Raw genomic sequence first — 72,089 nt, 5'->3', positions numbered from 1 at the left:
TGTGAAGACCAAGGAGGCAGGCACATAAACCAACTTTTATAAATATATATATAGGCAGCATAAGTACAGACAACTATACCCCCTTTACTGGTACTTTTTCCATTCATGGTCCTTTGGATTGGAATAAACTGCAGTTGTGGCTAAAGAATGAAACTCAACTGTCAATATTCAAAAACCAATTCAGAGAATGCCTGTTGTATCAAGCCTGCCTGAATGAGACTGTTTTGTAATGAGATTGTAAGGTCTTTTGGATCTGTATTTGTTATGTATTAACCGTTTGTTGATATTACTTTATGTATGTTGGGTTGTACCGCCCTGGATATGGGCGGATTAGAAATAAATTGTATTCTGTGCTATTCTAAATACCTATATATATATATATATATTTTTTTTTTTTTTTATATAAAATGTCAGGGCCAAAGTGGCAGAAATCATGCCTAGAGTGAAGCCTCATACATTTATACCTGCTCTTGTTTCTTATATATAAAAGTTCTGCCAGAATTCTGCACCAAAAAAATAAATCTAAATTCTGCGCACAAAGTTTGCAAATTCTGCAAGTTTATTTGGCAGAATTTAACTAGTATTACAGCCCACTCTCCCTATACACAGATATCATCCATATTTTTTCCAGAACTCATAGCATCCACCTTTTTTACAGCCCCCTCCCTCCTTTCACCTACACATAGCACCCCCTTTTTTTCCAGTCCCCTCTCTCCCTCCCTGCACCCATACATAGCGTTCCCCTTTTTTACAGTCCCTCCCCCCACATATAGCATCCCCCTTTTTTCTAACCCTTCTCTCACTCCCTGTCTCTCTGCCTCACTGCACCCACACATAGCATTTCCATTTTTTACAGCCCCTCCCTCCCCACACATAGCATCTCCCTTTTTTGCATCACCCCCTTTTTACAGCCCCTCCCTCCAGCCACCCCTGCACACACCTATGAGGTAGGTGAAGAGGAGCTGCAGCGGGAGAACCTATTCGGGACAGGAAAGAACCTCACTCTTTCCTGCCCTTCTGCTGCTGCTCTCTTGCTGGTGCTTTGCTTTTTCAAAATGGCCGCCAAAACTTCAAACGGAAGTCTCACGAGATTGGCTAAATTGGCCCCTCTCCCCATACTGCCAACATGACTTTCTTGCCCTTTGCCCCTCCCCCACTCCCAAAGTAATCATTCCTCTTTATGTGTGTTTATTTACATACCCATTTCAACATTCAAATTGTAAAAAGTGATCAAGAAAAACCCAGATCCAAACAGATGAAATTAGATTTCTGGCAGCAACAAAACACTTCTCATTCTTTCAGATACCTGACTCAGCTGCCAACTTTTAACTTAGATGCTGACTTGTTCTGGCACAAATACTGGGAAATGCATTGCTCCCTTTTCAGCACAACACACTTGTTGGCTACTGTAGTTATCCAGTCAGAGTATGTAGCAATGTTAGTTGAGTCACAGAAAATATGATGAAGACTGGCTGAATGGCACACTAGAAAGCCTAGTTTGGTAAATTACCAGTGGAAACAAATGAGACCAAGGAAACCATAGCAGGAAAGTGACATGGCAGATAATTAGTTGCTATGCAGATGACTATGAATGGAATATGTGTCCTACCAAGAACATAGCTGCAATATAGTGATTCCGACAAAATGCCCACGGCTGCCTGCAATGGGGGCTGCCTGCTGTCCCAGTCCCACTCTAACAGTTGCTGTCTTAGTGCCAGCAGTTCAAGGAGTGTGTTTGGGGGGGGGGGGGGGTGGAATCATAATTTCTCTGTCTGGGGTCCATTCACTCCTAGCTATGCCACTGCTTTCTACTCATTTTTTTAAAATCTTGGTACATTTTACTTGGTATATTTTTTCCTTATACACCTTGATAAAGATACATCTTCCATACCCTGGTACAGTCAATGGTAATAAGTCATCTGGATTACTGCAATGCACTGTACGCCGGGTGCAAAGAACAGACAATCAAAAAACTCCAAACTGCCCAGAATACAGCCAACAGACTCATATTTGGAAAACCTAAATATGAAAGTGCAAAACCACTAAGAGAGAAACTTCACTGGCTTCCACTGAAGGAACGCATTGCGTTCAAGATCTGCACAATTGTACACAAAATCATTCATGCAGATGCCCCAATCTACATGCTAAACCTCGTGGACCTACTGCCCAGAAACGCCACAAGATCATCTCGCAAATTTATTAACCTGCACTACCCCAGCTGCAAAGGACTGAAGTACAAACTGATGCATGCCACTACCTTCTCGTACATGAGCACGCAGTTATGGAATGCATTACCCACAGACTTGAAAGCAATCAACGAAACAACTATCTTTCGAAAATTGCTGAAAACATTCCTCTTCAACAAGGCCTACAATGAGCACCCACAACCTCATTAACTCACCTCACCAACCCTCTCAACTATGAAAGCTTATCTTATACAGCTATCCGATTCACTCCCTCCCTTCTTCCCTTCTTCCCTCTTCCCTTTCTTGATCACTACACACTACTAACTGTATCTGATATCCTGATATGACAATGTCAACAAATCTATGTAAGCCACACTGAGCCTGCAAATAGGTGGGGGAATGTGGGATACAAATGCAATAAATAAATAAATAAATAAATTTGTCACTCTATAAATCAGTCAGTACCAATATCCAAATACTGTATACATTTTGACTAATTACATGAATTGAAATAACTTTTTGAGAAGAAAAGCTAATGAAGAGCTGAGACATGTCATTGAGGGCCCCTTTTACCAAGCTGCGGCAGAAGGGGACTGGCGCTGGCATTGTTGCGTGTTTTACATGTGTGCCGAGGCCCCCTTTTACCGCTAAGTCAATGGGTGGTGGTTAGGTCTCAGGCCCAAAATGGACGTGAGCCAATTTTCATTTTGCCGCACATCCATTTTCAGTCAAAAAAAGGCCTTTTTTTGCAGGTGCGCTGAAAATGGACCTGCACGCGTCCAATACACGCTTCTACACCAGCGCAGGCCATTTTTCGGTGCACCTTATTAAAAGGATCCCTGGGTATTTTCCTGTTCCCACTTTTGTTTTCCCTATTTTGTCTGTATTGGAAAAAGTGCTATTCCTGTACAGATACTATAAATAAAATCACTAAAAACTACAGGAAACCAGAACCTTTTGTGGCACAAATTGGCATCTCTTACATAACTTGCATTAATGAATAGAAAATCTGGCCACTGAGTTTTACACCTCTATTTATATTTCCACTTGTTTGGATCTTAAAGAGAAAAACACAGCCTTGCACCAGTTTAGATAAGAAAGGGGAAAGGAATGTTATGTTTATATTACCAGGTCATTCAGCCTTATGCTTGTTGCTATTAACGTTGGAGACTATTTTCAACAACCTTGGGTGCCTGATTTTGCTGGCTAGACTTTAGAGAGCTAGATTTTACTAACCTCAGTTTAGGAGAAATTTTGGCGTTTTGCTGACCTTCACTAGCATTATTCCTGGATATTCAAAGCTGGACCGTGTCCAGGCTTCAGCATTGAATATCTGGGTTATGCAGTGCCAGCTAACTCATGGCAGTTTAAGTCGCTATTCAGAACTTAAACGGCCATGAGATGCCACATAAAGATAGGACTGTTTTATGCTGTCCCATTTATGCGGTTACCCTGGCTAGTTAACTGCTGATTATCGGCACTTAACTGGCCAAGTGGCGATTTGGAATGCCCCAAAATAGCTGGCTTTCACTTAAGTGCTAGCTGCTCATTTTCAGCAGTGTTAACCACTTAAGTGCTGCTGAAAATTAGCAGATAGCCTCGAACAAGTGATTTAACCGGTCAGCAGCCGTTTCTGGCCGCTTAAATCGATTTGAATATTGACCAGTGGGTTTTCAGGAGCACTAGAAAATTGGACCCAATTTTCAGAAAAAGCTGAGCTCCTACATTTACGCTCCTAAATTTGAGACCTATTTTCAGCCAAATTTAGGAACATAAAAAATTTCAGCTGAAAATGTATCTTAATTTAGGAACTTAAAAGTTCTGGGGTTGATATTCAAAGCGATTTAACTGGCCAGAAATGGCTCCTGGCCACTTAAATCACTTCTTCAGGGCTATCTGCTGGATAGTCCTGCAAAATATCACCACAGGCCGCCAAACTGAAAGTCAGCAATTTTGTGGGTAGTCTGAAGGCGGAGTCAGCACTTATGCGGTTAAGTGCTACTATTCATCACTTAACCGCCTAAGTTAAGCATCCATATCAGACCACATAAAGGTCAGTCCTATCATTATGCAGTGTCCTTTAAGTGGTTAAGTGCCGAATATTGCACTTAACCGCATAAGAGATAGCTGGCCACATAAACCTGGATATTCAATACCAGTCCCTGGCAGTGGCATAGCTATGTGGGGCCATGGGGGCCTGGGCCCCCATAGATTTGGCCCTGGACCCCCCTGCCGACGACCCTCTAGATCCCCCCCCCCCCGCCGCCGATGTCGTGTGGGCTAAATTTGCTGGCTTACCGAAAGCTAAATCGGGACTACTGCCGGTCTAACGCCACCACTGGTGGTAGTTCCAACTTATGTGTTTCTGAGGGAAAAAGAAAACCCCCAGAAATAGCTTGTGTGGTGGTAACCTGGCAGTAATTGGGCATTGCCTCACGCTGCCTGGTTACCGCCAGGTTACCGTGAGGGAGCCCTTATTGCCACCTCAATGGGTGGCGATAAGGGCTCCCTGCCGCATGGCCACATGGTAAGAGTTCTCTTACTGCGTGGCCATGTTTGTCTGGGGGCTTTTTACGCACTGCGATAAAAAGGGCCCTGGCATGCAGGAAAAATGGCCCTAGCTGCTAGCGCAGGGCTCTTTTTCCTGCAGCTTGGATAGGTAGGAGAGTAAGAGGAGTTAGAAAATAAGGTGACTAATTTAAAGAAAGTTGCACATGGCTTGTTAAACCAATTACGATACATGCGTTGTTATGAAATACGCCTAGATTTCAGCACGGAACACTAGGTGCACTATATAGAATCCGGTGGTTTATGCCAATCTGAGTAGCATTACAGATTGTGGTTACATCAGTAGACAACTAGATCACCTTCTAGCAAACGTATGCCAGTCAATTGCCTCATCTTCTGCATTTTCATGGAACTTTATTTTGTATGACTTCTTCCATGAGACCCTCTGCCATTTTCCTTCTTCGGTGTCAAAATATCTTTCTACCCTTTCCATTCTTAGCTCAGAAATTATTTTTATAATAATAGGAAGTTTCACAAAGATCTATTATTATTATAGACAGAGTCTTGAATCAAAGTTCCACAGAAGGCTCATTGTTCTGCAGAGACTTTTACAGTATTCCAGGGCCAGCTTAACTATGACGCAAGACTGGGCAATTGCCTAGGGCGGCAGCTTCTAAGGGGCAGCAAAGAGCAGCAGCAATCAAAGCAAAACAATAGGCCCTGACAGCCACACAAATTCAAAGAGCCACCAGCACATGCATAGACAGTGGGAAGTTTTCCTGCCTTTGGGGCCCTTACTAGCCTGTATTTATTTTTATTTATTTAGTAGGATTTATTTACCGTCCTTTTGAAGGAATTCACTCAGGGATCCTTCTACCAAGCTGCGGTAAAAAGGTCCTGCGGTAGTGGTGGGGGCCATTTTTGCCACGCACCAGGGCCTTTTTTAACGCAACAGGTAAAAAGCCCCTAAAAAAGACATGGCCATGCGGTAAGATTATTCTTACCATTTTGACCATGCAAGGGGAGCACTTACCACCACCAATTGAGGTGGCGGTAAGGGCTCTCACAGTAGTAACCGGGGAGTGTGCGGTGCTGCCCGATTACCGCTGCACTAGAAATTATGGATTTATTTTCTGTAGTGCCAGAAATGGTGCACGATTGAAGTGCAACTACCGCCAGTGGCCGCATTGTGCCAACTCTTTAGTAAAAGGGCCCCCTACGGCAGTATATGGCAAGAATAAGTCAAACATAAGCAATAGACAATTACAGCAGTAAAAATATTCAAACAACAATACAAAATATGGTATAGTATTATGTCAACACCATACGTAATAAAACATTTTAATAGACAGCATAGCGTATAAGCAAAGATGGAACATATACGCCTATGTTTACTAAGGCGTGCTGTGGGCGTGTTAGCATTTTTAACATGCTTTAATGTTTGATGCATGTTACACGCTAATGCGCCCCCATAGAAATGTGTAGGTGCTTTAGCGTTTAACGTGCCTTAACTTTAAAGGCGTGTTAAAAACAGTAACGCACCTTAATAATCATACCCCATAGATAGATAAGATAGAGTAACAGGAGTAAGAAATAAGGTACTAATTTAAAGAAGTTGCAAAAGAGGTCAGCATCTAACGCCCACCTAACATAGCTTAAAATGACATACTGTGGGACACACTCAGGAGTTCTGCGGTAACTGCCAAATGTGCACACATTAATCCCCCCCTCCCTTTTACAAAGCCACATGGCAATGCCACCACAGCCTATTCACTTTGAATGGGCTGTGTCAGTACTGCTGCACCGGCAGCTGCTAGTGTGGCTTTGTAAAAGGAGGTGGGTAAATGTTTCTTTTGAGGGAGCATGTTGGGGGGCAGAGATTGGACGTTCCTGCACTAAAGAGCACATCTAAATTTTACACATGAGTAAAACAAAAAGGAGTGCGGAAATGGGAGGGTCATGGGCCTAACAGGGGTGTTGCTAGCATTTATGCATATTGTGAGCACTATTCTATAAACCATGCCTAATTTTAAGTGCATCTTATAGAATAGCGCTTTTTTTCAGCGCAGATTTTTTTTCAGCACCATATATAGAATTCACCCCTAACTGTTTAATGCCAGAATACCACATGAACCCTTATCACCTGCTAAATGGGTAGCGGCAAGTGCTAAACGCGTTAATTTTTTTTATTTGCATATATTAATGGCAACATTAGTGTATGGCCATTAATACAAAAAATTGAAAACCGGCCATTTTAGGGCTGTGGTAAAAATGGCCTAAGCACAGGGGAAAGACCCACATAAGGGCATAACAAGGCCACTTTTTACCACTGTTTAGTAAAAGGACCCCTTTGTTACACATATACAGATACAAAGTAAAGTTTAGCATTTTTAAAAGTCCATTGTCTAATTATATGTTTTTATAGCATTTTGTGGGAACGGTAGTGTTGGGATGATCATGATTGTTGAGTTTAATTGTCAAAATCATGGGAATGGGGGAGGAGCTAAAAAGTTCATTGAAGAGGGGATGGGGAGGAGCTAAAAAGTTCATTGAAGAGGAGTGTAAAGCTGAAGATTTGCCTAGGGTGCCCACTACCCAATATCCTTGCACCAGTCCTGCAGTCTCATCAACAGTTCACCTGTTACTAGGACAAGGGTAACAACCTTGGGTATATCTAACTACCTGTAAGTAATCAGCTGAGTAATATTTTACAAGCATATCTAAAAATATTGCTAATCTTATCAAGAACATAGTTCCTGGGAGACCTGTTAGCAGTTAGTGTAAGAAAGAGCTTCGCTCCAAAAACTATGCAAATGGAAACACCACTAGTCTGATTACTTTTTTCCACTTGTGTTATTTAAGGAGTAACGAGTTCATTCATGAGGGTCGAGGACAAAAAGGAGGATTCTGTGACACATCTATGGGGCCAATGTACTAAAGTGTAGTCATTTTCGTAAAATAGGTGATTTTTCAGTTGGATGTTTTTGCACAATGATTTAAGGAATACATTATGGGCCAGATTCAGTAAATGGCATGTAACATGTAGGTGGGTTGGAATAACATGTGTAGTGCTACTGTAAGCCATGGTTTACAGAATAGCTTATAGGCAGGGGGAATGCACCTACATTTAGGCATGGCCATTTACGGCACAGAAAACCTAAATGTAGGCGCATTCCCCTGAATTCTATAACAATGTGCATAAATTTCAGTAATGACCTGACATGTCCTATGCCTAAAAAGAAGCGCACATAAATTCTAATTATTGCCAATTAGTGATGATAATTGATCATTATCGGTCAATTATCAAGACTAATTGGCTCATCACTCAATTAAGGTGTGTGCATAAATTGGGTGCACGCCCAATTTAACACACGCTACCCGCCACGTGTTATTTAGAATCTGGTGGTATATACAAACCAAAAAGATGGAAACATACCCCTGCTTCCATAAATGGCACTCAAAGGTAGGCAAACAGTTGGTGCGCAGTTATAGAATAGAGTTTGTACATAAATTAAGTGACTCAATTGGCGATAGCTATCAATAATTGGCCTTAACTAATGTTAATTTGCACAAATTAGAAGTTACATACGTTCATAACTGATCTATGCCTCTATTCTATAAACAGCCCCTCCTCCGATATTCAAGAGCATTTAACCGTCTAGAATTAGCCCCTGTCCAGTTAAATGTCCCATAAATGGCTACCAAGTGATATTCAGCAGGGGGGATAGCCAGCTATCTCCCGTTGAATATTACCGGGTAGCGGCTAGCAGATAGCCAGTTATATCAGCCGACATAACCGGCTCAGTATCCGCCAATTTTCAGCCCCACTTAAGTGACTATATTTGGCTGCGTGAATACGTGGAATATCATTGGCTGTTAGAAGATAACCGGCTAAGTCTGAATATCAACATAACCGGCTATCTGCTAACCGGCCAAAAATAAAACAGATATTCAATGCTGGTCACTGGAAATGGCCCAGCATTGAATATCCGGGGTTTAGCAGGACTTGGCCAGAGCTAGCTCCCGCGGTCTGATTATCGGCCCCAGTATGCTTAATTTCTATATTGTACATCTCCTAAGGGGATGTGGTCATGGGACGGGCATGGGTGTGTCAGGGGCGTGCCCAGCATTAGGGCACAGTTTTCTAGAATACTTGCCTTTATATGCCTAAATTCCGTAGGTTAGGCCCAAGAATGTGGACTTAAGTTAGTATTCTATAACAGCAGTTCTATGTAGAACTGCCATCACTGAATTCGCGAGTAGCACCCTGTATCTCAGCACCTGTCTTTAGGTGCCATTTACTAAATCTATCCCATATTGTGCAGTTAAATACTGTATATCAATGTTGCACGACAGTTTTACCCAAAGAGATCCAGAAATCCTACTTCTCCAGAAAAGTACAAAAGCCAGACTTTCACTCTCAGACATCATCAGACTTGGGTTCCAGATCTGGATGATATGTTTAGACTAGGAGAGAGAAGGAGAAGAGATTTCAAGTTCTGAGTATGTTGTGTTTGTCTAATCCTTTACCATTTCCTATTGTTTTAGCTTGTCTTTTTCTGGTGTTATGTTAATATTCTTGGAATATTTGAAGGCCAATATTTGTCTGGACAAATTTTTGCTTTTTAAAATACCATTCCCCTTTTGACTGGTTACATTTTGTCTGGTAACTTATTGGCTGGACAAAATTTATAGGGTTAAGAGGAGGTGCTCCAGGGGTAAATCCAACTTTATTCGATGGGCAGATTGTTCCAGTAGCCTCTTTCAAATATTTAGGGATTATAATTGACTCTGCTCTTTCTTTTGGCCCCCAGGTTTCTTAAGTCCTGAAGACATGTTTTTATCTTTCTTCAACAACTTTGATCTATTAGGAACCCGGTCGATTTGGAATCTTTGTGTACCTTATCATAGGCATATATTAGTACTCAATATAATTACTGTAATATTGTCTATGCAGGTATTAGAAAGGCAAACTTAAAACGATTACAAACTCTTCAGAACAAGCAGCTCACAATATTTGCCGAGCTTCCAAATATGACAGGGCCACTCCCCTTTTACAATGTTTACACTGGCTTCCTATAGAATATAGAATTAAATTTAAAATCCTTATCCTGACACACTAAACCTTTTACACAGCTACCCCTTCCTATTTATCCACTTTGACCATACCATACACACCAGCTCATAATCTACGATTTCTTACTGATAATAGATTGGTTCTTCCGCCACCCTCTAAGGCCAGATGAGAATTTACCGTGCTTCAGCCTTCGTCTTTCTTTCCCCAGCACTATGGAATTAATTTCTTAAATCTATTAGGTTGGAGAAATCCTACTCGCTTTTTTGCACTGCTCTGAAAACGTACGTTTTTCAACTGGCATTTGGCACTCAGTGATTTTTCACCTATCTGGGCAGTGTCTTCTGCAACGGGGAGATATTAGGGCTATTAAGGACAAATTTTGGTTTCATGATATCAGTTTAATTTGTGTGAATGGATATATGTTTCTTGTTTGCATGGAGTTTGTATACTTTCCTATCATTTTTCTGGAATTCTTTTAGTTATTTTTATTGTTTTATATTGTGTAATGTAAACCGTTTTGGCTTGCTCTGCAGTTTTAATGGTATAGCAAAAATAATAAACAATAAACAGTATCACTTCTCTCAGACTAAGCTTAGCTGTATAAATCTGGTTGTAATAGAAAGTTGTCCTAAAGTTGTCAAGGTGGGGACAATATTAAGCCAGCAGTGGTCATCAGTTTTTATAACATTGACCATGGCAGGTAAAAAAAAACACTGGATATTCAGCCCCTGTATCCAGATTCCAGCTGGTGCTATCTGATTACCAGCAATATTCAGACTGCTAAACACATAGCTAACCAGATAAAGTTAGGACAGCCTCTCCACTAACCTCCATCTGCATCCAAGCTCTGCTCATGGAGACGGTAGTATCCAGATAATGATGAGGTGGTTAGACAGAATATTTAGTGGCATTATCCGGTTAGTGCTGCTGAATATTCCACTGGCCGACACTTATCTGGTTAACAGCACCTGCTAACTAGATAAGTATCTATTAATATCCAGCTAGCTTCATTTGTTCAGGCCCAGCCAGACTAGGCATCCTCCTAGATTGGCACAGTTTCGGAGGTGGCAGACACTGCACTCAGTATATTTATGGAAGACTTATGATAGTTGACCCAGAACATCTGGGCCAACACCAACACCATAAGCCTGCCAGGTCCCACCCCTTCTGAACTTCCTTCAGCTAGGATTCACAACTTCTGATTCAGCACAGAGGAGAAACACTCAATACTTAGGTTGATCCCCCAAATCCAATCAACCTTCAAGAGCTGCTTCTATCATTTGTGGCAACTGCACTGTCTCTCTCCATACACTGAGAAGGCAAGTCTTGTCACAGTGGATCACACCATGATAACATCAAGGATGGATTACTGTAATGCACTCTGCAATAGTCTAACTACAAAGGGTTTTCACCAGCTCCATTTCATTCAGAATGCTGCAGCAAGATTGATAGAAGGTTATAAGTGAAGTGACCAAATCACACCATTTCTGCAAAAACTTCACTGCCTACCAGTCAGAGCCATAGCGAGGGGAGCTGACACCCGGGACGGGTCGCCGCTGCGCACCCCCCCTCCCGGGAGCAGCACGGCGCACCCTCCTCCCGCTGGAGCGCACACCCCCCCCCCCCCGGAGCGCATACCTGCGGCGAGGGACGGGCGGGAGGGCCGATCCGTCCCGACTGCACGTTGCTGGGGTGTGTCTGCTCCGCGCTGGTTCACTGCTCTCTCTGTCCCGGAACAGGAAGTAACCTGTTCCGGGGCAGAGAGGGCAGTGCACCAGCGCGGAGCCGACACCCCCCAGCGGTGTGCACCCGGGGTGGACCGCCCCCCCCTTCCTACGCCACTGCTACCAGTACAATACAGGGCTAAATTTAAAACTCTGTGTCTGATGCTCAAGGCCCTTAAAGGAAATAGCCCAGAGTACTTGAAGAACACAATCTATTTCTACGCACCTCCAAGGTCACTAAGGTCCTCCCAAGGACTATCCCGAACCACACTTTCTCCAAAGGACATCACATGATGTGATTCCTGCCAATAAGCCTTCTCCAGATTAGCCCCACACTCTGGAATGCACTCCCTAAAAGGCTTTGCTCAACGCAAGACTATCTCTACTTCAAGAAGCAAGTAAAAGCTTGGTTCTTTTCCCAAGCCTTTAATGGAGGAAGCAATTAACTTACGCATCACACACACACACACAAGGACTAACATTCTCTGTACATACTATAGCAGGACTTGCTTCCCCATCCCTACCCTAGCTGAGATTATACTTGTGCACCCTTCTGACTTCACGTTCAACTTTAAATCAGTCTCCTTATTTTCTAAGTCCTGTTATTCTATCTTAACTATGTGTTCACCTTTGCTTACACCCAAAGTTGTCTATTAAGATTGTTTATTGATTATTGTGTTGACAATTTAAGTAGCATATTATGCCATGCTACGTACTATTATTTGATTTATTTTCACTGTTGTAATTGTTGTCTATGTTCAACTTGCTCTTGCTGTACACCGCCTTGAGTGATTTTTTTCATAAAGGTAGTAAATAAATCCTAATAAATAAAATGAAGAAAGAGCAAGCTTCTTTTGGAGTAGATCATGGAGCGTTACCAAGTCCTCTTCATGAATTTGTTTGAATCCACCAAGAGGTCCATAGAGAGTAAGGTCACGTTCATCAGCAGTTTCAGTGCGTCCGCATTTTGCAGACCTCTGCACAAAATACTATTCTCAAGGGGAAAGTGACAAGTTTTTCCCTTCCTCCTTTTGCTCTGAGGACTTGTTCCACTGGCTCTGGAGTCCTGTGCCCCCTCTTACCAGCAGGGCAGAAAGGGTCAAAAAAGCTATTTCCCTCCAACTTGCTTCTATTTATTCACTTGAGGATCTCATAACTTCACCTATGACCACCTCCCAAATGAGAATCACCAACTTCACAGTCACATCTCCTTTAACTATATCACACCCGTAGGTACAATGACAATGGTTGTCCAGATAAAAAAAATCATCTTAAATCATATCACAAATTTTATTCTATGAAATCCAAGGAAAATTTGTCCTTTTTAGTATGTATCTATGTTGTTAAGATCTAGAGATTACACTGAGTGAAGACTATTTACAAAAAAGAAGAGGAAACTGCTTAGAACTAGCTCCTAGGCTCTGCCAGACTAATTGAATTGTTATTTAGAAATGGTCAAAAAAACTACTGATATAGAGTTTAATTTCTATGGGAGGCACCAATACTTATTGATGTTCATAAGAAAGCCATTTATTGGTACAGGGGGAAGGGAAATCATACTGTAAATTGTGTGGGATGTTTGAAGGTCCTATATTGTGAATTGCTCAATTGTGATTTATGGTGAGCAGCACAGAGAGCCAATAAAGAAAAGAAAAACCCTAATAACTAAATTTAATGCTAATAACTGAAAGTATTTTTGTTGATTTTACAAAATGTGAATGAATTGCTTAGAATTCATGCTAAATTGATTTAATTTTTATTTAATTGGTTATTAATATAACCTATATTTATCATTTTTATATATTTTTATTATAACAGTACATTTGACCAAATACATGAGAGTAACGATTACTGAGGGTGAAGATATTGACAAGGGAAAAATAATGGCAGTAACAGTACTCTGAATCCTCAGACCAGTGACCCATTTAAACTGTCATGAATGGGAAGGTGATTGGTTCTGTAGTCTTATTTCAATCCTCTGTCTCGACTTGTTCTGCTTATTCTCTTACGTATCCTATCTGCCTTCACATTTCTTCTCCTTTAAGAATTTTTTTTCTCATCTTCCTCTTTTGTCTTTACTATTTCTTTTTCCTCCCCCTATGAAGGGACATCAGCATAGCAGTATTCCCTCATTTGTAACACTGTGGACAGCTGCCCAGGTCACACACACACAAGCTACCTTGACCTGAGTCAGGAGTTCAGCGGCAGAGCTGTGCTGGGAGTGAGAAAAGAAGCCAGAAGTCACCCTTTTACAAAGCAGTAGTAAAGCTCAGTGGCGTACCGAGGGCGGGGAGGTCCGCCCCGGGTGCACACCGCTGGAGGGGTGCAGAAAGCAGCCGCGCAGCTGTCGGTTCCGCTGGTTCCTTGCTCCCTCTGCCCCGGAACAGGTTACTTCCTGTTCCGGGGCAGAGGGAGCAAGGAACCAGCGGAACCGACAGCCACGCAGCTGCTCCCAACAGGTAAGAATGTACCTGGGGGGGGGGGATGGATGCCGTTGCACCCGGTGTGGGGGGGGGGGGGTGCCTATAAGTAGGTACAGTGGTGAGGAGGGAAGATATCACCAACAAAGATCTTAGAGCATGGTCCTACAGCAAGTGCAGATCTCTCTCATGAATATTCATTATGGATATCCTAAAAACCTGACTGGTTGGGGTGCTTCCAGGACCAGGTTTGGGAACCACTGGATTAGCATATGTTTCCATCTATACAAGTACATGAACATTCCACTCAAATTAATATACCCCAGTAAGGGCCTACTGACAAAGTCAAAGCACATACTTTCATGCCAACCAGTGTGTTATAAGAAGCTACATACACATGAAAATGACTTGAGGCTTCAGGGGGCAGACTAACGAACAGCATGAGGAAATATTTTCTTCACAGAAAGCATTGTGCATTCATGGAACAGCCTTCCAAAATAGTTGGTAGAGACAAGGACAGGTATGAGTTGAAGAAGGCATGGGGTAAGCACTGAGGATCCCTAGTTATGCAAAAGGGAAGGGAGAGATGAAACTCAACTGCAGACAATGTCATTGTACCAGCGGTGAATGTGGGTGGATTGGGGAAGGAACTTATTACCCTTATCTTCTGTCAGATTCTGTAACTGGAAACAGTACAGATTATGTTATCTGCATTCCTTCCTTCCTGGTTCTTGGAAAGACACACAGAACACTGGGCATTTTTAGTCTTTCAAGTAAGAGGTTTATGATAAGATATGTTGGCAGAGCCGTGATTGCTGCTATTAAGTTAGTAAATTCGTCTCCTCTATCCACCTACCCCTCCCTCCTTGGTTTATAGAACAGATTTTACATACATTGCATGCATAGTTCATATAAGTTGAAAGAGGACTAGAAGTCCACCAAGTCCAATCGTTTTCTGTATCATAATGTCTCTCTTTGAGGCCCTTTTACAAAGGCGCAGTCGGCACTAGCGTAGGCCTCCCACACGGCAAAAAGCACTGCTGTGGGATGCGCTGAGGCATCCTGCAATAGTGTGCCCATCAGCGCATGTTAATTCCGTGCTGAAAAATAGTTTTTAGTTTTCAGTGTGGGCGGAGTGGCTATGGGCAAAGAGTAGGTGTGCCTGCGTTAATCGGGTAGTGCAGGCATATTGCTGCCCGCTGCCTGATTACCTTAGCATGGGAGCCCTGAGCACCAACAAAATAGGTGTTGGTAAGGGCTCCTCTGGTAATAACCATGCACTAATTGGGAAATTAGCACATGGCCATTAAAGAAATATATGAAAATGCGGCCGCAGCGCATGGTAAACCCATGTGCTGACAAACAGCACTGGCCACTTCTTAGCGTGGCTTAGTGAAAGGGCCCCTTTGTGTGGCAATCATGTTTGAAAATGTTAGGGCCCTTTCTACGATGCTGCGGCAGCAGGTAAAAGGCAGGTCTTTCTTTCTTTCAGAAAATGGCTGTGAGGCAAGTGAAGCACTTGCTGCGTGGCCATTTTGGGGGAGCACTTACCACCACCCATTGAGGTGGCAGTAAGGACTCCTGTGCCAACCCGGCGGTAACCAGGCAGCGCACAGCACTACCCGATTATTGCCGGGTACACACTGGATATGATGCATGCTGGGGGTGGGAACTACCGCTGGGCTGCTGTAGTAGCCCGGCAGTACTTCCTTTTTAGCGAGTAGTAAGCCCGCATTGGGCTTACCGCTGCTTTGTAAAAGAGGCCCTTAGTTTACAAGAGTCATCATTATCAATTAGTATTGAATTGGAGACAATTCCTTCTAATTTGGTAGCAGGAATCTAGTGGATATTAATTTTTTTCTCATTTATTAAATGCATAGCCTGCTTGTACACCACAAATCCTCCAAGCAAGGAATAATATATATAAAATAAACAGAAAACAAAATACATCTACTGTAGTGTATAAAAATACAATATAAAATATTTAAAATCTTAGCTTAGCCAAAAATAAGCCCCATCTGCAGTTACTACAAAAGCAATTTACTTAGTATTTCTTAAAACTCCATGCTGTTACCAGCTTACAGAATGTCAAATAGTCATTTCAGAAATGTCAAACAATAACTGATTCTGCAAACACAGTTCTACAAAATGGAATGTTTAATTCCAAATACAAATCAAATGTATCAAGGGAGCAGTCACCAATAGTAAGGCCTGAAATGAATGAAATATGCATGTAGACCTATATGCTAAAACATGGCTATATAAGTAACCAATACATAAACTGTAGAAACTCCCTTCTTACTATTGTGGAATGATGTTTGAAAAAACCCCACCACTGAGAGGAGGAAAGACCTCAAAAAAACACCCAGGTGCTAGAACTCATTTTCCAACCAAAATCTTTGAAGCACCCGTCAGGTTCATTGGCCAGAACCTCCTCCAACCCTTTCATTTATGTGTTCTTTTCATACAGTATATGAATTTTTGTTGTTTTTTAATGTCGGCTTATTAGTGTTCAAACAGAAAATAAATCCACTTGTGTGCTCAAAATTAATAAAAATTACTTAGCTTTGAAAACTTGCCAGGCTTTGTTGAACACCCGGTGCCGACAAACCAAAAAATTGATATTTGAAGAGAACACATGAATGTAAAGGTTGGAGGAGGTTTTGGCCAATGATGAGCCTGGTGGGTGCTTCAAAGATTTTGGCTGCAAAGTGAGTTCTAGCCCCTGGGTGTTTTTTGAGGTCTTTCCTCCTCTCAGTGGTGGGTTTTTTTCAAACATCACTCCACAATAGTAAGAAAGGAGTTTCTACAGTTTATGTCAAAGATTTTGTAGAAGAGTTCAGTGTACATAGAAGTATATAAGTAGCCAGCAACTTCCCCTGGCTGAGCCTTAAAAACTAGGCACAAACAACTAGCAGCCAATGAAGATCATTCCAGAATGGAGCCATTCTAACCCTATAAACTGTGTGTTCCTGGACAAATGGTTGGAGATGCTAATCTGGCCCTCTCTTGTCATTTGTGTAGTCAGGTCAGGGGAGCTGGAGTCGGTTTAGGTATTGGTAACCTGTGTGCCCATTTAGCTAGAGTGGTATAGACCAAATGAGGAAGAAAACTGGACATACTTGATGGGTCATTTGTTTTTTACTTGCCATCATTTTGTGATGATTTTTCAATAGAGTGTGGATATTTAGGCTCACAGAAGGCCCTTCTCCTGATATGTATTCCCAATGTTCCAGTACCTAGAATACAGTACTTTCTTTCACTCAGATGAACCATTTTGGTTGTACTACAGAAAGACAGTATATCAAGGAAATAATAATAATAGTAATCTCCATGTTATAGCGGCTACAATTTTGGAAGTTTTCCTCCCTTCCTCTTAAATTATGTGGTTCCTGTAGCATCCTCATCTTCTACTGGATGAATAAATTGAGGCTGTCCTATCTTATACTGGATCATGTTTAAGCATGTGTTGTCATTATGTGGTTGTGATTGTGATTTGATGTTTTTATGCATGTTCCGCTGTACTCCGCTCTGGAAAAGGACGGACTAGAAGTAATAAATTCTAATATTGTAACTGTACAAGTGCCTTGGCATGTTTTGGGCCTCATTCCTACTGATGTCCCTTTTCCAGAAATGCTCACAATGCCTTAATCTTTTTGCAAAGCTTTCTAAAAAAAAAAAAAAATCCCTACAGTAATTGAATGTATATATATATATATATATATAGGTTAGGAACTGGTTGTGTGAAAGGCAACAAGGAGTATTTATTTATTATTTACTTATTTATTTATTTATTGTATCCAAATTTCTATTCCTCACAGTCCTAAATTCTTGGCGGATTATAAAAATCACATACACAATCATTAAAACACATTTCCAAGACAACAAAACAAAATCTCTAAACAAAGATTTGGTGATAACAGTGATTGATCCAGGTAGCCCTTCAGCCCTGTATTCCCTTAGAGCCTCCTGCTTCAACAAATGCTTTTAAAAATAAAATATTTTAAAATGTTTTCTGAAAGAAGCAAAGTTTCAATTTTACGCATTTCAAATGGTAAAGTATTACATAATTTAAGCCCTGCAATTTGAAAAGTGGTAGTACAGAGACCTAACAAACTCATTGATTAAAAACTTGGAAAATCCAATAAATGATTGTTCTGAGACCTTAAAGAATGCGTAGATTTATAAATTTTAAAAGTAGAAGCGAGCAAAGATGGATCTGCATTATTCAATGCTTTCAAAATCAGTGTAAGAACCTTGAATTCAATCCTGTAAACAACTGGCGACCAGTGCAATGATGCTAATGTAGAAGTAATTTGTTCCTTACTTGATTTTCCTGTTAACAATCACACCACTGAATTTTGGGCAACCTGGAGTGCTCGTAGCATATAGCAATAATCAAAGTGGAGAAAAATAATAGTTTGCAAATTTGCCTGGAAGTTCTCAAAGGAGAGTAAATCCCGTAACCTACGCAATAATCTTAATTTAAAAAAAAACAGTCTTGATTACATATCCAGTGTGACTCTTCACAGACAATATGGTATCCAACCATACCCTGAGATGCCTAAAATCGAAATGGTACATCCATCTACCTGAAAATCTAAAGGGCAATTTGTCCATCCTATTCTTGACAAAAGCTTTTTCAACATTTAATTGAATCCTATTAGCTGTCATCCAATTTTGAATCATTTTAATTACACGTGATAAATAGGCCAGAAAGGATTCAATAGTGTTTTCAACCTGAAAAAAGAATTGTAAATCATCTGTATAAAGTATGGAACTCACTCTGAGGAAAGGGGTATTACAAGTGGTGTGCCATAAGGATCAGTTCTTGGCCCAGTTTTGTAAAACATTTTTTGTAAGTGATATTGTGGAAGGGCTGTTTGGTAAAGTTTGCCTCTTTGCTGATTGTCCTACAAATAGAGCTCGATTCTATATATGGCACCTGAAAATTCCACACGGAAAAAAAAATATGCCTAGGCGTATTCTGTAAAGCATGCCTAAATTTCATAGAATAGGCTTAAATTTCCACGCAATATATAGAATAACGCCAAGCACCTGTCCATGTGACCAATGTAGTTGCGGCCATTAACGCCATGTTTTACTTGGCATAAATCCCAACACTTAAATTAGGTGCAGAGCAAGTGTACTCTATAACAACGTGCATAGAATTTAGAAATGCCCACGCCCCACCCCCTTTTCAACTATGTGACTTAGAATTTCGGTGCACCCCGTTACAAAATACGCTTAGAGGGGCATAATCAAACGCGGACGCCCATCTCCATGGGCGACTATCTCCGAGGACGGGACCGTGAAGGGGCAGGACAGACCGTATTTTCAAAAAAGATGGGCGTCCATCTTTTGTTTCGATAATATGGTTGGTGCCGTGCAAATGCATCGGATTTGGGTGGATTTGAGCTGGGCGGTATCGGTTTTCAGCGATAATGGAAACCGAAGCCGCCCAGCTCAAAAATGAACAACTCCAAGGCATTTGGTCATGGGAGGGGCCAGGATTCGTAGTGCACTGGTCTCCCCCACATGCCAGGACACCAACCGGGCACCCTAGGGGGCACTTGTAAAAAATAAAAAAAACAATTAAAATACCTCCCAAGTCCATAGCTCCCTTACCTTGAGTGCTGAGCCCCCCAAATCCCCCCCCAAAACCCACTGCCCACAACTCTACACCATTACCATTGCACTTATGGGTGAAGGGGGGCACCTAGAAGTGGGTACAGTGGGTTTTGGGGGTGGTTTGGAGGGCTCCCATTTACCAGCACAAGTGTAACAGGTAGGGGGGGATGGGACTGGGTCCACCTGCCTGAAGTACACTGCACCTACTAACAACTGCTCCAGGGACCTGCATACTGCTGTGATGGAGCTGGGTATGACATTTGAGGCTGGCAAAAAAAGTTTTTAAAGTTCTTTTTTTTGGTGGGAGGGGGGTTAGTGATCACTGGGGCAGTCAGGGGAGGTCATCCTCGATACCCTCAGGTGGTCATCTGGGGAGTTGGGGCACTTTTTGGGGACTTGTTCGTGGAAAAAAGGGTCCAAAAGAAGCGGCCCAAATTCTCGCTACTGCCGCCCTTCTTTTTTCCATTATCGGCCGAGGGCGCCCAGCTCTCGGCCGATAAACACGCCCCAGTCCCGCGTTCACTACGCCTCCGACATGCCCCCCATCAACTTTGGTCATTCCCACGACAAACTGCAGTTGGAGGCGCCCAAAATCGGCTTTCGATTATATCGATTTGGGCGCTCATCTCCCAATTTGGGTCAAAATATGGGCGTCTTTCTCTTTCGAAAATAAGCCTGTTAGCGAGTTATGGGCATCAATCTTAATGCCAATTAGTGCTCATAATTACTTGTTAACATCCAATTAACAGTGCTGATTAAGTTACATGAATTGTTATAGAATACTTTTCAATTTCTGCGCAGAAATTAAGATGCCATATATAGAATCCCAGGGATAATGGTTAGAATCTAGTGCTTACCCTTTGAGATCACCCTGATTGTATTACAGACAGGGAACTGTAGGCTATATCTTTACCCGGGAATTTGCAGGTTGTTTTCTCAGTTCCCACTGTCCTTGATTGTTATTATACTTTTTACACTTAGCATGTGTGTCCTCACAGGTGATGTAGAAAATGTGGACTATTGCAACATTTCCTGTGGAATTCTCCACAAGGTGTTCCTGTGGTGGGAATTAATGCTCTCCTTTGTCTTCAACAGAAGGAATGGATCCTCAGGAGCTCAGCCGAAATTGGGTGGCGGAGCTGGTGGGGGGAAGAGGGGTTGGTGGTTGGGAGGCGAGGATAGTGGTGGGCAGACTTATACGGTCTGTGCCAGAGCCAGTGGTGGGAGGCGGGACTGGTGGTTGGGAGGCGGGGAATAGTGCTGGGCAGACTTATACGGTCTGTGCCAGAGCCGGTGGTGGGAGGCGGGGCTGGTGGTTGGGAGGAGGGGATAGTGCTGGGCAGACTTATACGGTCTGTGCCCTGAAAAAGACAGGTACAAATCAAGGTAAGGTATGCACATATGAGTTTATCTTGTTGGGCAGACTGGATGGACCATGCAGGTCTTTTTCTGCCGTCATCTACTATGTTACTATGTCACCAATTCACAGAAGAGGAATAAATGCTTCTAATTAGTAGCTACTGTTCTTCAAACTACTTTGAAATATGTGGCTAACATTGTGAAACAAAATGGTCTCCTTTGTTTCCCCATTCACTGCCTTGTAGTGTGATCCTTTATATTGTTCTGTTCTACACGTGGTTTTCAGCAAAGTGCTCCATAAATTTAAATGTTTAAGTGAAAAAGCTAATTAGAAGCGCTGCACTGCTGCACTTTTTTCTCCTTCTTCTTCTGAGTATATTTCATGGACAAATACAAGGTGTTGTATTTTTCTCTTAAACATTTAAATTTATGGAGCACTTTGCTGAAAACCACGTGTAGAACAGAACAATATAAAGGATCACACTACAAGGCAGTGAATGGGGAAACAAAGGAGACCATTTTGTTTCACAATGTTAGCCACATATTTCAAAGTAGTTTGAAGAGCAGTAGCTACTAATTAGAAGCATTTATTCCTCTTCTGTGAATTGGTGACATTTAGTTGAAGACAAAGGAGAGCGCTAATTCACACCACAGGCAAGAGCTCAGAATAGGCAGCAAGAGTAATGTAGCATGACAATCACAACTTCATTCTCAATGAGCAGATTATGCTTGGGGATGGGAGGCAGTTTGGATTAGATTATGCTGGGGGGGGGGACACAAGAGGTAGGGGGGTCAGATTATGCTTGGAGGATGAGAAGCAGGGCAGATCAGACTATGTTCAGGGGGGAGGGGGAGCAACTTTAGACCACAAACTGGTAGTTTTGCAGGTGCTGGTTGATATTTAGTAGACAATGCTAGGAATTGTTAGGAAAGGGACAGAAAATAAGTCAAAGAATATTATGATGCCTCTTTATCGCTCCATGGTGCAACCTCACCTTGAGTATTATGTGCAATTCAAGTCGCCATATCCAGGGCTGCCGAGAGACTGAGCCAGGCCCGGGGCAGGCCCCCCCCCCCCCCCCCCCAGGATTGCCGCTGCTGCCCCCCTCCCCAGGATTGCCACCGGAACTGCAAGTACCTTGGCTAGCGGGGATCCCGAGGCCCCGCCAGCAGAACAGCTCTTCCTCCAGCGCTGGTCTTTCCTCTGCTGCTTTGCCTGCCCCTGCAGCTGCTTTTTTCTCACATTGTGCATGCTCGGTTTCAAAACTGAGCATGCGTGGCCTGAGGGCCCACAGTCACTTGGCAGGCAATGCAAGGGGGCCCGGCACCGGAATTCTTTCTCTCCTGCTCCTGTTGGAACACGATCACCTGGGTCTCATCAGGAGCAGTAGAGAGAGAGAAAGACCCTGGTGCTGGGCCTCTCAAAAAGATACAGCAGAATTAGAAAGGTTCAAAGAAGAGTGACCAAAATGATTAAGGAGATGAAACTTCTCTCATATGAGGAAACGTTTAAGAGGTTTGGGTTTTTCAGTTTAGAGAAGAGACAGCTGAGGGGGGGGGGGGGGGATATGATAGAGATCTGCAAAATCTTGAGTGGAGCAGAATGGATAAATGTGAATCGATTGTTTAAAACAAACAAACAAACAAAACCACCACCAACAAAAAAAACTACAAAGACTCTAGGGGACATTCCACAAAGTTAAATGGTACTAATTTTAAAAGAAATAGGAAAAAAAATATTTTTTTCATTCAGAGAGTATTTAAGCTCTGGAACTTGTTGCCAGAGGATGTGGTAATAGCAGTTAGTGTATCTGGGTTTAAATAAGGTTTGGACAAGTTTCTGGAGGAAAATGCATATAACTTTAAACGTGCTGACAGAGACTTCAGTAATGGCCTGCCCGCCCTTTCCCCACCTCCTTCCCTCTTCCCCCTCCCCCATACACAGACCTAAACCTGGATCTGGAAGCAAGCCAGGTCAAACAAAATTCACTTTCGAAGCAAACTCACTATACATTTGTGAAGACAGGGCCGTGCCGATACGGTAAGCGGGGTAAGCACCGCAGGGGGGTGCCGACCTCTGGAGGATGCCGCCGCAGTGCTTACCCTTGCCACTTACCTGAGCTCCGCACCGCCGAGGCCTTTAAACCTTTTACCTCCGAGGCTTGACGGTCGCAGCAGCGTCAGTGAAAGTGCTGCCGACGTCTCCCTTCCCTTCGCGCTCGTTGGTTCCCTCAGTGTCCCGCCTTCTTCTGATGTCAGAAGAAGGCAGGACACTGAGGGAACCGAGCGCGAAGGGAAGGGAGACGTTGGCAGCACTTTCACTGACGCTGCTGCGACCGGAGGTAAAAGATTTAAAGGCCCCAGGGCGCAGAGCTGAGGTAAGGGAAGGGCAGTGTTATGATTGGGGTCTGAACCCCTCTCAAACTTACCTCTTTCCTGGGGGTCAGCTTCTTAGCTGGCTTCTGTTTCTTTTGTCTGTCATTTCTGAGCTGGCTCTGTCTCTCTGTGCTGGCAGCTTCCAGCAGCAGGGCTCTAATTGTTTCATTATACTGCACCTGTGTGGGTAGTCTGAGTTGCTCTAACTCTCTTTGGGTGTACTGGCTTCAAGTGTTTCACGGTTTTGCATTGGTGTGGGTTGGGCCTCTCTGGGTCAGTGTGTTTTTGCCTAGGTCTAGGGAGTGTGACATCATCAGGGAGGGCCTTGATAAGGAAGTGGGGTTCTTTCCTTCAGGGCCTTCGCAACGTTTGCTTCTGGCTACTTGCTTTAGGTCCAGGTTAGTTTAGTGCAGTGTGCACTTGTGACTTGTGTGTTTGTTTTCCCTGTTTTTCCCTTTTGTTACGGAGTGTAGCACTGCTGTTAGTGCAGTGCTGGAGTTTGGTGCTGGGAGCACCCTTGTTAGTAAGTGTTTAGGAAGCACCTTTTGTTGTTTGGGTATTTGGCTTTCCTGCTTGTTTCCTTGTGCTTTCCCCGCTTTTCCTTGTGACCTGTGTTTAGCTGCTGTAGCTGGGTGCTTAGGAAGCACCAGGGTGAGAACCCATGTTTAGCTGCTGCAGCTTGGTGCTTAGGAAGTACCAGTGTTAAGGTCTGGCATTTGTCTTCCCTTCCTTTTCCCTTGTGGTTTCCCTGCACTTCTGTTAGTGTAGGGCGTAGGGGCACCCCTGTTAGTTTCTGTTGGGAGCACTGCTGTTAGTGGAGGGCTTAGGAGCTTTTCTGTTGGTGCTGGGCTTAGGAACACTTTTGGTCACTTTAGGAGTTAGGTGCACTTCAGTTACAGCTTGTTCTAGTCCTGGTCCCTGTGTCGTCCAGTAAGTCCTGCCGGCTACTCGAACCCATGAGCTCAACTCTTGGGGGGCTTAGTAGCTAAGTGCAGGTGAAGCTGTGTGGACCAGTCCAGTGTGCGCCAGTCCCGTGTTCCAGTCCTGTGTCCTCCAGTCCGGGGGACCAGTCCAGTGTGCTCCAGTCCAGTGTGTTCCGGTCCGGTGTGTGTTCCAGTCCTGTGTCCTCCAGTCCGGGGGATTCCAGTCCACGTGTTCCGGTTCGCTGGGCAGTGCCTGCAGTCCCTGCCGGTGTGCTTACCCAGTGTTGGTTTGTGGGTTTTGCCTGCTGCTGTCGCTCCTTGTCAGCAGCCCAAGGGCTCACGTTTGCTCCAGAGCCCAGCCCTGCGGGCTCTGAACCTGAGAACCTGACAGATTGCGAAGGCCATGAGCCCGGCAAGAACCCCCACCCAGCTGACCCAGCTGGGGTCCAGCTCCATCGTTGTGCTTGATCCTTCTATGACTCTTCGTCAGTATCGTGGGAAACTTTTGTCTCATCCTGTTTTGAAGAAGACCCCTGAAGCGGCAGCTGAGAGAAAACGTGTCCGGTGGCTTGGAATCGCTGAAAACCCAGTTTCAGATATGGACCCTTTTATCACGCTCGCTGAATATCGCCGCAGCCTGGTCTTGAATCCAGCTTTGTGGGATACTCCTGAAGCTGTCGCTTAGAGGAGACGTCTGGGGAATTCTACGCTGTGGGCTCAGCTGGAGTCCAGTCCAGTCCCAGCAGCGCGCCCAGACAAGCCTCTGAATCCAGTCCGAGCAGCGCGTCCAGCCAAGCTTCAGAGTCCAGTCCGAGGGACGCTTCTGACCGAGCCTCCGATGCCAGTTCAGGTGGCACTTCCATTCCAGCCTCCGAGTCCAGTCCGAGGGATGCTTCTGACCGAGCCTCCAAGTCCAGTCCAGAGGGCGCTTCGAACCGAGCCGCCTATCCCAGTTCAGGTGGCGCTTCCATTCGAGTCTCCGAGTCCAGTCCGAGGGATGCTTTTGACCGAGTCTCCGATTCCAGTCCAAGCAGCGCTTCAAGCCAAGTCTCTGCATCCAGTTCAAGTGGCGCTGTCTACTGAGCCTCCTAGTACCAGTTTGGTTCCCAGTTCCAACCCCATTTTTGATCTGGATCCGTTTCTGACACTCCAGGATTACCGGGTTGCACTTTTGTCTGATCCAGCCTTGAAGAATACTCCTGAAGCTGCAGCGGAAAGAAGGCGTGTCTCCTGGCTTGGGTTCGAAGAAAACCCAGTTTCTGCTATTGATCCCTCTACCAAGCTGTTCTTTTACCGCTTCCAACTCCTCTCGGAGCCAACCCTACGGGATACTCCTGAAGCCCAAGCTGAAAGAAGGTGGCTTCCTGATTTTTCCCGCCAAACTTCTGAGTCCAGCCTGAAGGGCTTTGCCTGTCAAGATGCTGAGTCTGGATCGAGTTGTAGTTCCAGTCAAGATGCTGAGTCTGGAGTGAGTTGCAGCATTGGCAGTCAAGATGCTGAGTCTGGAGTGAGTTGCAGCATTGGCAGTCAAGATGCTGAGTCTGGATCGAGTTGCGGTTCCAGTCAAGATGCTGAGTCTGGATCGAGTTGCGGTTCCAGTCAAGATGCTGAGAGTTATAGTTCCAGTCAAGATGCTGAGTCTGGATCGAGTTGCAGTTCCAGTCAAGATGCGGAGTCTGGATCGAGTTGCAGTTCCAGTCAAGATGCTGAGTCTGGATCGAGTTGTAGTTCCAGTCAAGATGCTGAGTCTGGAGCGAGTTGCAGTCCCAGCCGGGATGCTGAGGCTGGATCGAGTTGTAGTTCCAGTCAAGATGCTGAGTCTGGAGCGAGTTGCAGTCCCAGCCGGGATGCTGAGTCTACACCGAGTGATGAGTCCATGATGAGTGCTGAGTCTGCACTGAGTGTAGAGGCCAGCCGAGATACTGAGTCCATGATGAGTGCTGAATCTGCACTGAGTACAGAGTCCAGCCGAGACAATGAGTCCACGATGAGTGCTGAGTCTACACAGAGTGCAGAGCCCAGCCAAGATGACGAGTCCACGATGAGTGCTGAGTCTGCACCGGGTGCAGAGTTCAGCCGAGAAGCCGAATCAGAATTGAGTTACAGTCCCGGGCAAGATGCAGAGTCCGGGTCAAGTTACAGTCCCGGCCAAGATGCTGAGTCCGGTGAGAGTTGCCGTCCCGGTCAAGATGCTGAGTCCAGGTCAAGTTGCAGTTCCAGTCCCAGGCAAGAGGCTGAGTCCGGCTCAAGTTGCAGTCCCGGCCAAGATGCTGAGTCTGAGTCAAGTTGTAGTCCCGGCCAAGATGCTGAGGCCGGGTCAAGTTGGAGTTCCAGTCCCAGGCAAGATGCTGAGTCCGGGTCAAGTTGCAGTTCCGGCCAAGATGCTGAGTCCGGGTCAAGTTGGAGTTCCAGTTCCAGGCAAGATGCTGAGTCCGAGTCAAGTTGCAGTCCCGGCCAAGATGCTGAGTCTGGGTCAAGTTGGAGTTCCAGTTCCAGGCAAGATGCTGAGTCCGGGTCAAGTTGCAGTCCCGGTCAAGATGCTGAGTCCGGAGCAAGTCCCAGTGCCAGCCGAGATGCTGAGTCTACGTTGAGTACCGAGTCCAGCCAAGAGGCTGAGTCCGAATTGAGTGGCAGTTCCGGCCAAGAGGCTGAGGCCGGATCAGATTGCAGTCTCAGGCAAGATGCTGAGTCTACTCTGAGTTCCCACTTCAACCAAGATGTTGAACCCCTCCTGAGTTCCAGCTCCAGCCAAGAGGCAAGGTCCAGTCTGAAGTCCTGTTCGAGTTCCTGTCCGGCTTTAGATTCCAGGATGGGTGTGGGCTCTAGCCCAGTTCTGGCTGCTACAGTGGAGTGCCAGGAAGTCAAGGAAGTTGTGGACTCCTTCAAGAGATGGTTCCTGTTGAATAGGACTCCACTTGTTGCATCCAAGACTCTGATCCTGCCTAGCAGCCGTTCTAAAGAGCCTCGTGGCGGCCAAAGCCATTCTGGTTTCCTAGTTCCAGATGTACTTGTCACGTCCTGCCCAGCCGCCCAGATTTATGTTGTGAAACCCATTGGGAGATTTCATCACAGCTACCCATGGAGACCTAAATTGTCTTTTGAGACCTGGGGCTCCCGTGGGGACACGGGAGCCTTAAGGGGGAGGTGCTGTTATGATTGGGGTCTGAACCCCTCTCAAACTTACCTCTTTCCTGGGGGTCAGCTTCTTAGCTGGCTTCTGTTTCTTTTGTCTGTCATTTCTGAGCTGGCTCTGTCTCTCTGTGCTGGCAGCTTCCAGCAGCAGGGCTCTAATTGTTTCATTATACTGCACCTGTGTGGGTAGTCTGAGTTGCTCTAACTCTCTTTGGGTGTACTGGCTTCAAGTGTTTCACGGTTTTGCATTGGTGTGGGTTGGGCCTCTCTGGGTCAGTGTGTTTTTGCCTAGGTCTAGGGAGTGTGACATCATCAGGGAGGGCCTTGATAAGGAAGTGGGGTTCTTTCCTTCAGGGCCTTCGCAACGTTTGCTTCTGGCTACTTGCTTTAGGTCCAGGTTAGTTTAGTGCAGTGTGCACTTGTGACTTGTGTGTTTGTTTTCCCTGTTTTTCCCTTTTGTTACGGAGTGTAGCACTGCTGTTAGTGCAGTGCTGGAGTTTGGTGCTGGGAGCACCCTTGTTAGTAAGTGTTTAGGAAGCACCTTTTGTTGTTTGGGTATTTGGCTTTCCTGCTTGTTTCCTTGTGCTTTCCCCGCTTTTCCTTGTGACCTGTGTTTAGCTGCTGTAGCTGGGTGCTTAGGAAGCACCAGGGTGAGAACCCATGTTTAGCTGCTGCAGCTTGGTGCTTAGGAAGTACCAGTGTTAAGGTCTGGCATTTGTCTTCCCTTCCTTTTCCCTTGTGGTTTCCCTGCACTTCTGTTAGTGTAGGGCGTAGGGGCACCCCTGTTAGTTTCTGTTGGGAGCACTGCTGTTAGTGGAGGGCTTAGGAGCTTTTCTGTTGGTGCTGGCTTAGGAACACTTTTGGTCACTTTAGGAGTTAGGTGCACTTCAGTTACAGCTTGTTCTAGTCCTGGTCCCTGTGTCGTCCAGTAAGTCCTGCCGGCTACTCGAACCCATGAGCTCAACTCTTGGGGGGCTTAGTAGCTAAGTGCAGGTGAAGCTGTGTGGACCAGTCCAGTGTGCGCCAGTCCCGTGTTCCAGTCCTGTGTCCTCCAGTCCGGGGGACCAGTCCAGTGTGCTCCAGTCCAGTGTGTTCCGGTCCGGTGTGTGTTCCAGTCCTGTGTCCTCCAGTCCGGGGGATTCCAGTCCACGTGTTCCGGTTCGCTGGGCAGTGCCTGCAGTCCCTGCCGGTGTGCTTACCCAGTGTTGGTTTGTGGGTTTTGCCTGCTGCTGTCGCTCCTTGTCAGCAGCCCAAGGGCTCACGTTTGCTCCAGAGCCCAGCCCTGCGGGCTCTGAACCTGAGAACCTGACAGGCAGAGAGGCATGGATGGGAGGGCAGGGCCCAGGGAGAGGACAAATTGCTGGAAATGGAGGGTAGGGGAGAGAGGAGGACTGCTGGCTATGGATGGAGGAGGGAAGGAAGGGCAGAGAGGGACAAGGATGGACACGGATGGGAGGGCATGGCCCAGGGAGAGGACAAATTGCTGGAAATGGAGGGGAGGGGTGAGAGGAGAATTGCTGGCTATGGATGGAACAGGGAAGGGCAGAGAGGGACAAGGATGGACATGGATGGGAGGGCAGGGCCCAGGGAGAGGAGAAATTGCTGGAAATGAAGGGGAGGGGAGAGAGGAAAATTTCTGGCTATGGATGGAGGATAAATTGGCAGAGAGGGACATGGATGGGAGAGCAGGGCCCAGGGAGAGGAGAAATTGCTGGAAATGGAGGAGAGGGGAGAGAGGAGAATTGCTGGCTATGGATGGAGGAGGGAAGGGCAGAGAGGGACAAGGATGGACATGGATGGACATGGATGGGAGGGCAGGACCCAGGGAGAGAGGAGAAATTGCTGGAAATGGATATACAGCAAGAAATGAAGAAGAAAGGAGGAAAGTAAAGAAATAAATGGAAAGGAAGCCCTGGAAACGGAGTTAAGAGGACAGATAGCAGCAGAATCAGATACTGGGCCAGCATGATCGGAAAAAGAAAGTCACCGGACAACAAAGGTAGAAAAAAATCATTTTATTTTCATTTTAGCGTTTGGAATATGTCCACTTTGAGAATTTACATCTGCTATCTTATTTTGCAATGTATAGCAATTTGTTTCTAAGAATATTGCTGACAATTCCTGTGGTGAGCGATCATTTTCACGGTTAAAAATCATAAAAAATTATTTGTGATCTATTTGTTGAGTAATCCCACAAAGATGTACTCCATCTTTCAGCTCCTATTTCCTTTGCATCTTGTGCCACACGGGGGGGGGGGGGGGGGGGGGGGGCCCCAACTGATAGTCTGCAGGGGGGCGCCAGAGACCCTAGGCACGGCCCTGTGTGAAGATATGCAAACAGGTCAAAATCCAATTGTCTAACATGATATTCTGACTTACAAGTTGAACTTTTTTGTCTGTAGTGGGAAACAATGATGGAAATGCTAAAGAACAATGACTTTGTAATACATTATTTTCTGGTTAAAGAAGAAGACAGGTCAAGCCTCATTAAAGCAGCGACTTCTTTGAAGGATTGAGTCCACGGATCTTTATGCAAGTCTTTATTTGTTAATCTGGGCAAACAACAGGCCACTGGCTGGATCAACAAGCAGGTCTGCCAGCCGGAGCTGGATCTTCTGCTGTCTAAACAGGCGGAAATGAAGTTGCTGGGCAACTCACTGTTCAGACTTACAGCACCAACTTGAAAACAAAATTTACCTGTTCACTGCACGTACAAACTTATTTATTGCGTTTTCATAAATATGTAGCCCTGGGATACCTTCCTTGTTGTTCTCAGTGTTTCTCTAAGTGAGTAGGACAGGGCCGCTGAAACCACTTGCTCTGGGCCTCCCTTTTAGTTTTTTTCCAGATTTACTTGGAGGAGAGTCAATAATGAATCACCTCCTGAGGCACCCGTAGTTTTACAATTTTTGCTTTGTCATATCAAACAGAAACACTCCATTTACTTAAGAAACAGCTGGGACACACATACCATGAAGCATTAAGAGGGTAATTCTGTTTAGAGCATCTATTTACCAAGAATGGGCCTATTTGCAGTCTGTTATATAAAGAAAAGTAAACACCTAGTGGCCCTTTTACTAAGGCCCATAGGCGCCTACGTGCATCCAACATGCGTCAATTTGTAACTACCGCCCGGCTACCACGTGCCATGGGTGGTAATTCCATTTTTTATGCATGACAGAAAATATTTTTTATTTTCTACCGCATGGTGCTAACCGGACAGTAATTGTCAGTGTACGCGCTGACGATTACCGCCTAGTTAACACGTGAGACCGTACCACTAAGTCAGTGGGTCTCAGGCCCAAAATGGACACGTACCGATTTTTATTTTGGCGCATGTCCATTTTTGGCCAACCCCCCCCCCCCCCCTTTTTTTTTTTGCAGGTGTGCAGAAAAATGGGCCTACATGTGTCCAATACACAAGCCTACAACAGCACAGGCCATTTTTCAGCACACCTTAGTAAAAGGACCCCTTAGTTTCTTTACAGAATACTAGTGTAAAAGGTCAAAAATGCATCTGTATTGTAGGCACAATCACTTCCACCAATCATAGAGCTGATATAAATGCTCACACCTAGATTGTTACACAACATGCATATAGTACAGTATTTTATAATCTGGATGTAATTCTGTGCCCTGCCCATGGTCCACCCATGTGAATTCCCACTGCAAACTAGGCACCTTTGCACCTAGGTACAATTTTACAGAATAACACTTAGCCAGAAAATGGTCATTTACACACAAATGTGTCCACGTACACATACAAATGACCATCAGTACATGATCTTGGTGCGTAAATCTAGGTGGCTCCTTATAGAATTAGCCCCTAACCCCCAAATTCTGTAAAAGTTGTAATTGTGCATGCAAATTTGGACACGTGCCCAACTTGCACGTGCAATTTAATTAACAAGCTAATTAGCACCTTTAATTGGCTTTTTAACAAGAAATTATTGGCACTAATTACATTTAATTGAACTTTATGTGCGTACATGTAGGCATGGAATTCATGCCTAAATTTTATGCACAATCTGAAAAAGGGGGGTGCAGAAATGGGAGGGCTGTAGGCGGAACAGGAGTGTTCCTAAAAATAACAGCGTTGTTATAGAATAACAGGGATACATTTGCCCTACATTTCAGTTGGTGCAAAAGGCCGCACCTAAAGTTAGGCGTGATTCCTGAGCATAAGCGCTATTCTATAAATTGCATTTAACTTTAAGCATGGTTTATAGAATAGCGCTATTTTCAGTTTCAATTTTTTTTACACCATGTATAGAATCTATCCCTAAGTGTTTCACTTGCCCATATTCCCTATATGGGAGTGAAGTATGGGGTCTATACAGGTGGAAGAGGACCTGAGAACCAGTTCTATGGGTACATCCTGGATTCACAGAGACTCCCCCAGTAGTGGGTTCAAAGAACAATGAGGGTGTTTTTCTTTTACTATTCGCCATGCTAAAAAAAATAAACATCTGATTCTGGTGCCACCTTAGTAACAGCAACACAAACTCTCCCCATTACCAGCACATCATGGAGAAATACGAAACATATAACAAGACACTTGGGAGTCAGTATTCAGCCATCGGTGGTGAGCGTTATTCCAGGCTATTCAAAGCTAGGATCTGTGTGGGCTTCAGTTTTGAATATCTGGTTATTTGGGGGCCAGCTAATATATAGCCACTTAAGTCAATATTCAGCACTTAAGTGGCCATAGATTAGTGTGTAAAAATAGGACAGACATTTATGCGGTCCCATGTATGTGCTAACCCTTGATGCTTAATTGCTGGTTTTGTGTTTGGCGCTAACCGTGATATTCAGCAGCACGTAGCTGTTTTTTAAAAAATCCTTACTGAATTTCCAAAATATACTTTCAAGAAATTATCTTGAAACAAGAAAAATAAGTGGTCATAAATAAATGTATAACATACACTTTTAAGGAAAATAAAATAAGTGGGAAAAATCTGAATTACCACTCATTACGCAAGTCCTTGGGCACTTAGCCATTAAGGGCCGCTGAATATTAGTGGCTAGCCCTGATCGAACGATTTAACTGGTCAGAAGCCAGCTAAATCATTTTGAATATCAGGCCCTTGGAATCTATATTTATTTATTTGTTAAAGTTTATGTAGGGGTCAGTATTCAAAAAGTGTTTAAATGGGCACAAGAGGCTCCTGCCCAGTCAAACCTCACTTAGCTAGCTTGCCACCAGTGACTTACGTAACTTGCTTGCCACCCAGGGCAGGATGTCACTGTGCCCCCCCCCCCCCAGGTGCATCACACCCCACCCCCACTTCACAGAAGCGCATAACCCCCACCACCCTTCCTCCTTGCAAAGGGGTGCATGGAGCAGTTGCACAGCTGTTGGCTCTGCCAGTCCCCTGCTTCGGAACAAGAAATAACTCAGAGGGGCAGAGGACCAGTGGAGCCGACAGCCATGTGACCGCTCCGTGCACCCTCTTGCTGTCTGCACCCAGGGCAGAATACTCACTCTGCCCCGCCCTTGGCATGCTATTGCCTGCCACTGAATATCACTGCTAACTGGCCATTCCCTAACTGATTGGGTTGCGGCTTGCCGAGGGCAGAGTTAGAGCAAAGTGATATCCTACTATATAAATGAGCGCTGACCGACGTGCCGCGCATGCGTCATGTTACAGGTCTCTCCCGAGCCACCCAGCGATTCTCCTCTCTCCCCTGCCCCCCCCCCAGCCACCCAGCGATTCTCCTTGCTCCCCTGATTACCTCCATCGAAGCGGCTGCATCATTGAAAGCACTGCCCGTCTCCAGCCTTCCCTTCAAGTTTGTTCCTTCAGAGTCCCGCCTTCTGATGTCATTTCCTCTTTCCGCGAGGGCGGGACTCTGAGGGAACGAACTTGAAGGGAAGGCTACAGACAAGCAGGGCTTTCAATAATGTGGCCGCTTCGACGGAGGTATTCAGGGGAGCGAGGAGAATCACTGGGTGGCTGGAGGGGGGCAGGGAAGAGAGGAGAATTGCTGGGTGGCTGGAGTGGGCAGGGGAGAGGAGAATCACTGGGTGGCTAGAGGGGAGCAGGGGAGAGAGGAGAATTGCTGGGTGGCTGGAGGGGGGCAGGGGAGAGAGGAGAATCACTGGGTGGCTGGAGGGGGGCAGGGGAGAGAGGAGAATTGCTGGGTGGCTGGAGGGGGGCAGGGGAATGCCCATTCACTTTGAATGGGCTGTGTCGGCATTAGTGCACCGGCAGCCGCTAGCATGGCTTTGTAAACAGGGGGTTAGATTGTGAGTCTTCTACGCTCAGGAAAATACCTGCGTGGAACTTGCCTTGAATGACTACTCAGAAGGTTTGAGCAAAATCCCTTCCCTATTGTAATTCAGGCTGGAATTACCTCTGCATATATCTGCATTACTTCTAACATGTTTTATGATTTATGTTTTATTCACAACCTTGATATACCACTTTTTGACCAAGAGTTGGTCAAAGCAGTTTACAATTAAATCTCATAAAATCATCAGAAAAGAATGCCATAACATCGATAGGAAAGATAGCACAATCATCCTTAAAAACAGGGAAGGTGGGAAGTTGGAATGGAGGTTTGGGAAAGAGATTACTCAATAGTCCCCAAGACTTACTGTCCTGAATTATGACCTAAGTGGTCAGTAAGTTAGCTCAAAAAATTATGTTTTAAAGTGGGATTTGAATTTTGGGAAAGAAAGTTCTGGCCTTATGTACTGGGGTCGGTCATTCCATAATTTTGGAGCCAGGTAAAGGAATGTAGGAGCTCTAGTACTTTCATAATGGACCTGTTTAGGTGCAGGGAGAGTGAGACGATGGCCATCTAGTGAATGCAGTGAACAAGAAGGAGTATGTGGAATGGCCATACTAGACAGGTTTGAAGGAATACCCAAATGGTAAGCCTTAAAGGCTAAACAGGATCTTGCAATGGGCACAGAAATTAACAGGAAGCCAGTGTAAAGGGGTACAACATAAGGGTCTTTGTCTTTGAGAAACAGTAACTTCCAGTTTGTCTTGGTCAGCACTATATAAATTGGCTATCCTTGACCTTTGCTGACAAATGAAAACTGCATATACATATCTGAATAATATAGAGAAGGGGATATGGAATTATAGATCAAATACTTTGAATGAACTCTTCTAGTACAATGTATTTATGTAGCAGAGATGAAAGTTTTGTCTACAAGCAGACAAAGAGGGGCATAATCGAACCGGGCGCCCAAGTTGTCATGAGGTCGTCCTCGCAGGATGGCCCCCGTAAAGGGGCGGGTCGTCCATCTTTCGTTTTGATAATACGGTCGGGGACGCCCAAATCATGAAATTTAGGTCGACCTTAGAGATAGTCGTCCTTAGGTCGTTTTTGAGATGGTCGTCCCCAGTTTTCGGCGATAATGGAAACCGAGGACGCCCATCTCAGAAACGACCAAATGCAAGCCCTTTGGTCGTGGAGGAAGCCAGCATTCATAGTGCACTGGTCCCCCTCACATGCCAGGACATCAACCGGGCACCATAGGGGGCACTGCAGTGGACTTCAGAAATTGCTCCCAGGTACATAGCTCCCTTACCTTGGGTGCTGAGCCCTCCAAACTCCTCCCAAAACCCACTACCCACAACTGTACACCACTACCATAGCCCTAAGGGGTGAAGGGGGGCACCTACATGTGGGTACAGTGGGTTTGGGGGGGGGTTGGAGGGCTCAACATTTACCAACCCAAGTGCAAGAGGTAGGTGGGGAATGGACCTGGGTCCGCCTGCCTGAAGTGCATTGCATCCACTAAATACTGCTCCAGGGACCTGCTTACTGCTGTGATGGAGCTGGGTATGACATTTGAGGCTGGCATAGAGGCTGGAAAAAAATGTTTTTAAAATTTTTTTTGGGTGGGTGGGGGTTAGTAACCACTGGGGGAGTACAGGGAGGGCATCCCCAATTCCCTCCGGTGGTCATCTGGTCAGTTTGGGCACCTTTTCGAGGCTTGGTCGTGAAAACAAATGGACCGAGTAAAGTCGGCCAAATGCTTGTCAGGGATGCCCTTCTTTTTTTCATTATCAGGCGAGGACATCCATCTCTAAATCACGCCCCAGTCCCGCCTTCGGTACGGTGCCGACATGCCCCTGTGAATTTTGGTCATCCCCGCGATGGAAAGCAGTTGTGGATGCCCAAAATCGGCTTTTGATTATGCCGATTTGGGCGGCCTTGAGAGAAGGACGCCCATCTCCCGGTTTGTGTCGGAAGATGGGCGTCCTTCTCTTTCGAAAATAAGCCTGAAAGCAATTTTAAAATCTTTACATTGAGCTCCATATTAAGTTTAAAATGCTTCTTTTGATATTCAAGATTTTAACAGGCCAAGTGTCAGTGGCATTATCAGCAAAGATGAGTGTTTATCAGCCCTCAAGGTCATTGAGATCTGCACAGTAAGTATATTTGGATCATGATGTGCCTTTACATCGGGCTATACGATTAAATGAGTACAGAACTACCATATTCTTATGTTGCAGGTCCCACTTTATGGAATAGTCTACCATTAAAGCTAAGAAAAATACAAGAAATTAAACAGTTTAAGCAAGAGCTAAAAACTCATATTTTTGTGCAAGCTTACAGAGTTGAGAAAGGATAAAGATCATGATAGCAGTTAGATAAAATATTTTTAAAGTTTTTTGTATGTTTTTATGTTGGTAAGTTGTACATTGTGTACGTGAAAGCATAAACCACCAAGAACTGCTGGATTGCGCAGTATAGAGCAGATTGAAATAAATAAATAATGAATGAATACAGTTGTGCATCTAGGACCTGATATTCAAAAGGTTTTAACCAAGCAGGAGACGCTCCTGCCCAGTTAAACCACACTAGGCTGGCCATCCATGAATATTTTCACAGCACTTAAGCAGGTAGAGCTGCTGAACATTGCCTGTGACTGCCTTGGCATTATCTGGTTAGTGCAGGGACAGAGCTTGGGTGGAATTGGCACCTAACCTTTTAGCAGTGTTATTCAGTTCGCTAACCAGCTAAATGAACAGATAAAGTTATCATAGCAAAACAGCTGTCATAACTTTTATCTGCTTAGCTATCCGGGCACTAGTCTGAATATTGGTCAGTGCCCAGTTAACATCCAGGTGACTGCATATATACAAATATTTAGTGCTGGAGCCCAGACGTGGTCTGGCATTGATTATGCAGGCTTAATTCGGCCTATGGGTGTAAGCAGCATAAAAACCATGGAGTGCTGCAAGCTATCAGGCCTCTAGATTTGTATGCTTTCCACAATGTTTTAAGAGAGAAAATCTTGCTGCTGAAAAATGTTACCTTACTGATTCAATGACCTATCATATATGATAGGTTGCCATTGTGGAAATGAAGTCCTCCTCCTGAAGCAGGTCACAAAATAGGGACTTTGATCAACTATTTTCGTATCATATATGATCAGTCGCCATATTGGAAAACAGTTGATCAAAGTGAAGTTCCTCCTCCGATCACAAAACAGGGGGCCCTTGTTGGGGTACAGGATTTGCAAGTGGCAGCGCTTAGCTCTTAGGGACTGGATGAGTTATTTGGAAGAGTTATTCGATGAATTTGAAGATTTCCAGTCAGAGACGTTTTTGTGTTGGGAATGCTCTTCAATCCTTGGAACTGATTTAACACATACAGTTGGCATAGTTTTTGACTGAGTTAAGAGGACACTGTTCTGGTATGTTAAAGACATGAATCAGTGGGGTAGCTTTTTTCAACAGTGAGGTTTTCTCTGTTAAAACATTGTGGAGAGTTGTTTATCACTGTTGTTTTTGCACCTTACTTGATTGAGCCTATAATAGAAGCCCGTAAGGTTGTGAAAAGTCAGTGCAGGTCTTGTACCAGAACATAGCCTTAGGCACTTGAGGCTCATTTATTTAACATTTAAGTCATTAGAACAGTGTCTGCTTTCTTTCTGTATAGGCAAAATACTGTTTGATTTTGTGATGTAGTATACCACGCCATATTTTATATTGTTGTTTGAATATTTTTACTACTGTAATTATCAATTGTTTATGTTTGACTTCTTGCTGTAGACTGCCTTGAATGAATTCCTTCAAAAAGGCAGTAAATAAATCTTAATAAATAAATAATTAGATCAATAATTCCCCATATGCAAATATGAAAAGAAAAAGTTCAGTGAATACTCACCTTGAGCTAGAAACAGCTGAAAGGAGAAATAGAGAGAGAGGCATGGAAAAAGGAGAGCATGTGAGATACGAGATAAGAGAAATAAGAAAAGAATTTCAGAGATAAGATGAAATAAATAAATTCCTGACAAAGAATTACCCTAAAGAGGGGTCAAACTGATAGGGACTGGGATTGGCTCAACAAGAGGGAGTTAAAAAGATTCTCTCATGCCTATTTTATGTGAAAAAAATTGAAGTAATAGAATCCATTTTCAATCTGGGTGTCATCTGAAACAGTGTTTATTGTATCACAATTGGAGGCCATAATGATAACCCCGGATGCAAGATAATAAAACATTCTTAGATATGATACAAGGCATGCTTTTGTGCTATAATGGTTTGGCGGTTTCCCAGTGAAATTAAAACTTGGGATAAGAGTCACATTGGTAGGACTCCACTGGCAGCAAATCCTTAAGCTTCTGTGTGCAAGATAATCAGGGCCATTTTAGAGAGTTTGTGCATGTGTGAATATTGACATAAGAATGTAAACGTTAATAAAACGGGACATGTATGTGCCATGAAAATAGACATATCTCTGTCCCCCCGGGAAAAACGTAGAAAGAGGGAAGAAAATGGCCAGGAAACAATACAGTATCTACAGTTGGGTGGTGAAATGGGATAGGGTTGAGTAGGCATTCATCTGGGGGGAAGGTCATTTACAGAGAGGAGGTATGATGGCCACAATGTGAATGATGATGGTGACCTTTTGTACACACAAAAAAAGAAGCAGAATACCCTACGCAAGGAACCACAACCAATTGTTCTTCCAGGGTACTGATTGTAAAACGTATACAGAAGAGTAAGTATGTGACTCTTGAAACTGGCGGTCTCGCTGAAACATGGGTCCGTATCGAGTCTATGACTTGAACTGAGCCTAATAAAGACTTTCCTCTGGATCTCTTCTGGCATCTTTTTTTTAGGAGGCTCATTACATTACCCTACTTTGTTTTGTTGGCTCTGGTGACTTTTTTCGCATTTCTGTAATACCTTCACAGAAATGAGTGGTGTTTGAGTTCATTCCTTGCTGAATTACCCTGCTGGTGTGGTACATGTGCCCTGGTCATGCCTGTTTTTTCATCCTGTGGCTCCAGTCCCTCAGCTAATGATACGTTGTGCTGTAATGCCAGGTTGGGCAGAATGCTGTAAGTCATGAATATCTTCAAGACTTTTTCCGGTTTGAAGTGCAGCCCCTTCCTGATCAGTCAATGCACCTGAATCTTGAATTGAGCAGCCCAAAGGTCCTTTCTGTGATGGCCCTTGTTTGGCAATGTGCCCTATTATAGCGCTTCTTGGCCTCATTGCAGGGTCTGACGATGGGAGTTATTAGCCACCCCCTCTGTGGGTAGCCTTGATCACCTGTGTGAGTTGGGAAGAGTGAAAGAAAGGAAATGGAGTGAGTGAGAGACCAGAGATGTGTTCTGGTATAATGACATAGCAGTCTGTGCTTTGATGCTTTGAGGAAGCTTCTGGCACAGGGATGTCTGCGGTTGTGGTGGCATCTGACTGTGTGTGGGAATATGCAGGGCTTACCTAAGAACCAGCCGCCAGTGATCTCTCCAAATCCCCAAGTGTGCCAGGATGTATGAGACCTGGCAGGATCCAGATAAGTATGGGAAGGCATCAGAGATCTTCCCCTGTGCATTGCACACCACTTGCATATTGAGAAACTGGAAAGCCTTTCCGTTGGGGTAGGTGGACTCTCTCCCTTTTGGGGGCTGATGGTCACATGGGTGCAGTCTGTGATACTGAGGACAAAGGGGAAATGGGCAACCTCACAGAATTGGGTCATTGTGTGTTGCCTCTGCTGCTGGGTCTGGAGGGATGCTGTGTAGTTGGCAGTGTGTGTGAGAAGGGCCGTGAGAAACTGTGTGATGCACTGGTTGATGGCTGACTGATTGATGCCTACTGTGGCTGTCAAGACAGTCTGGAAACTGCCAGTGGTCAGAAAGGGTAGTGCAGAGGTAACTTTAAGGTGAATGAGCATGGATATTTCCCTTGTGAGTGGTGGGGTAGAGAAGAGGCTCCAACTGTTGGCACAGATGGTGAATAGCTATCTTATCAAAGCAGAAGCAGGCTATTCACTGCTCAGTGAGGTCAAGAAATTGTGTCCTGGGCCTATATATCCTGCGATAGGGACATGGCCTGTTGGCCCTCCTCTCCTTCAAGTGTGCCTCATGCAGCAAGGCCTCCACAGTTCATATGTTCTGGTGGCTCATGGCTTCCAACTCTCACCACCAACACCTAGAGCACTTCTCAGCCACCAACACCCACACAGCACAACAGCACAGATGCTCACAGACTCATCCTCACTCGCACACACACACGCAAGCAAGCAAGCACAGACATAGGCACCATGTGGGAATAGGAACATGGAGACAGCAAGGCAGAGGCAGATAGAGAGGATCCTGGTCAGGCCTGAGTGTCAGAGGTAAAGGAGGCTGAATGCAGGGGAGAGATTAGTACAGAGAGGCAGGGCAGAGGGGTGCGAGAATGGATCCTGAGGGATTGTGGCATGGTTGGGACCAGTAAAGGTGACACAATGACAGATCTAGGTGGACAGAGATGACAGTCAGGCTCACAGACTCTCAACTCAGCTCTAGTCAGCAGCTGCGGTGACTTTTTTTTGTCCTTTATAGCAGGTATAAGTCCTGATGTTTTTATTCCACTACCTGCACATCAACATGCCATTTGGTGACATTTCATCACCTGATACTTCATCACTGATTCACTTCATGACTGAGCCAGTTCATCACATGACGCTTCATCACATATTCAAGCAAAATGTATTCAAATTATGTGCATAGATGGCATTTGGGGGGAGGGGGCATGCCACCACACATTTGTACCTGTTCTTTTGCACCTAAATATGATCCTCGTTAAGATTTCTTACACAAGAAATTTTCATGAGGCTCATATTTAGGCGCATAACAGTGTTTTCATCATCCAATACTTCCTCGTGCGCAGAAAGCTAATTGCTCTCAAATTATATGTGCATAAAACTTACATGGCAAATCGAGCAAGGATATTTTCATTTAAAATAGCACATATTTTTTTTTTGTTACATTTGTACCCTGCGCTTTCCCACTCATGGCACGCTCTATGCGGCGGGCAATGGAGGGTTAAGTGACTTGCTCAGAGTCACAAGGAGCTGCCTGTGCTGGGAATCGAACTCAGTTCCTCAGTTCCCCAGGACCAAAGTCCACCATCCTACATAACACATAAGGAACATATGTACAAAACTTGCACACAAGGGTGATGAAAAGTCAAAACCACAATAGTTCATCCCCAGCAGGCAATTACATAGCAGATATCACAGTTGAGTTGGGGAAGATGAGAATGGGGTGAGGGGTGGAAGCAGGGCTTTTTTTGAGAGGTTACTTTGAGGTACTGAGTACTGGCACCTTTTCCATTGTCTGCTAAAATTGACCCATGGTCCCCAAGTTTTAATGAAAGAGCTCAGGCTGTACATACCAATTCTGCCTTGTCATAGATTCTATGATTGGTTGCAGGGGGCCTGACTGTTGTGGGGTGGGTCCCTCAGTGATCACCCCACCTCTGAAGGGTGGACTGGCATTTGAGTACCGGCACCTTTTTTGCTAGAAAAAGTGAACTGGATGAAAGCAAGGTAGCCTGTTGGAGACCCGTGTAGATAAAACAGTCAAGAGAATCAGCGATGTGTGACTGCAGTGTGTGTTTAGTGAGACTCTTATTGAAGCACAAAAGAACAGGTGCCAAGGTGTGCTGCCACTTCTGGTTTCCTTTGAACAGACTAACAAAAAATGGGAGTCAATAATATTTCAAATATATTATTAACACACTTCCTGGTACATATTCAAACAATATAACTATAAAAGCAGAAGTAAATATGTTTGATATAAAACACAAAAATATTAAAAATTGTGAATGTGAGATGCAAATGTGGCTTTTTCAATGTGAACAACATTCAAATCTGGCCACTATTTTCTATCATCACACATCTGGCGTCTCTTATTAATAGATCTTCCAATTTTCTCAATATTCAATATGAGCAGTCTTATTACATTGCTATGTCATCAATATTCAAGATAACATATTAAGCACTAGTTATAATGCCTTTGTATCGCTCCATGGTGCGACCGCACCTCGAATATTGTGTTCAATTATGGTCACCGCATCTCAAAAAAGATATAGTGGAATTAGAAAAGGTGCAGAGAAGGGCGACAAAAATGATAAAGGGGATGGGATGACTTCCCTATGAGGAAAGGCTAAAGCAGCTGCGGCTCTTCAGCTTGGAGAAAAGACGACTGAGGGGAGATATGATAGAGGTCTATAAAATAATGAGTGGAGTGGAACGGGTAGACCTGAATCGCTTGTTTACTCTTTCCAAAAATACTACTACTACTACTACTTGACATTTCTAGAGTGCTACTAGGGGGCACATAATGAAGCTATATAACATAGGCAGGCTGCACACACTCTCGCCCCCGGCTCACACACATAAGGCACACAATGGCTGAGCAAAAAGCAAGTTTAGTTTTGGGAATAAATGGCCACAACTTTATTAAAATACATTAACAAAGCACCTAGGAAGCACCCGAGCCATGAGTGCTATGTTGTAGAGGCTTTCCCTCCCCGCCATGCCTTTCCAGCTCTGTTCCATGTGGCGGCCAGCCATATGTCCGCTTCCAGCGTGGCCGCGTGTCTGTCCGCTTTGGACTGCACCCCAGTCCAGCATTCCACCTGCCATTTAGAGCCCGCTAGGTGATTACTCTGCCACCAGTGAGTGCTCCTGTCCTTGCCTCAAGCAACCGAACTTCCTTTCGGCTGCTGTTCCAGCACCTCCAGCAATTCCTAGGATCGGGTGCCTCCGCCATAACCCGGGCCTCCTGGAAGCCACTGATGAGCAGGTCCCCAGCAACTCCTGAAAGATGAATTGCATCCTGCCTGACGTTTCCTGTGATGAGAGAGCATAAGAATATCCTGCTTTCCAAACAGTGGCCGAGCCAGGTGACAAGTACCTGGCAAAAACTCAAATCATGGCAACACTCCATACTACAAATTCCAGGGCAAGCATTTGCTGTGCCAAGAGATGCCTGTTCATGACAAATTGTTACTCTACCGAGGTGCTCTGTATGCAAACTGATTTGGCTCTTTACTTTCTTAAGGTGCTGTGACCCCAACTGATTTGACAATTCACTTGGACCACAACCTGGAATCAGCCCCTCGCAGCTGAGGAATAATGTCGGACCAGAGTAGCATGGTCCTGCTCAGTAGGCCAGACAACTCAAAGAGATTGCACCTTGCCATCAAGATGAGAGGCCTGCATGGGGCGTGGCCGATGTCATTGCCCTAGGTATTCAGAGGGGGAGTGCGTTGTCCGATGTCGTTGCCCTAGGCATCTGGAGGGGGAGGTGTTGTCCAGCAGCATCTGGACAAATGGGAGGAGCTGTGACAGCTCTACCTGGAACCACTAGTCAGGTGGCCATTATGCCTCTGGTGTTCAATCCAAGATGTAAACCAGTGGTTTGAGCTACGAAGCGCTTACTAGCATTTTCAATGTAAGTGTCTGATGATCTACACTGCTTGCTGTTGCACCTGGAAACCTGAGGTGGGGGGCCATGCTGAGATGCAGTAGTAGCCACTCCTGTACAGAAGGAGTAAAGCCCATAGTGTCCCAGGTGCTGACCCACAGGGGCTTGCATCTTGGTATAACCAGAGGGTTGGTCTACTGGTAGCCTAACCTTCTGGCCAGCAGCCAGATAAGTAGGTTTGTGGCACCTGTAGACTAAAGGTGTAACCTTTACCACCTGGCTTGATCTGCCTTTGGCCTGGTGATATGAATGCAGACTTGACATGGAGCATCTGCAATGCCTCCAAGGGGTATGAATCCCTTAAGAAGTGAACCTGCATCACTGAGAGTACTCTCCCTGGTGTTAAGTAGAGGGAAAATGGATGTAGCGGCCTGACTAGGAACACCGAAGTGAAGCATCATCCTGTAGGGCCATAACAGAAGAATGCATCTTACAGGCATTTTGAGTTTCCCAAGCATGCTGGTTGAGTAGACCCAGCAGGGCTTCCCATGTGATCCTTTGAGGGCATAATCCAGACGTACCGCTTCCCCACTATGGACAGAGGGTCTAGAAAAGAAAACTGCAGTAAGGACAGAGGGTCTAGAAAAGATAACTGCAGTAAGGGGATAAGTAAACTTGACAGTAGAGGACCAACAATTCCACTCCGCTAACACCAACTGGAGCGTGCCGGGGACACCATGTCCTTGAGTTACACTCAAGTAAACCGCAGCGGTGTATGCAGTGTGTCAAAGATGGAGGAAGTTGACGGGTAGATCAAAGGTCAGAGAACAAACCAGGCTGGTCTCACTAGACCCAGTGGTCACTCACAAGGCATAAGGCCTGGTGCTCTGCAGACTGGGAGGGGGAGGGAGGACAGGAGGCATCATTCACAGCTAACTGGAGTCAAGCATCAGGAAACAGCAATAGAAGCGTGAATTCACAACAGTTATTAACTCTGCTTTCGAAGGCAAGGAACAGGTAACCACTGGTACTGACAACATACCCAACTACGCATTGCTGTAGAAATAGACAAATAAGGTGGGAGTGAAGAGAAACAGTTACAGGCAAAGATGATAGAATAGCCTGATAATTGTTAGGAAATGTTCTGAGGGGTGTGGACACCAGTTTAAAGCATCTCATTGGAATGGCCAGTCATGTGACATTTTCCTACTGATTATGAGGGCATGTTGTGGAAATTGACCATGTACTGTGTGTAGGCAGGGCACTGCGTACATAGACAAGAGTCTATTACCAAAGTAGAGTATTAATCGAGAATGACTACTATGGGATAGCATGCTACCTACATGGGCTAGAGTATGCATGATAAAGTGTATGCATGATAAAATATCTTAATATGCAATATGGTGCAAGTAGAGATTATTTATTTATTTATTACATTTGTATCCCACATTTTCCCACCTATTTGCAGGTTCAGGTTACATAGTACCGTAGAGGCATTCACCAGTCCGGTAAAGAAACAAATACAGGTGGTATTATGGTTGAGTAAGGAACATATGTTTCAGTTACAATCGGAATAAAGGAGAGGAAAGATTATTTAGTGTCCAGTACAAGCTTTGGTTATGTTGTGTTGCTGAGTGCAGGTATTTAAGTTGGGTCGGTGGGGTATGCCTTTTTGAACAGGTAGGTTTTTAATGATATCCTGAAGTTTAGGTGGTCGTAGGTTGTCTTCACAACTTTTGGCAGTGTGTTCCATAATTGTGTGCTTGTATAGCTGGACACATAGGTTGTTCTGTATTTAATTTTTTTTGCAGTTTGGATACTGGAGGTTTAGGTATGTTCAAGATGATCTGGTTATGTTTCTGAGTGGTAGGTCTATAAGTTCTGTCATGTATCCTGGGACTTGGCCATAGATAATTTTGTGGACCAGGGTGCAGATTTTAAAAGTAATACGTTCTTTGATTGGTAGCCAATGCAGTTTTTCACGGAGGGGCTTGTCGAATCTCGTTTTGCCAAATATTAGACTGGCTGCTGTACTCTGAGTGGTCTGAAGTTTCTTAGTAAGTTGTTCTTTGCATCCAGCGTAAATTCTGGACACCCATCTTGTTTCAATAATACGGGTTTCCCTGCCCCTTCACCAGGACATCCTGCGAGGACGTCCTCAGGAAAACTTGGGCGCCCCGTTCGATTATGCTCCTCCAGATGTGCGATGATAGATAACAGTGAAAATATTTGCATGTTGTTCACATTGAAAAAGCCACATTTTGTTTTCTGAGCACCTCACATTCACAGGTAAAAAAAAAATTGGATTTATCCAGATGTTACCAAATCAACTCAAGAATGGAGAAAATTGTTTTTGGCTATGATACAGGAAAGATTGAATTTAGGGGAAATATTTTTTCTTGCTTATCCTTGTAAATGCTTGGTTCGATATGGAGAGACAAAATATACTTTTTATTCCCCAGAACAATTAAAAGCTTTTCTTGATTTAAAAAAGATAAAATAACAATAATATTGGAATTAGAAACATAGGATAGGTAACCAAGTGTAGCCTTTATGTTTGAATTTATTGCTACCTATTGCAATATACACAGTTGATATATGTAATAGAAAAATCTCCTATGATTTAGTCACGCTTCGTAAATGATGGTGGTCTAAGAAGTTGATTTTATTTGCCTTTATGATGTTTCATTTTCTTTGTTATTGTTTCCTGCTGTGTTTCTGAATAACAAGAGTATGTCTTGTAAAAAATTTGTAAACTTACTATAAATAAAGAAAAAAGAAAAAGAAAAGTGATCTTTGTGCAAGAGGAACTAAATCAATTATAATCATTAACGGGACAATCTTGAATAGAGAAAACCATCAGTGGGTGTTATGCTATTACAGTACATGATCCCGAGCCACTTGCTTTGTGTGATCAGGGAGGAATGTTTGAATTCATCTTACACCTTCTCCTGGATTACCATTCAGAGAAAACAGTTAGGCAATCCCAAATATGGTTGTTTAATGGACCTCTGATCTTTCAACATAAGTCAACTATGTAAAAATAGAAGGTGTGCAATGCTCCAAACACAGGTGATAGTTTAAAACTCTTTACTGAAGAGCAGGACATGTACCCATCTCACCCAAAAACATATAAATAGACCAAAATACTTGTAATAGTTTATAAGAATACCATTCATCTCCATTCCAAAAGACCTTGTTCCAATCCACACTCATTCTTTGATAATATGGTATTAGAGTAGGGGTGGGCAACCTTGGTCCTTGAGGGCTGCAACCCAGTTGGGTTTTCAGGATTTCCCCAATGAATATGCATGAGAACCATTGGCATGCACTGCCTCCATTGTGTGCAAATAGATCTCATGCATATTTGTTGGGGGGAAATCCTGAAAACCTGACTGGGTTGCCCATCCCTGCCTTAGCCTCTGAAGTAGGTCTCCAAGCTAAGAGCTACCAGCATTTTTTTCTTCTGTAACAACAATTGCAATACACAGCTATGCAGCAGTTCCCTCCTTTTCACTGCAAAGGCAATAATCTCACCCTTCATGACTATCCTTACAGTTTCCCAATATAGAACAGAGATTGTTATGAGCTCCTCCTGACTATTTGAGGCAAACGTCCCATTTCTCTTTCAACTACTAAAGCTTTGATGTTTAAACAGATAGACCTGGACTCTCCAGTCTCTCTACATGCTCAGGATCTTGCCATGCAAAACTAGTGCAAGTGTATCTGATGCACTTACACCAGTGGCGTAGCCACAGGTGGTCGGCCCACCCATTTAGTGCTCAGGCCCACCCAACAGTAGCACACATTTAGCGGTAGCTGATGGGAATCTCAAGCTCGGCCAGCTGAAGACTTCCCCCTGATGGTAACAAAAACGCTACTCTCCACGATACTGGCACTTGCACACACTCAGTTTTCAGCGCATGCCTGCTGCATACTGCCAAGGTGGAAAGAAGCACTTTCCCGGCAGCTGAAATATTTTTTTTTGGTGGTGGTTGGGAGGAGGGAGAACACTTGGTGCCCACCCACTTCTTGCCTAGGCCCACCCATAATTTGTTATCTGGCTACGCCCCTGATTATGCAAAGTGAAGGCATAGCCTAGTGGTTAGAGCCCCAGGCTTGACAGCCAGAGGTGGCCAGTTCAAATCCCACTGCTTCTCCTTGTGATCTTCAGTAAGTTGCTTAACCCTCTATTGCCTTGGGTACAAGCTTAGATTGTGAGCTCTCCAGGGGCAGAGAAATAGCCAGTGAACCTGAATACAACTCACCTTGAGCTACTAGTGAAAAAAGGTGTGAACAAAAATCCAAATAAATAAAATATTCATTGTGGGTATCTTGCAAATCTGACCAGGGGCGTATCTGCGTGGGGCCACAGGGGCCTGGACCCCCGCAGATTTCACCCTGGACCCTCCTACCATCGTCAACCCTCCCCCACCGTCGCCATCACCTACCCCCGCCGAGGTTCGCTTCCTCCTGCCGGTGCCTTTAAAAATATTACTTCAGCTGGAGGGGGACCCCAACCCCCCCTCCCCCCCCCCCCCCCCCGCCAGCCCAGCTGAGGTCTTGTTTTTAGTTCTTCTTCCTCGTGCTGTTGAAAGCTGCAGTCTGCATCCCTTCCAGTTTCGGACGGAGTCTGACGTCGCAGCACGTTGTACGTGCAGGACGTCAATGTGCTGCGATGTCAGACTCCATCCGAAACTGGAAGGGATGCAGACTGCAGCTTTCAACAGCACGAGGAAGAAGCACTTTAACAAGACCTCGGCTGGGCTGGCGGGGGTTGGGGTCCCCCGCCAGCTGAAGTAATATTTTTAAAGGTACCGGCAGGAGGAAGCGGACCTCGGCGGGGGTAGGTGACGGCGCCGGCGGTAGGCAGGGGAGGGTTGACGGCGGTGGGGGGGCGGCAGCGGCTGGGGGGGCTATAATGTGTCCCCTCACTCTAGCCCCTGCCCCCCTACCGCCGAACCTCAGATACGCCCCTGAATCTGACTGACTGGGTTGAGAACTCCTGATTTACAGGAACTTCTCATATATCCAGCATAAAATTACCATGTGACATCAATCCTCTCTAACCACACGAAGGACCTGTAACCAGAGAACATTTAAAAAGGTAGAGAATTCCTAGAGTGTATTCTTAGGTCCATATCATCTGATTTTTGGAAAGCATTTGCAGTATCTTTTCCAATATATTCTTGCCTGTAAGATGTCATTGGCTAAATGTGATTGCAGAAGAGAGTACGGTAATGTGGAGTATTTTGTAAAATACCTAAAGACAGGTGAAAATACATCTGTTTGGCAGCGCAGGCAGCAGGAATACCCATTTCACAAAAGTACAGGGTCAAAAGAGAGTTGCATCATTCAGGGCTTATTTATTTATTTACTGCATTTATATCCCACATTTTCCCACCTTTTTGCAGGCTCAATGTGGCTTTGGGCTTTGAGCATGTAAGTAGCGGTACTCACAAACAGTGCATTTTGCAGCCTATGGATGTAAGTGCTGAACCGACTAAGGAGCTGAGTTACAAAACACTCGTTTCACCTTTTCAGGTGGTTTTGATCACCACAGGTGTATGTAGACTTCCCTTTCAATCACACCTCCAAAACCCCAGTTCAAGAAAGCAGGTAGTTAACACACATGAACTGTCTTAGTATATATGTGATTTGCCTGAACAAGCCTCCTTCAAAACTGTGAATGCCATGGGAATGCACATGCAATTATCTCTTTTTCTATAATTGCTTCTTATTATGTGATGCCATTTACACATGGAAACCAAATATTGACATGTGCATATACGAAAATGACCCCTGAGGGTTTCTTTTAATCAGAGCAAATTATGTCTTCATACTGGTATCAAAATAATTTATACATGCTAGCACTCAAAGGCAATTCATATATTATGCATACATGTTTAATTTATGGGAACTTAGAAAGAGTCAGAAAATACTCATTTGATGAGTCTAGCCCCATATTTCTAAATCTGATCCCAGCTGTAGGTACTGTGGAATTTAGAATTTCAGTTTTGTATCCCTGACAATTTACTTAAAAGAAGTACAAAAAGTTTGCATATAAATATTTATTTAAAAAACATTAAGGTGCAAAAATAAAAATAACAAATAAAAAACAAACAACCCCCCAAACAGAATGTTTCTTCGTCATTTCACAATGCTAAAACAGACATTAAACAAAGTTCACTTTCACCTAATACATGATCTCTCATGGCCATTTTATTCATCGCTTTTATCTTTAGGGAAGTGGTATACAGAACGTCTGCAGAAATGTCATCAAAGAAAAAGTCCTCATTAAAAATTGGGTTCCTGCTCTTTCTAATAATTGTGCTTCTTTGTTTCTGACGCTTTCCCGGCAGAAGGGAGAGGCTTACACAGCAGTTAATGCCCGTGGGGTCAACAGCTTTGTCATAAAGTCCTTCAGCACTAATCAGGCGAACTTTAAGTCTTTTGTTTTCGGGACAGTATTCGGCAGACATTCTCAAACCTCCTCCTCTGTCCAAGTACACCGTGTTGTCCCCAACAAATCTTTCTCTGCCGCATGTAAGGTCCAGGGGAAAGATAGGGGAACCGCAACTTAGAGAAGCGAAAGACTCGGTCATTTCTTCCGATGCCCTTCTGGTGGAATAGGGACTGGTCTCTGCAGAGCTGCCTTCTTCTGTGGACAATGAATTGTTCCTTGTTTCAACAAACTTAGAATGTCTTCTGAAACCCCTAAAAAACAATTTTTCCTGGCTTAAAGCCTTGAATAAGGAGTTGGATCTGGGAGAAGTTCTGCTCAAAAGAGGAGAGCCCAAAGGAGATGATTCGGCGGAAGACGTTGTATCACTGTCCCACGTCCCTCGTCTGTGCCGTAGCATGTTTCTCGGAGAAAGTCTGGCAGGGCTGACACTGAGCGGAGAAGAAACCCCTTTGCAATAGGTGTTGGATCTAGATCTTGGGTGTACACAGGGTTTCCCCAATAAGTTGACAGGCTCACTGTGAAAGAGAGATTCTTTCCTTCTAGTGTGGGGGCTTTCCAGTAAAGTGCAAAAGCCATAGGAGGTCTGTGCTTTGGGCAAATGAGGCAGAGACAGTGCAGCCTGTGACTGAGGATCAGCATTGGTACTTTCCTCGTCGCTGTAGGGCAGATCTGCGGGGGCATCCTCGGCACTTTCAATCTGGATGACATGGAGCTCTGCAAAGGGCAAGCTGGGGCGCGAGCTGCGAATCTCTCTGGGCTCTGAGACTGCAGCTCGGATATTGGGGGCAGATCTGTACTGAGGAGCCGTCCCGATCTCCAGGGGTGCCGACAGTTTTGGAGGGATGCAGAATTCAGGGATCTGGTCGGGTGTCAGCACGTTGGGGAACGCAGTCCCCTTCTTGGATTTGTCCGAGGGAACTGGCTCTTTTCGCAGCATGATGCGATCGGTCTCCAGACTAGGGAAAGACAGACCCCGGCTGCCGTTTTCCACGGTGGTCCAAACTTTGTCCAGGAACCACATAGGGAGGCGTAGGACAAGTTTCTGCAGAACAGAATCAGCAACAGCCGCGCTCCTCCAACCTGCAGAGTAGCAAAGAAAGTTTGTCAGGAGCCTCACAAGAAATGAGTATTAAGGCAAAAGAATTCATGGAAATTAACGATCGCGTAATGACTTCTCTATCCTGATAACTAGCTTTCCAAAGTCTGCTCCTGACCTAGACTGTCACCAATATAGCTAGAATGTTAACTTTTCCACTTGGAAAAAAAAATACACCTCTCTCCATCCATCCCACGTACATACCTTATGAGTAATACTGGCGTTTATCAATTTGATTTTACGTCATCAAAGTCGTTCTTTCCCGCTTGGAAGTGCAAAGATCTCATCTCTACCTTTCTCTGCCGTAAACAGCAGCACCTGTTGCTCGCCTTTATATCCTGGCCGATACGTTCCCAGCCAATCAGAAGCTCGCCTGCCTCTAGCTCCGCCCCTTTGGGGAATGCACCGTGGAAACTCTGGGACTAACAGGTACGGAGTCATAAATATTTCCTAGTCCATCACGTTACCTTCCTTCCTTCCTTCCTTTCCATTGGGACGCTTTTTAACCACTTTTGTAAATTAAAAACAAACAAACAAAAATATTCGGCTCTTTGCTTTTCCCTTTACTTTAGTACAAGCTATATGGCTGTGAGAAAATACAGGATTCCCGCATACAAATGCTAATAATAATAATACTAATACTAATACTACTTAACATTTCTAGAGCGCTACTAGGGTTACGCAGCGCTGTACAATTTAACAAAGAGAGACAGTCCCTGCTCAAAGAGCTTACAATCTAATAGACAAGTGAACGGTCGGTCCCGATAGGGGCAGTCAAATTGAGGCAGTCTGGATTCACTGAACGGTAAGGGTTAGGTGCGGAACGCAGCATTGAATACTCGCACTCTTCACGGGAACCAGCTCCGGGTTGTTCTCTGTTACTTTACATAATCCCTGATTTCCTGTTACAAACCATTCGAATTTGCAGGCTGTTATTATTATTCATTTTCATCCTGTTTGTTTGAAATTGCGAGAAGGGAAGAAACGAAGTTGTGCGGGTCAAGTAGTCTTTTAATATCCGCGGTAAAGAGAGAGAGAGCGAGCAATTTCAGACACCATAACGTATTTTCAAAGAATTACAAAGCGGAGATTTGAAGAATACTTGTTCCTGGATAAATATGTTATATTTTACTATTTAGCATAATGTAAACATAATTAGAGCCTACTATCTTTGAAAGAAAGGACAACCTGTCCGATTGCCTTTGCGTTCTCGTTCTCTCTCTCTCTCTCTCTGTTGGACTTATTTTTAAATGTTCTTTTCTGATTGTCTCCAAATATAATTGATTTTTTTAATGCTTACTTTTCCAATAAAAAGCACAGCCCTCCTATCTGTAAAACTTTCTTCCATTGAGGTCATTCTTCAGCTGCTCAGGCTGAATTTATACTTCACACATGGCCTGGGGAGGTTTCCAACTAACTGATCCTTAAATACAGAGCTGTTGGAGGAGCTAAGTAGAAAAGAATGTCAACATTAAAAACAAAACATATCAAGGAATAAAATAAAAAAGGGAAACCTGAATCATTTTCAAATTACATTTTTAGTTAGTTTTTTCTGTTATCTGTACATGTGGCATTTGGTGAATGAGGGTGATTGATAGAGTGAAGGAATCTTCCACTGGAGTGTAAATTTAGATTTTTAGAGATTAATACCTACTTCAGTCAAATATACTATTGGCCTCAAAGAATAAAACTGATTTATTTATTGCACTTTTTTTTTTTACTTTCACACATTTTTTTACTTTAAGGAGTAGCAAAGTAGCTTAATGGTTAGTGCAGTGGGATGAGAACCAGGGAGAACAGGGTTTGATTCCAACTGCAGCTCCTTGTGACCCTGGGCAAGTCACTTACAGGCAAATGCACCAAAGTCCCGGTAAAGCACCATCACTATTTTCACCTCCATAAAAATTACCAGGCTTGACATCCAGAGGTGGCAAGTGATGCTCAAAAGAAATGGGATGCAAATGAGCTGCCCGCAAAAATAGTGAGCAGCTCGCAGGAGGAAAGCCAATCGCAGGGTCCCCGAGAGACTGAGCCGGGCCTGAGGCAGGGCCACTGCTGCCGGGCCCCCCCGGACTGCCGCCCCCCAGGACCGCCGTGTAGCCAGACTTAAAAAATTGGAGGGGCTGGAGCCAAAAGTGGGGGGGGGGGGTCACATTTTGCCCCACCTCCTTGCCCCCACCGCAACTCCACATACCTTGGCTGGCAAGGGTCCCCAAGCTCAACCAGCAGAAACCTTCTTCCAGTGCTGTTCACTGCATTGCCTGGCCTATGGCTGCTTTTCCCCTCACATCGAGCATGCTCAATTTCATCAAAACTGAGCACGCACGATGTGAGGGGAAAAGCAGTCGCAGGGCAGGAAATGCAGTGGAGAACAGCACTGGAGGACGGCTTCTGCTGGTGGGGATTAGGGACCCCAGCCAGCCAAACCAGAAGCCCCGAAGCCCTGTGTCTACTACTACTACTTCTACTACTTATCATTTCTATAGCGCTACTAGACGTATGCAGCGCTGTACACTTGAACATGAAGAGACAGTCCCTGCTCGACAGAGCTTACAATCTAATTAGGACAGACAAACAGGACAATCAGGTCCCCAGCCTCTAAGGGGGGCCTGGCACCGGAGTTTTCTCTCTCCTGCTCCAGTCTGGACATGATCACCCGGGTCCTGTCAGGAACAGGAGAGAGACAGACCCTGGTGCCGTGCTCCCCTTGGAGGATGGACCCGGGGGAATCTTGCCCCCCTCTCGATGGCCTGGCCAGTCAGTCACCCAAGCATGCACAGAACAGCCAAGCATTAAGCGTGGCTGCTAGTGCTCTGTGCATGCTACAGACATCTTTCCTACACGCATACAAGCTGCATGTATGAAAGCAGTGTGCAGCTTTCTTTTTGTTTTGAAACTTTTTTTTATCACTACCACAGCTGTCTCTTCTGGTACAAGCAGCACTTGCTTTCCTGGGCATGCAGCCAGACCTTCCTGATCTGCCCCCTGGCAGCAGGACAGCCAGGGAGCCAGTGTTGACGCTGCAAGCAGGCAGAGAGGGAAGCAAGGGAGAGTGAGGTGAAGGAGAGAGCAAGGGCTGTGTGCATGCATGCTTGACGAGCGACGGGGGGGGGGGGGGGGGGTGCGGGCTCTAGAGATTCTGCAGCTCTCCTCAGCCATCCTGGCAGCTCCAGCCAAAGGTAAAATTTCAGTGGTCATGGGAAGGAAACAGCAGTACTGACAGCTCCTGAGCACCTGTAAAACTTTCATCCTAAAGGTAGGTGGTCCTTTCTGTGCATTGCTAGGAAAACAGCTATGCATCACTTAGAATGTACATTTGAATAGTAATTAGCTGCTGCCATGACAAGGAAAAAGCCCGCAGAACTCCTTTGTGTATGTCTCACTGAACTCCGTGCTCACTAAACTGGCTGGAACCAGTGTAAAAAGCACATTGCTGGCTCAAGATTTGTGCATCTGAGCCTTGACCCTCCATTGCTCCAGGTACAAAAACACAAACAAACTTAGATGTCCTTTTACTAAGCCACATTAAAATACAGGCTCAGTATGTTTTAACACAGGGCCTTCCCACACCCTAAACCCGTTTCTAATGTGGCAGTATTATAGGTATTTTTCCATTTTTCAGGCCATGCACTAATGTTTTCACTTAGTGCGCATTACCTGAGAAGTTAATGCGAGAGCACTTACTGCCTCCTAAGTACTCCCATATTAACTCTGTGTTAACCAGCTAGCACACACTAATGCAAACATGGTAGCTGGCTATTCTCTGCCCTTGACACACCCCTAGCAAAAAATATTTTTAAAAACAACTAATGTACTATTTTCACCTCGGTAAAAATGACTGAGTTGGAAATAGCGAGCAATGCTCAAAAGAAATGGGATGCAAATGAGCTGCTCACAAAAATAGTGAGCAGCTCTGCAGGAGGAAAGCCAGTCCCAGGGCCCCTGAGAGACTGGCCCCAGAACAGGGCCACCGCTGCCAGGCCCCCGCCCCCCCAAACTGCTGCTGATGGACCTTCCCTTGGACCACCACTGCCACCCCCCCCCAGGACTACTGTGTAACCAGATTTAAAAAATTGGGGGGGGGGGGGCTGGAGCCCAAAGTGGGAGGCGCATTTTGGACCACCTCCCTGTCCCCACTGCAACTCCACATACCTTGGCTGGCAGGGGTCCCCAAGCCCTGCCAGCAGAAACCTTCCTCCAGCACTATTCGCTGCATTGCCTGGCCTATGGCTGCTTTTCCCCTCATGTCGTGCATGCTCAATTTCATCAAAACCGAGCATGTGTGACATGAGGGGAAAAGCAGTTGCAGGGCAGGCAATGCGGTGGAGAACAGCACTGGAGAAAGTCTTCTGCTGGTGGAGCTTGGGGACCCCTGCCAGCCAAGGTATGTAGAGTTGCAGCGGGGGCAGGGAGGTGGGCCAAAATGGACCCCCGCCAACCAAACCAGAGGCCACAAAGCCCTGTGTGTGCTCCTCCCCAGCTTCTACGGGGAGCCAGGCACCGGAGTTTTCTCTGTCCTGCTCCTGTTAGCGCGTGCTGACAAACCAACTACTACAAAATGCTTTAACTTGCTTTGCGGTGAGCCTTTTTTACCACAATAAGCAGCCATTAGTGCTTAATGTGATTTAGTAAAATGGCCACTTAGATAGGGAGCCCACTAGGGACAGAAGTACATAATCCCTGAATTCTATAAAAGCACCAAAAATTGTGTGTGCAAATTTGGGTGTGTGCCCAATTTGCATGTAAAATTTAATTGAATGATGAGCCAATTAGCACCAATAATTGAAAGCTTAACAAGCAATTATTGGTGTGAATTGGATTTAATTCAAATACATGCATGTATATTTAGTCACAGGATCCATGCATAAATTTTACACGCAGGTGGGCATGGCTATGGGCGGGTCATGGGTGGATCGGGGTAATCCTTTGATTGCATGTGTTGTTATAGAATAAAGGGAATGAACGCCTAATTTAGACATCAGGATTTACACTAAGGTTTCATTGGTGTAAATGGTCATGCCTAAATGTAGTCACGGTTCCCGGTGCTAAGCGCCAGTGGCGTAGCTACGTAGGGCCTGGGGGGCCTGGGCCCCTGTAGATTTGGCCCTGGACCCCCCTGCCGCTGACCCGCCCGACCCCCCCTCCCGCCACCAACCCGCTGTCGTCTGCCTTTGCTGGCGGGGGACCCCAACCCCCCCAGCTGAGGTCCTCTTCTTCTCGCAAAAGGCTTTCTTCTGTTTCTGACATCCTGCATGCACAACGTGCAGGACGTCAGAAACAGAAGGAAGCCTTTTGCGAGAAGAAGAGGACCTCGGCTGGTGGGGGTTGGGGTCCCCCGCCAGCAAAGGTAGGCGACGGTGGGTTGGTGGCGGGATGGGGGTCGAGAGGGTCGGCGGCGGGAGAGGGGCAAAGTCAGCAATGGTGGGGGGGGGGGGGTCGGCAGTGCCAGGGGGGGCTAAAATGTGCCCCCTCACCTCGGGCTCTGGACCTCTCTCCCACTGAAGTCTGGCTACGTCCCTGCTAAGCGCTGTTCTTTAAATGGTGCCTTAACTATTTTTTCCAGCGTCAATTTTTTAGGTGTCATTTATAGAATTCAGTCCACTATGTAAAATGCTACTGGGCACCAGTTCTGAAAGCTTTGCATTGGTTACCCTATAGAATATCGCATTAAGTTTAAAATGTTGTATCTCGTATTTAAGATCTTAAGTGGTCAGGTATCTAAAATGTTTGCAGTTATCAACCTCCAAGACTTTTGAGATCTGCAGAACAATTAAATTTAGACACCCTGTCATATCGGGCCATAAAATTGAGTGTGTATAGAGCAACTATTTTTCATGTAACAGGCCCTACTATGTGGATCAGTTTACCACTAAAGCTCAAAAAAATTCAGGAGGTAAAATAGTTTAAACTAGAGAGTTGCACGGGGACAGAAATTTTACCCATCCCTGCCCGTCCCTGCTAGAATCTTACCCATCCCCACAAGACTTTAACCTGTACCCACTTAGTCCCGCACGAATTTAATGGTACATAAAAAAAAAAATTCTGGTCGGCCCACTGCCGGCAAGGAAGGAAGGAACAGAAGTTGGAACTTGGAACACTCGTGCACATGTAAGACTTGTAACGTGGAGGGGAAAAATCGAACGGCGCCGGCGAAATACATGGTTGGCGATGTATTTTGGCGGTGCCACAAATAGCTGGCCAGACCCGTATTTTCGAAAAAGATGTCCGGCCATCTTTTGTTTCGATAATATGGTTCCGGCCAGCCAAATACCTTGGATTTGGCCGGGGTTTGAGATGGTCGGCGTCATTTTTTAGCGATAATGGAAAGTTATGTCGGCCATCTCAAACCTCGGCCAAATTCAAGACATTTGGCCGTGGGAGGAGCCAGCATTTTTAGTGCACTGGCCCCCCTGACATTCCAGGACACCAACCAGGCTCCCTAGGGGTCACTGCGGTGGACTTCAGAAAAGCTCCCACGTGCATATCTCCCTTACTTTGGGAGCTGAGCCCCCAACCCCCCCTCCCCCAAAACCCACCACCCACAAATGTACTGCACCCACTAAAACTGCTCCAGGGACCTGCATACAGCCTCTAGGACTTATTGCTGCTGTATAACTTTGGCACACCAGTTGACACCTGAAGACTAATCTCTTTGAAAAAGTCCTTTATTTGAATAAGCAAGTTTACTCACAGTTAACTGCAGATCAGAGGTTGTGCCCCACTGGCAAAGAGTCCCCTGGTACTAAGATGAGCAGTAGGTCAGAGCTGGCACAATGGTGTACAATGCCCTCTTTCAGCACCATTCAAGGTAAGAACTATGTTCTCTAACTTGGGTAACACAGGAAAGGGAACTAAAACTGGCTTACAAAAATGGCCACTACCGCATGGACTACAACAGGAAACAAAACAGGGCACACTCTGACCCAGTAAGCAGGGGGAAAGTACCAGGGGAGTAGAGCCTACCAACTACCAATACCTACACCCACCACAATGCATTGCTGATGTGACTCTGCAGTGCAAATAACAGAAAAGGTGTCATACTCACCCCAGAGCCACATCACAAGCAGGAAAAGGCTGTCGGAGGACAGAACCATTCTGCTGTCATGGAGGTGGGTACGGCATTTGAGGCTGGCATTCAGGCTGGAAAAAAAGTGTTTAAAGTGGGGGTTGTTTTGGTGGGAGGGGGTTAATGACCACTGGGGGAGAATGGGGAGGTCATTTCCGCTTCCTTCCGGTGGTCATCTGGTGAGTTGGGGCACCTTTTTGAGGCTTGGTCGTGAAAATAAAAGGACCAAGTAAAGCCGGCGAAATACTGCTTAATGCCATTTTTTCCCCATTATTGGCGAAAGCCGGCTATCTGGTAGCCACGCCCATACCTGCCCATGTCCCGCCTTCGCTTCGCCGCTGACACGTCCCTTTGAACTTTCGCTGGCGAGGCGACGGGAAAGCGGCGATGCTGTCAAAAAAAGCAGCTTTCGATTATACCGATTTCGCCGCTTTTCTGCGATCGCCGGCCATCTCTCGATTTGTGTCGGGAAATGGCCGGCGATCACTTTCGATTATGAGCTGGATAGTAACATAGTAGATGACGGCAGAAAAAGACCTGCACAGTCCATCCAAGATAAACTCATACTTGTGTCTGATTCACTGGCACTGTGTGCTAAGAGGTCGCCACATGCACGTGAAAGTAGGTCAGTTGACATCTGATGCTTGTGCCTGTGTCAGAGCTGAGGTCTGTGCATCAGCCTGAGAGCAGAAAGGATTAGTAGTAACATAGTAAGTGACAGCAGATAAAAACCTGAATGGTCCATCCAGTCTGCCCAATTGTCACACTCATTATCAATTCATGATTAAATCAACAATGAACATGATATACTTGATTATGGTCTTTCTTTGGCTTTTCTGGGACATAGACCATTGAAGTCTGCCCAGCCCTATCCTTATGTTCCAACTGCTGTAGTTGCCGTCGAAGCCCACTCCAGCCTATTCGTCTTCTCATTTGCGGGACACACACCGTAAAAGTCTGTCCAGCACTGTCCTCATGTTCCAGCCACTAAAGTTGCTATCTAAGCCCTTTCCAGCCCATCCTAAACCAGATTGCCATATATGAGACACAGACCATACAAGTCTGCCCAGTATCGGCCCTAGTTCATCACAGCTGGAGTTGCCATCTAAGCATCACTCGACACATCCACCCACATTCAGCCATTTAAGTTTAGGTTTTTTTATAACTTCCATTTTCTAATTAGAGATCCTCTGTGTTCATCCCATGTCTTTTTGAATTCCGTCACCATTTGTGTCTCTACCACCTCCTTAATGAAGACTTTTCGCATCTGTGCTGTTAAAGCAAGGAGGAGAAGGAGGAGACAGTACTCAAAGAACCTGGTACTCGGTAGGTGAGAGGCTGGCGCAAGTGCAGCATACACTTCCATGGGAACCTTGCAGGGATTGCTTCCATCTCCGTGGGATCCCCGCAGAACTGCTTCCATCCCCGCGACAACCCCATGGGTTCTGCAGGATTCCCACGGACCCCATTTCCATGCAAGTCTCTAGTTTAAACAAGAGTTACCCTATCTCTTTATAGAAGCATATGGAGTAGCAGAAGATCAAAAGTAGACTGTCAAGTAATTTGACTGAAGCCATTGGATTGAAGTTCTGGGTCTGATAATCTTTGATCCGTATCCTTCAACATCTTCTGTCCTTCTGTGACTGTTCTCTTGTGCTTGACTGCTTAAATATTTTAAATTTAAATGCTTTACTTTTTGTCTATTAGATTGTAAGCTCTTTGAGCAGGGACTGTCTTTCTTCTGTGTTTGTACAGCGCTGCGTACACTTTGTAGCGCTCTAGAAATGTTAAATAGTAGTAGTAGTAAGTACATAAATATTGCCATACTGGGAAAGACCAAAGGTCCATCAAGCCCAGCATCCTGTTTCCAGCAGTGGCCAATCCAGGTCACAAATACCTGGCAAGATCCCAAAAAGTACAAAACATTTTATACTGCTTATCCCAGAAATAGTGGATTTTCCCCATGTCCATTTAATAACGGTCTATGGACTTTTCCTTCAGGAAGCCGTCCAAACCTTTTTAAAACTCCGCTTAGCTAACCGCCTTTACTACATTCTCTGGCAACGAATTCCAGAGTTTAATTGCACGTTGAGTGAAGAAACATTTTCTCCAATTCGTTTTAAATTTACTACATTGTAGCTTCATCGCATGACCCCTAGTCCTAGTATTTTTGGAAAGCATGAACAGACACTTCACATATACCCGTTCAACTCCACTCATTATTTTATAGACCTCTATTATATCTCCCCTCAGCCGCCTTTTCTCCAAGCTGAAGAGCCCTAGCCGCTTTAGCCTTTCCTCATAGTTATTGAAGTTTTGTATTTGACAGTATATTGTGTTCATTATATGCTTTTATGTATGTATATTCTGTTAACTGCTGAGAACGTTTTGGATTATGCATTATGCAAAATTTTTAATACATAAATTAAAAGGCAGCATGTCACAATGTATGACCACTACATCCAATTTCATAGGCTATTTAGAGTCAAAAAGTAGCAAAGTGAAACTTAGGGCCCAGTTTACTAATGTGCGCTAGAATTTTTAGCATGTGCTGAAAATTATCACATGCTAACCAGGTAGATGCCCGTAGGAATATTATGGGCATCTACACGGTTAGTACAATCTAATAAACAGGGCCCTTAATGTTAAACAAAACCTACTACGGATCCAACTTCTCCTTTTTAGGCAGCCAACTCGGGAATGCCTTCCACAGATCCATCCGATCAATCAGCGACTATCTACCCTTCCGGAGGTCACTAAAAACCCATCTGGTCAAGCAAGCTCACCCAAATGACCCAAACTAATCCTATGAACCCACCTACCTAACACATGTCCAGGAGACTACGACAATGACCCAGACTACATCTCCTACCAAATTTCCCTATGCTTTTCCCGTATCCCATCCCCCCTCCCACCTTCTCTACCCCTCCTCCAATGCTTACCTACCCCTTGCTCATACCTCTCCTACTCCCTTCACCCTTGCCCATCTCTACCTACATATCTCTTTTATTATTCTGCTTTAGTTAACCTATTTTCTCTTTTTCAATTCTCTGTAATCCATATTATTAGGTAAGCCACATTGAACCTGCCTTGAGTGGGAAAGCGTGGGGTACAAATGTAATAATAAATAAATACAGCTTTCTGCATCAGACTTGTTGCCATTTGCAGCTCATTTACATGTTGATTGGGCTACGATTAATGTGGCAATTTCTATCTGGGCTAGGGCTGATTTTTTTGTGTGCCCTGATCTTTGCAACATCTGAAGTAATCCTAGTACATATGAAATCAGTGCTAAATTGAAATAAATCACTGCACTGAGATTAGGAAAGTTTATAACATTAAGTTGTATGTTTTCTGAGAATTTTTATCCATAAGAAAGAATAATGAAACACCTGGAACTGGGAGGTATCTTTTACTGGAGTTCCAAAGATCCCCAAACTCTGTCTCTTAACCCTTTATTTTTTAAATAACTATTCTGGGAAATGGAATTCTCTGGTAAAGTCATTTATCTCTATACTGTGAAGTGACAGTGGAAAAATCAGTGTAGTTCTTTTCAGTCATTTTATAAAATAGATTAACTTCGCAAGGCTCTCCTGGGGGCCCCATGCCAATAGAGTATTCAGGATATGCACAAGAAATATGCAGAAGAGAAATTTGCATACATGGGATACTCAGGATATTCATGCCTATTCTTTGTGGATATCCTGAAAACCTGTGTGGCTGTGAGGTCCCTAGGATAGGTTTGAGAAGCCTTAGCAAGAAGGATGCAGTATGCTTTCCCTTTAATGAAAAGCAGATTCTAATGGGTTGCATGATCACGGGCATGTGCATCAACCTGGTGCTTCTACTCAAGGGAGGAGGAGGAGAAAGAATTCTGAAGGGGGCTGTACGAGCTGTTCTCTGAAGGAGTCTGCCATGTCCATCTCTCCACAGACCTTGTTAACAACTCTTATATGTGTGTACAAAACCTAGTGTCCTGTCCCTCATTTTTAAAGAAACAAATGCCATAATTTTCTGTTGTATTTTTAAACTTAGCAGTTCTATACTGCTCCTTTGACTTCTGTCTCAACCAGAACTTGCCTCTGCCAGGCTATGGTGCTATCAGCCTTGATTTGCTGTTGTCTGTCTCCTCTCCAGTCTTCTGAAGCTGTGAAATCAGAGCCTCTAAATCTGGCCACTATGTATTACCAATTGCACAATGACAGGAGCTCCCTCCCCCACTCTCCAGGGACTAGAAAATTGATTTTTTTTTTTTTACTCTTTCAAAAAGTACAAAGACTAGGGGACTCTCAAGGAAGTTACATGGTACTACTTTTGAAACTTACTGGAGAAAATATTTATTCGTTCAACCAATAGTTAATCGTTGAAACTCGTTGCCAGAGGATATGGTATCAGCAGTTAGTGTATCTGGGTTTTAAAAAAGTTTGGACAAGTTCCTGGAGGAAAAGGTCCATATTCTGCTAGTGACAGACACGGGGAAAGCCACTGCTTGTCCTTGGGATCAGTATAATGGAATGTTGCTACTCCTTGGGATTCTGTCAGATACTTGTGACCTGAATTGGTCACTATTGGAAGCAGAATACTAAGCTAGATGGACCTTCATGCTGATTGATGATGCTTTCAGGTGTATTCTTGCTCTTGTACTTATGCTGATTTGTTGTTATTGTACTGATTTGTGATTTATATTATTTTTTTGCTATTATGTATGTTGCATTGTTACCCACCTTGGGTATAAGAAGGGATATAAATAAATAAACATAAACATTGGTCTGACCCAGTATGGCTATTCCTTTGTTCTTATGCCTGCATATCATCCCTTGCCCAACTGATTTGGGGAGTGTGAGCTAGCATTTTCACACCTAAATTAAAGCACATAAATGAAGATTTATGCTAATATTCTGAAACAGCAGTTGTGCGAACAACTGCCGTTATAGAATTCGCACTTAGCATGCATCATCCCCCTTTTGTCCTAAAATCTTTACTACTCTAAAATCAATTTTAGCACCCAGAAATCCATGCTATGGTTAGGGTGGTGGACTTTGGTCCTGAGGAACTGAGTTCGGTTCCCAATTCAGGCACAGGCAGCTCCTTGTGACTCTGGGCAAGTCACTTAACCATCCATTGCCCCCATGTAAGCCGCATTGAGCCTGCCATGAGTGGGAAAGCGCGGGGTACAAATGTAACAAAAAAAAAATATGTTGCACTAAGCTGAGTGAAACTTATTACATTGCCACCAGAGCACCTCATGTGCATTTCATGCTGGTTGAAAACAAATTAAGCTGATTTTGCGCAGATTGTCTAGATAGGAAAGGGACATCCAAGTGAGGACATGCCCAACTTTCCAAGTATTTTACAAAAGGTTTGCTGAATGCAGAGCCTTTTGTAAAATACGTATAAGGACATGGGAAACACATGTTTAGTTTGCAGCATGTACGGCCTGAGCAGTCATTTTACAAAGAAACAAGTTCGAAAAAAGCACACACCTCTCAGGGTTTTGAACATGTGAGTGTGTAAGTGTGCAATTTATGCACATTCAGGAGTAAATGCTGTATTTGTGCAGAACTGGGTTTCCAAGGAGAACCAATTAAGAAGTCGAGCTAGAAAACTCTTAAGTGGCCCTTTTACTATCGTGCCCTAAGCAGTTACGACTAGATCCTATATATCATGCCTAAAAAATTGGCACCAAAACAAAATAAGTCTAGGCATATTCTATAAAGTATGCCTAAATGTAGGCCTACTTTTTAAAATAAGTCTAAATTTCCATGCGGTTTATAGAATACACATCTGTGTGACCAAGTTTAGTCACGGCCAGTTACATCAAGTAAAACTTGGTGTAAATGCCGATGTTTAAATTAGGGGTGGACTGGGTGTATTCTACAATAACGTGCATAGATTTTGGAAACGCCCATGACTCGCCCATTCCACACCTATGGCCCTTTTCAACTATGCGATCTAGAATTTATGTGCATCATATTATAGAATACGCTTAGACCAGGGGCGTAGCTACGGGTGGGCCTGGGTGGGTCTTTTGCGACCTTCGATGACAACGACTTACTCTTGCCCGCAGCGGTGAGCGGGCGGGCGTAAAAGCAGCAAGCAGCCAGGCAGGCTCAACTCCGTCCTTTGCTTCCTGCCCTCTCTCTGCGCTGTCCCGCCTACAAGGAAATGACATCAGAGGAAGGCGGGACGGCGCAGAGAGAGGGCAGGAAGCGAAGAACGGAGTCAAGCCTGCCTGGCTGCTTGCTGCTTTTACGCCTGCCCTGCCCACCGCTGGTTGTCCACGGTCTTGGTTGGACCCTCAGGGCACTGGTGGCACAAGCATTCATGCGGCAGTAGCAGTTATTCACCTAAATTATAGCCACGAGGACACACGGCAGTACCTGCAGGCTGCAGGAAGTGGACGGTATGCACAAAGTGGTGCTGGAGGTAAGTGCGGAATGCTACAGGACTCGTTAGTCCAACTTTTTTTTTCTGCTACTAATCTCTCCTGGACAGATCACTCATTGATTCAGTTTAAACTTTCAGTTCTTTCAGGATCTCGGATGCCCACTCACACCCATGGCAGATGGACTAGGACCATCTCTAAGATTGATTCTAGAACTCTACCTTCATCTCTTTTTTTTTTTCAGCCTCTTATGATTTCTCTTCCACATCTTTGGATGAGCTAACAGACGTGTGGCTTTTGATCTTAAGACAAGGTCTTGATACAGTTGCCCCTAAATACTTCTGTGCTCATCGTGTATCAAATCATCACACCTGGTATAGTCCTAAACTCATGTTTCTCAAACAACAATACCATAGGTCCTCTACTATCATGTCTTAATGTAGTGGCAACATGGCTAAAAAACCATTGTCTAGTACTCAATACAGAAAAAACAGTTGCCCGTTGGTTCTTTAGTGCATTAACACCCTCATCTTCTCCTATTCCTTTGCTTGACACCGCTATTACTCCTGTTTCTTCTGTCCGCTATTTAAAAATCTGTACTGGTTTTGGTATTCGTGTTCAGAAGGTTTGTGATACATGCTGTAAGAAACTTCTTTGCAGGATTTAGTGTTACTTCACAAAGTACCTGGCAGTGAAGGGATTTTGTGTTGTTGTTATTATTGAGGTACTACCAGAACTTGAATACATTTTTCCTATGGAAAGTTGTAAAAAGAACTATTCTAACTACGTTCTGAATGCTACAGATGTACAGTAGATGGGAATAAATCTTGATGTTGACAGTAGGATTTTTCTTATTTCATCAGTGAGAAATCTGGAGCTTTTCTTCATGAGATTTTTCATGTGTTGAAGAAACTGAACATGTCCAAGACTGAGCTCATCGTCTTTCCACCAAAACCCACGTCTCCTCTTCCTCCACTTTCTATCTCAGTTGATAACACCCTCATCCTCCCCGTCTCATCTGCCTGCAACCTCGGAGTCATCTTTGACTCCTCCCTCTCCTTCTCTGCGCATATCCAGCAGATGGCCAAGACCTGCCGCTTCTTCCTCTTTAACATCAGCAAAATTCGCCCTTTCCTCTCTCAACACACCACCCGAACTCTCGTCCATGCTCTCATTACCTCTCGCCTTGACTACTGCAACTTACTCCTCACTGGCCTCCCACTTAGTCATCTATCCCCCCTTCAATCTGTCCAGAACTCTGCGGCACGTCTCATATTCCGCCAAAACCGATTTACTCATATCACTCCTCTCCTTAGGTCACTTCACTGGCTTCCAATCAGATACCGCATTCAATTCAAGCTTCTCCTTCTTACCTACAAATGCATTCAGTCTGCTGCCCCTCACTACCTCTCCTCCCTCATCTCCCTCTATGTTCCCGCCCGTAACCTCCGTTCACAGGACAAATCCCTCCTCTCTGTACCCTTCTCCAACACCGCCAACTCTAGGCTCCGCTCATTCTGCCTCGCCTCACCCTATGCTTGGAACAACCTTCCTGAGCCCTTACGCCAAGCCCCCTCCCTGCCCATCTTCAAGTCTTTGCTTAAAACCCACCTCTTCAATGCTGCATTCGGCACCTAACTCTTCCGTTCACTAAACCCAGACTGCCCCAATTTGACCGCCCCTATCAGACTGTCCGTTCACTTGTCTCTTAGATTGTAAGCTCCTTGAGCAGGGACCGTCCCTCTATGTTAGACTGTACAGCGCTGCATAACCCTAGTAGCGCTTTAGAAATGTTAAGTAGTAGTAGTAGTAGAATAGACAAAGGTTAACATTTCTAAAAAAAATGTAAGGTATTTACCTGTTTTGCTTAATCATTTGTTGTAAAGCAAAGTTTGAATGATATATGCCATTGCAGTAATTATATTGCAGGATCCTGTCACGTGTGTTGAGATATTTGCCATTAAAGTAAACTTATGTCTGGTCAAGTTTAAGATATGAGATAATGTAACTATATTTAAAAATAGTATTTTTCCTTTAACTATATATGTGGTTTATGTTGATGCAGGACAGCTGTTGGGCAGAGAAATCCATCATCAAGAGCATTCTAAGGCATTATTTTGTAGTATCCCAAAACACTACTCATACCTATAGTGCCCACCCATATTAGCTCTGGGCCCACCCAAAAAGTCAGGTCTGGCTACGCCACTGGCTTAGACAGTTGTGCGTGTAAATTCTAATTAATGCCAATTAGTGTCAGTAATTGCTTGTTAATTGGCAATTATTGGCACTGATTGACTTGTTGACTAAGATATGTGTTCAAATCCAGAATATGACTGGATTTGCATATGCAACTTAACTCACGCTTTATAGAATCCAGGGGACGGGGGGTTAGTGGGTGAAATAGTGCACTGTAACTGTTAATACATGACAGCTCTATGGACAAGGAATGTGCATTGTAATTAGTGCATGATAACTTACCACACACTAAGGAGGTAATTCCAGAGGTATAGCTAGGTGGGTCACTAGGGGAGCGGCCATTCCCCCCAAATAGACTTCCGATGGCACCGGCGCCTATTTTTCACGCAATCTGTCAGATTTGAAATATGTGCTGATGCCAACGGCAGTCTGCTCTTCGCTCCCCCTGCGATCTACCTTTGCTGGCAGGGGACCCCAACGTGCAGGACGTCAGACTCACAGAAACAGAATAAAGCCTTGCGCCGGAAGAAGAGGACCTCAACTGGTGGGGGTTGGGGTCCCCTGCCAGCAAAGGTAGGCGACGGCAGCGGTGGGGAAGGGTTGGCAGCGGAGAGGGGTTCGAGAGGGTCATCAGCAGGGGGGAGGTTAAAGGTAGTGGTGGCGGTGGCGCCGGAGGGGGACTAAAATGTGCCCCCTCACCTTGAGCTCTGGACCCCCTCCTGCCGAAGTCTGGCTACGCCTCTGATTCCAGTAGACAATCTTTTTCTTACATGTACTTGTGATTTAGTGTTCCATAATTAAAGGTATTGCCTATGACAGAACCTACTGTTGCTACTTCAAGTACTTTTGAAGCGATTTTTAGTTTGTACTTTAGCAGATCCTGAGTAACAGCACCACCTGTTGGTCAGACTAGGGCAGAAACCATAAATAATGATTTGGGTATGTTTGCGTTGGTCTTTGCTGTGTCTTGTCTCTACTATACACAACTTCTTAGCAGAATCTTAACCTTCACAAGCTTATATATAATTTCCTCTGTAAAAATAAAGCTCAGCAAAGAATGACATTTAAAAAAAGATAAATAAAATACAACTTTGAATACAATATCTTTAGAAAGTTCTTTTATACTAGAAAGCTAAAACAAATTGTGAGGCCCTTTTACTAAGCCACCAAGAGGCCTATGCGTGTACAATGCATGTCAAATTGGAACTACCACCTGGCTACAGTGTGACCTGGGCAGTAATTCTAATTTTTACATGCGTCCAATACTCATGTCACAAAATATTTTTTATTTTCTACCGCATGGAGCTAACCGGGCAATTTTTATTTTGCCGCAAGTCCATTTTCACCCAAAAAAGGCCTTTTTCGCAGCCATGCTGAAATATGGACCTGCGCACATCCAACACAGGCCGTTTTTCAGCGCACCTTAATAAAAGGACCCCTGTATTAGAAAAGTATTTGTAGATTGTGGTGCATTTGTTACTTAAAGTACAATTCTATAAATGAGGGCCCACATTTATGTGCCCCCATGCTCATGTAAATGTACAGAAAGATAGCACTTGCATGTGTCAACAGAAGCATAGGGCTGGATTCAGTAAATGGCCCTCGTCATTCAGCTCCCAAAAAAATCAGTGCTGAATGGTACTCTATAATGGGTATAATATGTAGTGCCAGGAACCACCCAACTTTGGCACGAGGATTTACATCAGCTGAAACCTGATGTAACTTCTGCCACGTAAGTTAGGCATGGATCCCTGGTATTCAGTAATACTGCATGCATCTTTAGTGAATGCACCTGATGCACCTATGCCTCTCCCATGGCCACACCCCCTTTTGAATTGCATGCTATAAGAGTTGCGTGCTGATCCTTATAGAGTAGTGCATAGCAAGATGCACTCGCAAATCCAAATTGTTGCCAGTCAATGCCAATAATTAAGTGTTAGTTCTCAATTTTTGTTGCTAATTGGCTCATTAGCCAATTTAGTTGCCTGCACATCCCAGGATATTGAGCAATTTTACATGCATAAATTTGCACACCACTTATACAATCCAGCTCCTAGTGCGTAGGAGTGCACATAGGTGGCATAGCATGTAAATGCAAGAGGGGCATACACATGACACAGTGTGGGTGAGACGTGTTTGTGCCTCCCACTTAGGGTAACTTACAGAATGCGCTCCATTATCTATCTCCCTGATTCTATAAAGGTTGCCAAAAATTATGTGTGCAAAATGAGGCATGTTCCTGACTTGTGCACACAATTTAATTGAATAACAAGCCATTTACCCCTGGATTCTATATAGAGCGCCTAGAGATCCATGCTGAAATCTAAGCATATTCGATAACAATGCATGTAACTTAATTGGCTTAACAAGCTAATCAGTATTTTTTTTTTGTTTTTTTGTTGTTACATTTGTACCCCGCACTTTCCCACTTATGGCAGGCTCAATGCGGCTTACAGGTACTTATTTGTACCTGGGGCAAGAGGGTTAAGTGACTTGCCCAGAGTCACAAGGAGCTGCCTGTGCCTGAAGTGGGAATCGAACTCAGTTCCCCAGTTCCCCCCAGTTCTTAGCAAGCAATAATGAGCTCTAATCAGCACTAATTAGAATTTAATTGCACAATTCGCTAAGCGCATTCTGTAATGCAGTGTGCCTAACTTTTAATGTGCGCAGGCAAAAAGGGGCATGGTTATGGGCGGGGAAATGGGTGTTTTGTGGGCGTGCTGAAATTTATGCACGTAGTTATAGAATATGGCCCAGTGCGCCTAAATCTATGTGCCAGGATTTATGCCACGTTTTCATTGCAGTAAATGGATGCATGTAGTTTTAGGATGTCAACTAAGCATATTCTGTAGAATATGCTTAGTCAGCACTGATTTCTGCTCCAATTTTTTAGGCGCCATATATAGTAAGTGTCAATAATTGGCTTTTTAACAAGCAAAGTATTGGCACTAATTAGATTTAATTGGGACCAATGTGTGTAAGGTTAGTTGGGGGATCGGTGGCTAAAATTTATGTGTGGTCCAAAACAGGGGGTATGGAAATGGGAGGGTCGGAACAGGGGCAGGCTTTGAGTTGCATGTGTAATACAGAGGTATTCCATGTGTAAATTTAGGCATGGGCATTTGCACCACGTTTTCACTGGTGCAAATGGCCGCACCTAAATTTACACTCGACTCTCTACTTAAGCGTGTATTCTATAAACTGCACCAAACTTTAGGTGCGGCTTACAGAATACCATTTACACGGGTATTTTCCTCGATGATTTTTTAGGGGCCATATATAGAATCTAGCCCTATGCGTCTCTCTGCTGCATATATTTATTTATTTGGATTTTGCTCACACCTTTTTCAGTAGTAGCTCAAAGTGAGTTACATTCAGGTACTGCAACTGCAGTTACATTGGGTCTATGCCAGGTGTAACTGTGAGTACTGATATGGAGTGGGCACTATGGAGGTGCCCACTTATAGAATTGCCCCCTTATTGTTATATACAAAAACAACAAATAGGTTTCCTTTTCCTTGTCACAGTGTGATTCAGGCGCTGCCTATTTGAACAGTACAATCTAAAGGCAGCATAGGCTGCAATCACATTTCAATACTGTAAAATTTTATGCAGAGAGTGCACGATTTCTCATGACAAATATCTATCACTGATTCTCTAACAGAGCCCTCTAGTGGGAAATTCTCATACTCCCACAGACTTCTAAATACCAGTTATATCCCTGCAGAATATTTTCAATTCTTGTGAATTATGTTCCTCTGTTCTTTACTATATCTGTTGTTAAAGGTTTCTGTGGCAGTGAAACAAGTAGTTTTCAAACAAAAATGATACAAAAGGGGTTGAATTAACACAAGGTTGAAACTTGCAACAACAGTGCCCATCCTTACAGCTCCAGTCTGTACCTTTCATATGTGGTCATGATTCAAATGTCTTCAAAAATGCAAAGAAAATCTATCAAGAGTAAGATTACATCTTACATTCTCTCCCCTCATGCTTAGATCAGAAAGGGCTGTGTATTCTGGCGATGAATAAAAGGAGAAATTAAGCTAAGTAGTCTGGACCATATTCTATAGCTCTGGGGAAAACTGTGGTTTTTCATGAAGGATTTAGAAGCAAAATTAGTTTTATAAAATCTTTTCCATGAACTAAAAGAGATACTAGCTGTTTGCTATAAGCATGTTTGTGGTCATTCGTAGCCAAACCAATAAGAAGTGAGGTCAGGATTTCAAAAATTACATTCAGTTATAAGTACATAAGTATTGCCATACTGGGACAGACTAAAGGTCCATCAAGCCCAGCATCCTGTTTCCAACAGTGGCCAATCCAGGTCACAAATACCTGGCAATATCCCAAAAAGTACAATACATTTTATGTTGCTTATCCCAGAAATAAGCAGTGGACTTTGCCCATGTCCATTTTAATAATGGTCTATGTACTTTTCCTTTAGGAAGCCGTCCAAACCTTTTTTAAACCTTACTAAGCTAACCACCTTTACCACATTCTCTAGCAAAGAATTCCAGAGTTTAATTACACATTGAGTGAAGAAAGATTTTCTCTGATTCGGTTTAAATGTACTACTTTGTAGTAAAATCATGTTATCTATTGTCACTAATGTAGCATAAAAACATAAGAATAGCCATACTGGGTCAGACCAGTGATCCATCTAGCCCAGTATCCTGCTTCAAACAGTGGCCAATCCAGGTTAAAAGTACCTGGCAGAAACCCAAATAGTAGCAGCATTCTATGCTACCAATCCCAGGGCAAACAGTGTCTTCCCCAATGCCCATCTCAAATAACAGACTATGGACTTTTCCTCTAGGAACTTGTCCAAACCTTTTTTAAACCTAGATATGCTAACCGCTGCTACCACATCCTCCGGCAACAAGTACCAGAGCTTAACTATTCTTTGAGTGAAAAAATATTTCCTCCTATTTGTTTTAAAAGTATTTCCATGTAAACTTCATTGAATGTCGCCTAGTCTTTGTACTTTTTGAAAGAGTGAAAAATTGATTCACTTTTTCCCATTCTACACTACTCAATCTGAATAAAATAACATTTTGCTTTTCTGTGAAATGCAAAGCTACTCAAAATAGTTTCTTTGCATGGCAAGGAGGTAATTTTATAAACTCATCATTGTGCATATGTGGCAATATACACATGTAAAATGACATAAAATACTCACCAATATAAAAGTGCATGTGATGACATTTTGGCATGCACTTTGCCATTAGGTTTGTACATGGGGTAAAGTTTGGTGGACTGTGGGAAGTGCTATAAAGTACACATATAGATTACAAAAAAGGCTAATTTACGCATGTAGTTCCAAATTGTACGTGCACGCATTTCCACCTGCAGTGTAGGCATGATCTATCTGCCATTTAGGCTAGTGAGTTATAAAAACAAGTAAGCAACTATAGAGCCCTTTCACTAGGCTGCAATAAGCATTTACCCCCAAATTCTATATATAGGGCTAGATTCTATATATGGTGCCAAAACATTGGCACTGAAAAAAAAGCACTATTCGATAAGCCACTTTTAAAGTAAGGCACAGTTTATATAATAGTGCTTACACCCAGGAATCAACTGAAATTTGGTGCAAATGTACACGCCTACATTAGGCTCGTATTCCCCATTATTCTATAACAAGGAGCATGTGTGGGAGTGGATGGTATATGGAAGAGCACTCCCTCACTGATGATACAGTTCAGCCACCTTGCAGCAGGGGGCGCTGATGCTGAGTCAGAGGGGTGGGGCTCAGATCAGGCTAGAGCTAAAATCCCTGAGGCTGAATAGATCAGGGAGGCCCCAATACAGAGGTTTCCAGGAGGGAGCTCCAGGAGGTAAAAGGACCACTGC

At 44.5% G+C, this 72,089-nt stretch overlaps 1 protein-coding gene and 1 long non-coding RNA gene across 2 annotated transcripts; both read right to left on the bottom strand.

The window, feature by feature from the left end:
* Positions 1 to 49,123: 49,123 nt before the first annotated feature.
* On the bottom strand, positions 49,124 to 50,879 carry LOC115460623 (C2 calcium-dependent domain-containing protein 4C-like). The gene is made up of 2 exons (XM_030190393.1): positions 50,791 to 50,879; positions 49,124 to 50,570 (listed from the first exon to the last, which is right to left on the bottom strand). The coding sequence occupies exon 2, from the start codon at positions 50,509 to 50,511 to the stop codon at positions 49,180 to 49,182; it is 1,332 nt and encodes a 443-aa protein (XP_030046253.1). The 5' UTR covers positions 50,512 to 50,570; positions 50,791 to 50,879; the 3' UTR covers positions 49,124 to 49,179.
* Positions 50,880 to 54,725: 3,846 nt separating this feature from the next.
* LOC115460624 lies at positions 54,726 to 66,957 on the bottom strand. The gene is made up of 3 exons (XR_003940528.1): positions 66,947 to 66,957; positions 65,129 to 65,134; positions 54,726 to 54,796 (listed from the first exon to the last, which is right to left on the bottom strand). It is a non-coding gene; the product is annotated as an uncharacterized LOC115460624 (long non-coding RNA).
* Between the last annotated feature and the right edge of the window lie 5,132 nt (positions 66,958 to 72,089).

Source organism: Microcaecilia unicolor, chromosome 1 (genome assembly GCF_901765095.1).
Source record: "Microcaecilia unicolor chromosome 1, aMicUni1.1, whole genome shotgun sequence".
NCBI classification, from domain to species: Eukaryota; Metazoa; Chordata; class Amphibia; order Gymnophiona; family Siphonopidae; genus Microcaecilia; species Microcaecilia unicolor.
Note: the sequence above shows the minus strand (reverse complement) of the source record. Positions and strands in the feature narration are given on the sequence as shown.

Excerpts from the sequence above, each read along its gene's own strand:
- LOC115460623 (XM_030190393.1), bottom strand. The coding sequence starts at position 50,511 with ATGTGGTTCCTGGACAAAGTTTGGACCACCGTGGAAAACGGCAGCCGG.